Genomic DNA, 72,089 nt, shown 5'->3' on the forward strand with positions numbered 1-72,089 from the left:
ACGATTATATAACAGAATGATGTTGAACTAAAACTTACAAAACAGAACTGTTCAAAGATGAGAGAATATCTTTCATTTATTGTGAAAACCAATATTTACTACTAGGTGACAGATACAGTTCTATGCACTGGGATACAGTGGTAAATGAGGTAGTAAAAGCTCCTGACCTAATGGGATTTATCGACTAGAAAGAAGAAAATAAACAAAAAATTATGTAATATCTTTTAGGGAAGTGATGTGAGGTAAAGAGGCAAATAAAGAATGATACTTGGAACTAACTGAAATATGGAACCATTTATGAAGATGGGGAACACCTGTATTTGGATAAGAGTATGAGGTGGCAAAAAAAAAAGGCCTCAAGAGTTCTGTATTCAACTATGCTGAGTTTGATGTTTATTAATCAATCAATTCTAGAGTTAAGGGGAGACATAAATGTGAAGGTGTTAGTGAACAGATGATACTCAAAGCCATGGATTGATGGATGATCCAAGGCGGAGAGTGATTGTTGAGAGAACAAGAAAGTCTAATCTCAGGTTGGGAAGAGGAGGAAAAACCAGCCAAGGTGACAGAAAGCAGCCAGTGAGGTAAGTGGAAAACCAAGAGGTGACATGTCCTGGAAGCAAAGTGAATAAGTGCTTTAAGGAGGAGGAAGTGATTAAGTGTGCCAAATGTTGCTATAGAGTAGAGGAAGATTAGAACTGAGAAGGGACTAGTGATTCAGCAACATGGAAGATTTTGGTGACTGGACAAGAACAGTGCCATTGGACTGGATGGAAGCTTTTTTGAGAAAATGGAAAGAATGAGTTTAAATAACATTTTCATAAATTTTCCTGAAGAGGAGAGACATGTATGAGGGGAATGTAAGGCCGAGGAAGTTGTTAAAATGAGAGATATTATGACCGGTATTTAGACTGATGAGAACAATACAGTGGAGAGAGTGACTGATGGCACAGAGAGAGAAGTAAAATTGCAGGAACAAAGTCCTTTGCACATTTTACAGAGGGTGGGATGCAGTGTGCAAGGGGAATATTTGGCCTTCAAAGTGAGCAGGAAAAGGTCATTCAATGTAACAGAAGGAAAGCATTGAAATGAGAGTACAGGTATTTTGGTGACTTTGTTGATGGGGACGAGGATGCTATTCTTTTATGATTTCTCTGTTTTATCACTAAAATTAAACATGAAATAATCAACAGGGTGAGGAATAGGAGGGAGTATTAAAGTTCTGAGGAGAAAGGAAAAGTAGTGACAGTGTTCTAGAGGATATTTGTAGAGTAGAAGAACTAGGGAAATGGAGAAAGACTGCAAGGACATTCTGAGATCCCACAAGAGATGGATGGTTATAAACTTAAAGTGAAACCAATCAGCATTATCATGTTGTTTTCATTTTTTCCCAACCCACATTCATAGCTTTGGTGGGATAGGTGAGGAAATAAGTTTCACCAAGAGGAGAGGGGAAGGCAAAGGAGATGGGGTTGTTATGCAAGGGAATAAGTGATTGACCCTGGAGTCTAAGTTGGGGAAGGAGGGAAAAGAAGACACAAGATGGGTCTTGGACAATGAAAAAAGGATGGGCTATGGATTGGAAAACAGAGTTGATGAATTGTTGGTTTGGAGGTAGTGGCATAAATGTATTGGGGGTTCATGAAGTGGGCTTACAGGTGAAATTTTGGAGGAAATGAAGATACTCGTAGGGTAAATTCTAGGATATGATATGAGAAAGGGAGGATTTTTTGAGGTGGGAAAGTCATATGGTCAGTATAATCATGTTTGAGAATGGGAATTATGGGGAAAGGCAGATGTGAGTAAATATGTGAACAAATTGATTAAGCCTAAGTATTCATTTGAAGAGGAATTATTATTATTATTATTATTTTTTAACATCTTTATTGGAGTATAATTGCTTTACAATGGTGTGTTAGTTACTGCTTTATAACAAAGTGAATCAGTTATACATATACATATTTTCCCATATCTCTTCCCTCTTGCGTCTCCCTCCCTCCCACCCTCCCTACCCCACACGTCTAGGTGGTCACAAAGCACCGAGCTGATCTCCCTGTGCTATGCAGCTGCTTCCCACTAGCTATCTATTTTACGTTTGGTAGTGTACATATGTCCATGCCACTCTCTCACATTGTCCCAGCTAACCCTTCCCCCTCTCCATGTCCTCAAGTCCACTCTCTAGTAGGTCTGAGTCTTTATTCCCATCTTGCGCCCTAGGTTCTTCATGACCTTTTTTTTTTTTTTTTTTTTTTCTAGATTCCATATATATGTGTTAGCATACGGTATTTGTTTTTCTCTTTCTGACTTACTTCAATCTGTATGACAGACTCTAACTCCATCCACCTCACTACAAATAACTCAATTTCGCTTCTTTTTTTGGCTGAGTAATATTCCATTGTATATATGTGCCACATCTTCTTTATCCATTCATCTGTCGATGGATACTTAGGTTGCTTCCATGTCCTGGCTATTGTAAATAGAGCTGCAATGAACATTTTGGTACATGACTCTTTTTGAATCATGGTTTGCTCAGGGTATATGCCCAGTAGTGGGATTGCTGGGTCGTATGGTAGTTCTATTTTTAGTTTTTTAAGGAACCTCCATACTGTTCTCCATAGTGGCTGCATCAATTTACATTCCCACCAACAGTACAAGAGGATTCCCTTTTCTCCACACCCTCTCCAGCATTGATTGTTTGCAGATTTTTTGATGATGGCCATTCTGACGGGTGTGAGGTGATACCTCATTGTAATTTTGATTTGCATTTCACTAATGATTAGTGATGTTGAGCATTCTTTCATGTGTTTGTTGGCAATCTGTATATTTTCTTTGGAGAAATGTCTATTTAGGTCTTCTGCCCATTATTGGAAAGTTTGTATTTTGATATTGAGCTGCATGAGCTGCTTGTAAATTTTGGAGATTAATCCTTTGTCAGTTGCTTCATTTGCAAATATTTTCTCCCATTCTGAGGGTTGCCTTTTCGTCTTGTTTATGGTTTCCTTTGCTGTGCAAAAGCTTTTAAGTTTCATTCGGTCCCATTTGTTTATTTTTGCTTTTATTTCCATTTCTCTCGGAGGTGGGTCAAAAAGGACCTTGCTGTGATTTATGTCATACAGTGTTCTGCCTATGTTTTCCTCTAAGAGTTTGAGAGTGACTGGCCTTACATTTAGGTCTTTAATCCATTTTGAGTTTATTTTTGTGTATGGTGTTAGGGAGTCTTTTAATTTCATACTTTTATATGTAACTGTCTAGATTTCCCAGCATGACTTATTGAAGAGGCTGTCTTTTCTTCACTGTATATTCTTGCCTCCTTTTTCAAAGATAAGGTGACCATATGTGCGTGGGTTTATCTCTAGGCTTCCTATCATGCTCCATTGATCTATATTTCTGTTTTTATGCCAGTACCATACTGTCTTAATTACTGTAGCTTTGTAGTGTAGTCTGAAGTCAGGGAGCCTGATTCCTCCAGCTCCGTTTTTCTTTCTCAAGATTGCTTTGGCTCTTTGGGGTCTTTTGTGTTTCCATATAAATTGTGAAATTTTTTGTTCTAGTTCTGTGACAAATGTCAGTGGTAGTTTGATAGGGATTGCATTGAATCTGTAGATTGCTTTGGGTAGTAGAGTCATATTCACAATGTTGATTCCTCCAATCCAAGAACATAGTATATCTCTGCATTTATTTGTATCATCTTTAATTTCTTTCATCAGTGTCTTATAATTTTCTGCATACAGGTCTTTTGTCTCCTCAGGTAGGTTTATTCCTAGATACTATTCTGTTTGTTGCAATGGTAAATGGGAGTGTTTTTGTAATTTCACTTTCAGATTTCTCATCATTAGTGTATAGGAATACAAGAGATTTCTGGGCATTAATTTTGTATGCTGCTACTTTACTAAGTTCATTGATTAGTTCTAGTAGTTTTCTGGTGGTATCTTTAGGATTCTCTATGTATAGTATCATGTCATCTGCAAACAGTGACAGCTTTACTTCTTCTTTTCCGATTTGGATTCCTTTTATTTCTTTTTCTTCTCTGACTGCTATGGCTAAAACTTCCAAAACTATGTTTAATAATAGTGGTGAGAGTGGACAACCTTGTCTTGTTCCTGATCTTAGGGGAAATGATTTCAGTTTTTCACCATTGAGGATGATGTTGGCTGTGGGTTTGTAATATATGGCCTTTATTATGTTGAGGAAAGTTCCCGCTATGCCTACTTTCTGCAGGGTTTTTATCATAAATGGGTGTTGAATTTTGTCGAAAGCTTTCTCTGCGTTGATTGAGATGATCATATGGTTTTTCTCTTTCAATTTGTTAATATGGTGTGTCACATTGATTGATTAGCATATATTGAAGAATCCTTGCATTCCTGGGATAAACCCCACTTGATCATGGTGTATGATCCTTTGAATGTGCTGTTGGATTCTGTTTCCTAGTATTTTGTTGAGGATTTTTGCATCTATGTTCATCAGTGATATTGGTCTGCAGTTTTCTTTCTTTGTGACATCTTTGTCTGGTTTTGGTATCAGGGTGATGGTAGCCTTGTAGAATGAGTTTGGGAGTATTCCTCCCTCTGCTATATTTTGCAGGAGTTTGAGAAGGATAGGTGTTAGTTCTTCTCTAAATGTTTGATAGAATTCTCCTGTGAAGCCATCTGGTCCTGGGCTTTTGTTTGTTGGAATATTTTAAATCACAGTTTCAATTTCAGTGCTTGTGATTGGTCTCTTCATATTTTCTATTTCTTCCTGGTTCCTTCTCGGAAGGTTGTGCATTTCTAAGAATTTGTCCATTTCTTCCAGGTTGTCCATTTTATTGGCATAGTGTTGCTTGTAGTAATCTCTCATGATCCTTCGTATTTCTGCAGTGTCAGTTGTAACTTCTCCTTTTTCATTTCTAATTCTATTGATTTGAGTCTTCTCCCTTTTTTTATTGATGAGTGTGGCTAATGGTTTATCAAGTTTGTTTGTCTTCTCAAAGAACCAGCTTTTAGTTTTATTGATCCTTGTTATCATTTCCTTCATTTCTTTTTCATTTATTTCTGATCTGATCTCTATGATTTCTTTCCTTCTGCTAACTTTGGGGGTTTTTTTGTTCTTCTTTCTCTAATTGCTTTAGGTGTAAGGTTAGGTTGTTTATTTGAAATGTTTCTTGTTTCTTAAGGTAGGATTGTATTGCTATAAACTTCCATCTTAGAACTGCTTTTGCTGCATCCCATAGGTTTTGGGCTGTCGTGTTTTCATTGTCATTTGTTTCTAGGTATTTTTAAATTTCCTCTTTGATTTCTTCAGTGATCCCTTGTATATTAAATAGTGTATTGTTTAGCCTCCATGTGTTTGTATTTTTTACAGATTTTTTCCTGTAATTGATATCTAGTCTCATAGCGTTGTGGTCGGAAAAGATACTTGATACGATTTCAATTTTCTTAAATTAACCAAGGCTTGATTTGTGACCGAAGATATGATCTATCCTGGGGAATGTTCCATGAGCACTTGAGCAGAATATGTATTCTGTTGTTTTTGGATGGAATGTCCTGTAAATATTAATTAAGTCCATCTTGTTTAATGTATCATTTAAAGCTTGTGTTTCCTTATTTATTTTCATTTTGGATGATCTGTCCATTGGTGAAAGTGTGCTGTTAAAGTCCCCTACTATGATTTTGTTACTGTCGATTTCCCCTTTTATGGCTGGTACTATTTGCCTTATGTTTTGAGGTGCTCCTATGTTGGGTGCATAAATATTTACAATTGTTATATCTTCTTCTTGGATCGATCCCTTGATCACTATGTAGGGTCCTTCTTTGCCTGTTGTAACTGTCTTTAATTTAAAGTCTATTTTGTCTGATATCAGAATTGCTACTCCGGCTTTCTTTTGATTTCCATGTGCATGGAATATCTTTTTCCATCCCTTCACTTTCAGTCTGCATGTGTCCCTAGGTCTGAAATGGGTCTCTTGTAGGCAGCATATATACGGGTCTTCTTTTTATATCCATTCAGCTAGTCTATATCTTTTGGTTGGAGAATTTAATCTATTTACATTTAAGGTAATTATTGATATGTATGTTCCTATTACCATTTTCTTAATTGTTTTGGGTTTGTTATTGTAGGTCTTTTCCTTCTCTTGTCTTTCCTTCCTAGAGAAGCTCCTTTAGCATTTGTTGTAAAGCTGGTTTGGTAGTGCTGAAATCTCTTAGCTTTTGCTTTTCTGTGAAAGTTTTAATTTCTCCATCAAATCTGAATGAGATCCTTGCTGGATAGAATAATCTTGGTTGTAGTTTTTTCTCCTTCATCACTTTAAATATGTCCTGCCACTCCCTTCTGTCTTGCAGAGTTTCTGCTGAAAGATCAGCTTTTAACCTTATGGGGAATCCCTTGTGTGTTTTTTGTTGTTTTTCCCTTGCTGCTTTTAATATTTTTTCTTTTTATTTAATTTTTGATAGTTTGATTAATATGTGTCTTGGCGTGTTTCTCCTTAGATTTATCCTGTATTTGACTCTCTGTGCTTCCTTGACTTGATTAAATATTTCCTTTCCCATATTTTAGGGAAGTTTTCAACTATAATCTCTTCAAATATTTTCTTAGTCCCTTTCCTGTTCTCTTCTTCTTCTGGGACCCCTATAATTCGAATGCTGGTGTGTTTAATGTTGTCCCAGAGGTCTCTGAGACTGTCCTCAGTTCTTTTCTTTCTTTTTTCTTTATTCTGCTCTGCAGTAGTTATTTGCACTATTTTATCTTCCAGGTCACTTTTCCGTTCTTCTGCCTCAGTTATTCTGCTATTGATCCCTTCTAGAGAATTTTAAATTTCATTTATTGTGTTGTTCATCATTGTTTGTTTGCTCTTTAGTCCTTCTAGGTCCTTGTTAAACATTTCTTGTATTTTGTCTATTCTATTTCCAAGATTTTGGATCATCTTTACTATCACTATTCTGAATTGTTTTTCAGGTAGACTGCCTATTTCCTCTTCGTTTGTTAGGTTTGGTTGATTTTTGCCTTGCTCCTTCATCTGCTGTGTATTTTTCTGTCTTCTCATTTTTCTTAACTTACTGTTTTTGGGATCTCCTTTTCGCAGGCTGCAGGTTTGTAGTTCCCGTTGTTTTTGGTGTCTGTTCCCAGTGGCTACGGTTGGTTCAGTGGGTTGTGTAGGCTTCCTGGTGGAGGGGCTAGTGCCTGTGTTCTGGTGGATGAGGCTGGATCTTTTCTTTCTGGTGGGCACGTCCACGTCTGGTGGTGTGTTTTGGGGTGTCTGTGGCCTTATTAGGATTTTAGGCAGCCTCTCTGCTAATGGATGGGGTTGTGTTCCTGTCTTGCTAGTTGTTTGGCATAGGGTGTCCAGCACTGTAGCTTGCTGGTCGTTGAGTGAAGCTGGGTCTTGGCGTTGAGATGGAGATCTCTGGCAGATTTTCACCTTTTGATATTACGTGGAGCTGGGAGGTCTCTTGTGGACCAGTGTCCTGAAGTTGGCTCTCCCACCTCAGAGGCACAGCCCTGACACCTGGCTGGAGCACCAAGAGCCTTTCATCCATACGGCTCAGAATAAAAGGGAGAAATAATGAAAGAAAAAGAAAGAAATAAGATAAAATAAAATAAAGTAAAATAAAATAAAGTTATTAAAATAAAAAAATTATTTTTAAGAAAAAAATTTTAAAAGTTAAAAAAAAAAAAATGGACAGACCCAACCCTAGGACAAATGGTAAAAGCAAAGCTATACAGACAAAATCAGACACAAAAGCATACACATACACACTCACACAAAGGGAAAAAAGGAAAAAAATATATATATCTTTGCTCCCAAAGTCCACCTCCTCAATTTGGGATGATTCGTTGTCTATTCAGGTATTCCACAGACGCAGGGTTCATCAAGTTGATTGTGGAGATTTAATCCACTGTTCCTGAGGCTGCTGGGAGAAATTTCCCTTTCTCTTCTTTGTTTGTACAGCTCCCGGGGTTCAGCTTTGGATTTGGACCTCCCTCTGCGTGTAGGTAGCCTGAGGGCATCTTTTCTTAGCTCAGACAGGACGTGGTTAAAGGAGCAGCTGATTCAGGGACTCTGGCTCACTCAGGCTGGGGGGAGGGAGGGGTACGGATGCATGGCGAACCTGTGGTGGCAGTGGCCAGAGTGACGTTGCAACAGCCTGAGGCGCGCTGTGTGTTCTCCAGGGGAAGTTGTCCCTCGATCACAGGACCCTGGCAGTGGCGGGCTGCACAGGCTCCCGGGAGGGGAGGTGTGGATAGTGACCTGTGCTCGCACACAGGTTTCTTGGTGGAGGCAGCAGCAGCCTTAGCGTCTCATGCCCGTCTCTGGGGTCCGCGCTGGTAGCCGCGGCTCGCGCTCGTCTCTGGAGCTCGTTTAGATGGCACTCTGAATCCCCTCTCCTCGTGCCCCAGGAAACAAAGAGGCAAGAAAAAGTCTCTTGCTTGTTCAGCAGCTCCAGACCTTTTCCTGTACTCCCTCCCAGCTAGCTGTGGTGCACTAACCCCTTCAGGCTGTGTTCACGCCGCCAGCCCCAGTCCTCTCCCTGCAATCCGACCGAAGCCTGAGCCTCAGCTCCCAGCCCCCGCCCGCCCCGGCGGGTGAGCAGACAAGCCTCTCGGGCTGGTGAGAGCTGGTCGGTACCGATCCTCTGTGCGGGAATCTCTCCACTTTGCCCTCCACACCCCTGTTGCTGCACTCTCCTCCGTGGCTCTGAAGCTCCCCCGTTCCGCCTCCCGCAGTCTCCCCCCATGAAGGGACTTCCTAGTGTGTGGAAACCTTTCCTCCTTCACAGCTCCCTCCCAGTGGTGCAGGTCCCGTCCCTATTCTTTTGTCTCTGTTTTTTCTTTTTTCTTTTACCCTACCCAGGTACGTGGGGAGTTTCTTGCCTTTTGGGAAGTCTGAGGTCTTCTGCCAGCATTCAGTAGGTGTTCTGTGGGAGCTGTTCCACATGTAGATGTATTTCTGATGTATTTGTGGAGAGGAAGGTGATCTCCGCATCTTACTCTTCTGCCATCTTGAAGCTCCTCAGGAATTAATTTTAATGACAATGAAAGGTGACCTTGATACCTGAGTGATAACATTGGCATAAAAATAATGATCATTGCTATTCTCAATCTCTTATTAAAACAAGCAAAAGCATATAACATCAGGAAGAAATACAATCTCCATGAAATATATTCTAAAGAATTGCTCTGTTTTCTTCTGAGTTCTTCTAATACCATTTGTGAGAATTAGAAAGCATCTGGTTTGCTATATATTGTTGTAAGTGAATGCATACTTGTTTCCAGCAATGGTATCTTACTTTTGAAGTCCTATAGCTACTGCAAAATCATAAATAAAAATAATTGTGTGATATTTAGGAACATATAGGTAAGTCCATCCTGAAATTAAAAAAAAAAATTGTACAAATCAACAGTGATTGAAAATGCTTCAGGAATTAGCAAGAAAGATATTACATTGTATACCTAAGTCTTTATTTCTTTAAAACATATTTTAAATGTTGACATACTTGTTTATATTATCAAACAGTTCTTACTCTAGAAAGAATTTTAATTTAAAAGCAAGTTATCATCCTCTCTTTTATCTATTCCTGTTTTAAAACCTGAGTCTTTGTGCCATAAGACTCCAACCATGCACTGTTCTCTCCTTTACTTGTTGATGTGCCAATGGAAGAACTGCAGAGCGTCAGACTTGTGTCATGAATTATAAAGTGAGGACAAGTAAAGTCATCCAGATGTGGAATGTCTACTTGCCAGAGTCTCCTGTGACTCTTCTACCTCAGACCAGTCATGAGCACATTGCTATAAAAACAAGAACATATGTTCAAGATACAATGGTATTCATTAATAAAAAAAAGCTGATTCAATTAATAAGTCAAACACTGCCCAAATAAGGTTCTAAATATGTATACAAATACACATATATTATACATATATATAATTTTTCTGTTTACTTAAATGAATTAATTTTAGTTGGGAAACCATAATGAGCCTGAAAGAGCCAGTCTGGTCTCTGGGTTAAATACTTAAATAGGGTGTCCTGCCAGGTGCCTTCTGAGCAGACCTACAGCAGTTTATTGCATTGAGACAGGCTCCACTGATCTCAAAGGTGATGGTTGCCCAAGTGAGAACAGTTGATTAACTTAGCTACATTCCAGAAACTTCTTGAGTTTGCACACTTAGACTAGCCTACTCATGAAATTAGATTTCCAGGAACTTCTCTTCTTAAATGAAGGGGCATCTTATTTCAAGGCAAGGGAGATGTGCCTGAGACCAGACACTTAGCCATCTGTTCAGTTCCCGGTTATAAACAGAAATGTAAGGTAAACGCAGTTCTTAATTGCACTAAGTGTGTACATTTGAATTTGTCTATCTAAAAGTTAGGTTTTCATTTACTCACAGTGTTTTTTAAAGAAAAAAGGAGGGAAGGGGTAAATGTTTATTTTTTTTCAACACATTCTATGTGCCAGCCACTCCTAAGCAGTTTTCATACATTATCTCATTTAGGAATCTCGTGTTGGAAATAAACAAAAATAATGGTCTCAATCTGCTTCTCTTCCATTCACTGCAGAACTTGTAGTTTTGACAGAAAATAAAACATAGACAAATTAACTAGAGGCTAGCATACTGAATTAATGAAGTGTAAGACTCAGTTGTAGGCTATGGATTATGCATGCATGGTAAAGAAGGAATATATGATTGGCTTGGAATTGGTACATGAAGAAAAATATTAGTCTTGAATTGGAAAAATGTTTATGAATTAAAGGATTTGTTGATGGATATGTGGAGCAGGGGCACATACATACCAGAACTCATATAATCAGGATTTGAATTGGGGGATGGAAAAAAGAGAGTTAAAAATCTATCACAGTCTCCTGAACTTCTGGGTAGATGAGAAGAGCACCTCACCGTCTAATCAATAGAGGTTAAAATTGTTCTAGACTATTTCACAAACAGATTAAGAAGACTGGTCTTACTCATAGGATAAATCTTACTTACCATGGGGATGATATTCAATTAGATACTGTTTATGTAGTGTTTTCTCTCTGAACTTACTGTCTTTATGCAAATAACTTTGGGAAGAGGATCAGTTATGTTTGTAATCTCAGAGTAAACTAGTTTCTAAAGTCACTTTCCTTCTTGGCAGAAGAATAGCTGCATGAGTGAATTGGGCACATGTGGTATGTGCCTGCAGAAGCTCAGGACTCAGGTGGACCTGCCTTGCTTTTGATCTCAGCTCTGCCACTTATGTAGCTCTGTGTCATTGGGCAAATTCCTCCACCATATTAAGTCTAGTTTCCTTGACTCTCTGAAGTCAATACAAAAGTAATAACCAATTTCAAGTTGTAGTTGTGAAGATCAAAGGGCTAAATTATGAAAAGTTTTTGGTGTAGTTCCTGGTACATTTTAAGCAATTTTAAATGTTTGCTATTGTTATTTTTATTATAAGAAATGATAGCTAGAGAAAGAACAGTGAAGGGCATAAGGACTTAAGCATCAGAAATGTCCCAAGGATGCTGGCACAAAAAAAAAAAAAAGAGAGAAAAACAAAGAACACTTCAGCTAACTTTATAATTTTCCATTGAACTGCCCTGTAGAGTAACTCAGAAAAGTGTTTGTGGCTGGGCCACAGGATTTCTTACCAATATAATCTTATGCAAATTAGTAGCCATAATATCATAGATCTGTGGTATTCTAGAATGCCTCTGTCCCTTTTGTCCCTTCTTTTCTCCTCATGGCTCTCTGACGATCTTTGAAAAGTAGTGTATCCAGCACCCACTCCACCAGGTCTGAAACCATCACTCCCATGCAGCAAAGACTCACATGCTGCCCTGGTCTTGGGGACAGAGGTGGCAGCAGGTTGCTGACCATGTGAGTGGTACTTGTTATTTCCCCACATAGCATCATCAATCACAGGCTGGCAGATGATCCCAGTACTGCCAGGAAAAGTCATACCAATTTATTAGCAAAAGGAACGAAGCCAGAGCAAAAGCTGGTGGTATGGGCATTGTTCAGCTTCATCAGGAATTTCAATGTTTCGTGGTTGGAACAACGTGGCCAAAGCAGCTTTTTGAGACCAGCTCCCTCCTTGGTCTTCCAAAATAAGTTTCTAATGAACTTGAGACTACATGTTGCTCTGGTCCAGGCAGTAGGACAATGTTTTCTTCCCATTACAGGAGTGTGGAAAATGCTCGAGGTTAATTTTTTCCTCCACAGGATGAGACATCTCAAGCCAGTTTGAAATATTTATTAAAAAACCGATCATATTTTATTTTAAGAACATTGTTTCAGTATGCTTTCATTCATTTAAAATAAAAATCTTTTTGAAACTCTCTCAGTAATGTTAAGAATATATTATTTTTTGAGCAGAAAATATTAATTTTTTAACAATCCTTTTAGGGTTATCATTTTAGATATAGACTTGTGGATGAGTTATTTAATGTCTTGTGAGTTTGTTCACCTTTAAAATAATAACACTTAAAGTATATTAGTATGGCCAAATTTCAAGTTAAATAAAGTTCCCTGTCTTTGATGGGTTTGTGTACAGGTTGGGGAGAGAAGAATACAAACAGAGAACAATTAGAGAACCAAACAGGAAAATTCTGATCTAGTGCGAATTTGTGTAGTACTGAGGATAATTAAGGTGGGAGAATACACGTGGGAGGGATTAACGTCAATTTAGTGCCAGCTATGGTTTCACAGAGGGTGTGAAATTAAACTGGGCTTTGCCAGATGAATCGACTATGGGTTGACATGGAGAACATAGGAGGGTAATAGATTTAGAGATGACAGCATAAGGAAAGATGCAGGGTTGAGAAGGAGCACAGTAATGTTAATAATGGCATTCACGCGTGCCATTAAGCAATACAGTTGAGACAGTATTCAGGCCTGGAGAACATTTCATCAATCATAGTGCTAAATATTCTCCATGTGCTTTACAAAATCCTTTCAAAATGTAAGGAGATGGCATTGGCCAAAGCAGTGCTAAGATTGGAGTCAAATAAACCTGGGCTTCACTTTTAGCCCTACGAATTACTAGCTGAGTGATTTTAGCCAAAGTATTTAAATCTCTCTGTATCAGTTTACTCGTTTCTAAAATGGCAATAATAATGTGCCTATCTCATAGGAATTTTGTAGAGAGTGAAAGATGGATGTAAGTGAGACATAGTGCTCACTCTGAAAGATCCATGAGTGGTTCCCGGTTTTATGATTGCCATTGCTGTTATCAATTTTAGGAGTAGCGATAGTGTTCTGACCTTTACAGTAAGATTAGATTGATTTTAAGTGGTGTTGGGGTATGATTACATGCATACAGTCTCAAATACAAGGTAGGGGGCTTATGTCTAAGGTGACCAGATACTCCTGTTTACCTGAGGCAATCTTCATTAACACCTGTGGTCTTGACATAAATATTGAAAGTGCTATTTTTTCACTCACAAACGTGTCCTGGTTTGGCCAATAAATTACATGGTCGTATCTCATAACCAGTGCAGGACAATAAAAAGCAGTGTAGCTTTTTCAACAGGAGAAATGATGGGACAGAAGCAGTGTTTTAGGAAGATTTCTGTGGTCGCGGCACTCAAGAGGCTTAGAGAACATGAAAGTCAGGAAGAAAAGCAAGAAAACTGTTCTTCCTGACAGCACCCGAGACTCAGGCAATGATGGCAGAGACAAGAGAGGAGTTCAAGATATATCCTAGGAACAAAAGCAGGGCCCAGGAGGAAAGGGGCACGCTCTTCTTCCTAAACTGACCCCTAACCTCTGATCCCTCACATCCCTCAAGTAGTTCTCAAACCCTTCTTAATATTGATAGAACTCCTAGGTAGAATCACAACTCTTTATTGAAGGAAACCCTATGATCAGGGAGCCAACTCTAGTCCATCCTGAGAAGGGGAATTGAAGCTCCTAATCACTCTGACTTGATATAAGACAAATGGCATAAACAAGGCAGAATTATGTAAGAAATAGTTCTTCTGCAATGATCTGTGACCTTCATGGGCATATTATAATTGTTCCTTGTTCAAAGTGCTCTGAACATTTATGTTGAATGACCCAGATCATGTTCCAAACTTGGGCCTGTCCTATTTGGTATTTCAGAGCATGCAACTCTTAAAGGGAGTAGACTTCCCATGAAGGTGGGGCAGTTTAATTGGGACCAAAATATCCACTTCTTATATAAAAGAAAAAAGGCAGGAGGGGAAAGAGATGGACACTGGTGGCTGGAGAGCTCACTGAGCACAGTGATGGATGACAGTAGGAAGTAGAAGCTGGACTGAACAGGGCAGAATTCTCTGCTTGATTTGGGTGAAGGCAATGTGGACAGACTCCAGGAGGGTGGAGACCAGAGGCCAAAATCTGGGCATTGTGTTGGGGAGAGCAGGGAGGAGAGGATCAGTGAATTTGGAGAGAAACTTTGGAAAGACGAATCTCTGTTCTGGGTATCTATGTGGTTGTGTGCTATGGGGTATGCGCTGTAAACCTTTCTCCATCAGCCAAAGGTAATTACTAGAACATAGAAAATTCTACTTTGCTGTCTTATGCTTTCGGTGCTGGGCACTGTGAGGAGGAGCAGGGTCCTGTGGCTGAGAACAGTGATGACATGGAGTGAGTCTGTTCAGATCAGGTACAACAGACTCAGAACTACACTTGGAGGTACCTTACCGAGATGAAATCTGGACCAGGAGAAAATCAGAAGCAAAAACTCTGGTTTTGGAATATTATGCCTCAAATGTTTTGTGCACAGACTTTTGACCAGTCAAGTCTGAAGAAGACCATCATGTCTGAATAAGGCATTTCTTCTTTGGGAGTGTTTTCCTGAAAGCCCCAAACTAATTAAGCTTATAAACTTCCAAATGATGAAAAGGAGCTCTTAATTTAAAGAAAATCTAAAATGAACCCTCTAGGAAAGCACAGAATCCTTTTGTAATGCAAATAACCCCTCCCCAGTGCCATTACAAGTGCCATCTTGTAAGTTTCTGAGTTGGGAAAATGCTGGACCCACCTGTATTCCAGTCACAGCACAGTGAGAAAGCAAAGCATAATAGATGGTGAGCCCTAGGAATATTTCAACCCTAGCAGCATGGTTCACTGTTGTCTATGACATGTTGTTAAATTATTGATACTCAGCCAGGCTTTGGGACACAGGCTTTGTGTTCAGAGCTAACAAAGCCACCTGAGAGAATGCAGTAATGAGAGAGCAGGGACTTGGCCATGATGGGGTGAGGTTTCTGGGTGGTGAGTCCTGCCCAAAACAGGAGAGAGCTACAAATTACTTGGATTGACCTTTCTTGCAAAAAAGAAGAGAAAGTATGTGCATTAATGAAATGCTTACAACAGATGGTGAACTGTCCTTGGATCCTCTGGTGGGGGAAAAGGGGAAAAAAACTCTCAAAGAATATTTTATATGAGTATATCACACAGAATCCACTTGCTCTGAGGACACAGAGCTAAGAGACATTCAGTTAAATTATTTAACAGAAGATGACAGAAAAGAATTAAAGAAATTTTCTCATCTCAAGTTAAAACAAAAATCCACTGTCTATCCACGGGTAAATCTCTGGGTCCAGATGGTTGACCAACAGAATTTTAGCAAACATTTGGACAGATAATAAGGCCTGTAACAGTAGATAATTACTCACTTATATATGGCTCAGTGCCCCCTCATCTACATTAGTTTCTATAGTAGGTTTTTGCCAGAAGAAAGTTTCTTTAGCAACCAGTTCACAGCCATTTTGCCAGGGGCTTAATGGAGGCTGATGAGATTAGCTACAATCTGTGCTCTAAGGTTGAGAAGCAAGGGTGAGGCTCCCAACTGCAGGCTTCACTGACCAGACTGGCTATAAATGTCTCTACAAATTACAGATGTTTCTGGGAGACCATAATCTGTAGCTCTTGTTCATGATTTTCCCCTCTGCTGAGCATTTTACAAAGGCGAACTAATTTATCCTCTCACCAATCCAATGATTTCAGACTGAGTGATTTTTCCCATTTTATAGATGGAGAAACTGAGCACCAAAAGTCTTGCCTTTTAGTCGTCAACACTTTGAAGGTGAAACAAATATGGAACAGCCAGTAATTATGTAGTCATTTCAACCTCAGGCAAATCTGTCTACCAGACATCCATGCACAGAAATCACAGTCATATTTATTGATTAATGCAATGATAACAGTTATCATTTATTGAGTATTTCATATGCACTGCACTGTCCATATGTTAGATTGATCAATCTTCACCATCCTTTAGAACAGTGACTCTCATCCTTGGCTGTGTGTTAGGATACACCTGGAGAGACATAAAAATCCTGATGCCCACTTCCTAGATCAATGTAATCAGAATCTCTGGTGGGTGGGGACCAGATATCAGTATTTCTTAAAGCATCCCAGGTGATTTTTAATATGCAATCAAAGTAAAAAACATTTTGGATAAGAAAATTAGAAGAGAAATAGAGAAAGAGAAGGATATTCAGATTGAATAATACAGTGTTGTATTTTATTTTATTTTTTTCAGTGAAGGAGACTTGAGTTGTGAGATGAGTAGAAAGGGCTAGTGGAGAAGAAACATAAAGGAAACAGAAGAGAAGGGGTCATTAACAGACCGATTTCCCAGAGGAAATAAGAGAATGAGGATTAGCCACTTCCTCCTTTGTGTCTCTTTGTGCACTTACAGATTTCTCTTGGAGCATCTATTACCCTAAATATTTTGTTTGCACGTCTGTCTTCTTTCCAGACTACAAATTGCCTGAGGCATGGAACACTGGCCTCATCTTATATATGTCCAGCACCTTCAGTAATGTCTGAGATATAACAGGCTCTCAGGTGCTGGATAAATGAAATAATGAATTTAGGAAATTAAAAAATATTTACTTTGTAGAAAAGACGCTCCAACTGTCTTTCACACAGTGTTTAAAACTCATGCCATGAATCACTCTTTTAGACTAAAGCTCTGATAACCTGAGTTAAGAATTGGTTGCGAGGACATTACAGTGCAGTGTTACCTTCAGCCATTTGTGCCTCTGCATAAATTGTTTTGACTGATTGGCCTATCAGTCACCAACAGGAACCAAAGGGAATGATAATCAGGACATGCTGGGGTTAAGCACAGGAGAGGATAGAGCCCTGAGCACTGGGGTCTGCTTTCAGGTCTCTGGGAGGCAACAGGGTGGTTTGAGACACCTAGAGCCAGGATAGCTGAGACAACTGTGTGTGTGTGTGTGTGTGTGTGTGTGTGTGTGTGTGGTATTAAGGGAGTGGTCAGGAAAGTCAGGTGCACCCAAATCCCTGTTATCTCAAAGGCTGTCTTGGAGCCAGATTTAGAACCATACATCATGCTATCACGCAGCATCATTTGTGCTCCCTGGTTTTCTATGTACAGGCTCCTCAGGAAACTGATGAATAATAGACAATGCCACATTTCATTCAGATGGACCAATTCATCCCAGAGGGAACATTATTTGGTGATTTGTGGAACATTCTGTGAATGCAGAGAAACATCCCATGCAATGCTCCAGCTCACAACCATCGCCAGGAGGGGCCCTCACTTCATGGCATCACCCAACGTTCAGTCCTGCCATTGTTCTATACCCAAGGGTTAACTCCATCTTGCTCTTACCCCCTTATGGGAACCTGCACCGTCTTGCCCAAACACTCAGTACTGCCTTGCTTTGACTCTAACCCAAACCCATTTTTTTCCTCTCTGGAATTGTCTGCTCTCTGATCAATATTCATAATCTCAAATTCTTTCTTAAATATGTTTTCCAGCTTCTTACCTTAATCATGAAACAATTTTGCCTCCAATAGTTCAAAATTATTGCTCTCTGGCTGAAATTTCCCACCTTTCCTACTTGCTTATTCAAGTAGCCTTACCATGGATATTAAGACATTTACTTCTTCGACCTTTATTAAAAAAATTTTCTTTTGGCTATCCATTGACTTTTAACCTGCTTTCACTCTCCTTCCTATCCAGCTTAGATTGTTTGGCCTATCATCACAATTAAACCTATTTACACAAGTGGTAAATTCCATTTCCCCTCTGTTCCTTATTGCTTTCATCTGGGACAAATTCAGCTCTTAGATAAAACTATTGCCAGGAAATGTCATGTTCTGTTGAAAAAAATATCACATAACAGAATAGTGTAATTCCACTGTGAATTTATGATTGTCAACCTCAACTGAGTCTCGATAATAGTACTACCCAATGATTCTATTATGTTTATCTGGTCAATTTTCTCTCCAACTTTTACAATGGCTATTTCAGACTTATTCCATTTTCATTAATCTTCTGACTCTCCCTTTCTGCCCCTGCCCATTCTCAGCAGAGGATTTTATTACTCACTTAACAGGGAAGATTGATGGGAGCTCCTTTGTCTTTCCACTTCAATGTCTATCTGTGCTCATTCTTATTTCTCTCTGACTTGTTAAAAAAGAGTAATACTTATCTTCTTATAATGTCAATTCCTTTCTATGTATTTCAGAACAGTATATTCTTGGTCATACATTCCCTCTACTGGAACTTCCACCAGATCTTTTTATAGGATCATCCTAATTCACTGTTAAACAAGCTCCAGTCTCTAATAAATAAGATTTTACTTTCAACTCCACTCTCACCCTTCAATACTACCTATATCCCTCCTTACATCAGAACTACAATTTTTGAGAGATTTTCATGTTTCAATTTCTTTATATCCCATGAATTCTTGAGCTCATTTGATCAGGTTTGTATCAAAATCCCTACTACTCCGCCAAATGCCCTGGTCACCAAAGTCTACCATGTCCTAAAATCAATTTAACATTTTTTTGTTTCCTTTTTTCTTGACTTTTAAGTAAAATCAGACATTTCTAGCTTCTCCACCTGGAAATTCTCTTTCTGTTGTTGACGACAACAACATACTTTTCTGTATTTACTCCTACTTCTCTGGAAATGCCTTCTCAGTTTTGCCTTTAAATATTATAATTCTTCAATATTTAATCTTAAGTACTCTCCATTTTTTTTTTTTTTAACCTTACTCTCTACTCTTTCCCTGGACAATTATATTCAATCATAGAGATTTCTCATTTGTTCACTAATGACTCAAATTTTAATTCTTACCCTAGGTTTTTCTCTGAACTTTATACCCATATATTTAACTGTCCAAGTGACATTTTCAATCATATATTTCATAGATGCCTCGAAATCTTGTGCAGAACTGAATCTGTGATGTCTTATTGCCAATATGCTCATCTTCTATGATTTTCTTTCTTTCTTTCCTTATACCGACTGTTTTTCTTGTTATTTCATTGACTGGAAACTCCAAAAGAATTAGTAGAAGCAGTGACAGTGGACATTCCTAAACTATCCTTGTCTTTAATTAAAATGATTCTAAAATGTCACCATTAAATATATGATGACAGTAATCCAGTAGTTGACACTGCTAGTTACCTATGCAATATTCATTACCGCTTTCCTTTTACTAATAGATAATTGCTTTCAAAAAGGGCAGCAATGTGTCCATAATAATAATAATAATAATAGTAATAAAATATTGCTTTTTCAAACTCCATTGCAGCTAAAAACACAGTTATGGATAATGACATATAAATTGAGGGTTTCCAGGAGAGGTTTTTGCATTCTTGACATAGGCACTGCCCCTTCCCCTTTCCACTTCCTTCTTTCTGCCTAGGATACAGATATGATGCCTATGAAACTAGCAGCCTGTTTTTTCCATCAAAAATTATGTGACAGAAAAGTAGAAAGATTTGGAGCCCCTGATGTCATTCTTGTATTGCCATACTGTCCTGGGCCACTACTTCTTAGGCCTCTTATAGCATGAAACAAATGAAAACTTTACTTATTTAAGCCTTTTCTGATAGGATTTTGGTTATTCTCAGCTAAAAATGAACCTAATTTACATGTACCTGTGGCAGATAGAATAATGGCGTCCCAAAGATTTTCACATCCTAATCTCCAGAGTCTGCAAATGTATTACAATGCTGGCAAAGGGGGTTTAAAATTACAAATAGAATTAAGATTGCTAACTTTAACTGACTTTAACATAGGTAGATTATCCTAGACTAATCAGATGGACTTAATGTAATTACAAGCGTCCTTAAAAGTTGAAGATGAAGGTAAAAGAGAAGTTCAGAGGGATGCAGTGTGAGAAGGACTCGACCAGCCATTACCGGCTTTAAAGACAAAGAGGCCACAAGCCAAGGAATGTGGGCAGGGTCTAGAACTTTAAAAGGCAAGGAAGTAGATTCTCCCCTAGAGCCTCCAGAAAGAATGCAGCCCTACTGACATCTTGATTTTAGCCCAATGACACCTGTGTCAAATTTCTAACCTACATAACTGTAAGATAATAAGGATATATGGTTTTAAATTATTAAGTTTGTCATAATATGTTACAGCACCTCTAGAAAACTAATATGAAGTTCCAGAAGTTTCCTGCTCTTTTTGTTAACAAAATGTTTTATCATGAACAAATCTAAAAGCTAACCACCTGCTTTTCTGGTTCTGAGAAAAAAGTATGATGAGAAGATCCTATTTTTTAATTTCTTCTCTTAAGTATTAATATGCTAGGTTACATTGGAATTACTTTAATAAATGTTCTGTTTTAATGATCACTGCATTCCTCAGATAAACAATATATGACATGATGAAATTGGTTTGTTAACATTTTATTTAGGAGTTTGGTCATATGCTCACCAATATGATTGGCCTGTAATTATCTTATACATTTTTACTTTTGCCTAGTTTTAGGATTAAGGTTAAATTAACCTTGAAAAACAACTTAATAACATTTCCTAGTGTTTAGAAATTCTGAAGATCAGATATACTTTTTAAGAGTTTGACAAAACTTGGTTGTGTATTCATCTGGGACTAGTTTCTTTTTGAAAGATTTTTACTATAATTTATATTTTTTAATTGTTATTGAGTTTTTATTGAGATACTTTGGTAATTTATATATTATTTTGGAAAACTATTTGTTTTCTCTAAATTGTATATTAACATTTTTCCCATATTACTCTCTGTTATTTTTTGAAATCCTTATTATATCTATAATTTATTCCTTGTTTTAATTCTAATGTTATAAGCATATGCCTTCTCTCTCTGTCTCTCTCCCTTTTTGTCTCTCTCTCTTTACCCATCTCACTTTTTTTTTTTATGACCCCCTCCTTTTTTTCATCAGTCTTACTGGAAATTTGGCTAGAAATTGCTTTTAATTTCATTATTTTTTCTCTTTCTTTAATTTGCTGCTCTTATCTTTATTATTTCCTTCTTTATATTTTTCCTTTTTCCTAAATTATTGCCTCTAGTGCTAAATATACCACTAGTCCTATGTTGGTTGTAACTTCCAAGCTTGGTCACATCAGCTTTAATTATCATTCAGTTCTAAATATTTTACAATTTTCATTGCAATAATTTTCACTTTGAGACAAGATATTTCAAAGTACACTTTTAAATACACACACACACAGATGCACTTGGAGTTAATTTATTATATATTGTGTAAGATGGAAAATCAAAAAGCATTTTTTCCAACAAGTACAGTCAATTTTTAAAAACTCCATTTAATAAATATTGCCACATATGTCCACTGGTATGCCAGGCCACCTTTGTCATCTATAATGAGTTGATTTTGAGGCTGTCTTTTTATTCTTTTTTGTCAGTTTTTCTTGCCTATGCCAGGCCTTTAAGGACTTAATTCTTATAGGTTTATAATACAATATTTGGTAGCACCAGTCCGCTCTCCTTGTTCTTCTTTAAGAGTCTTGACTATTCTTCACTCTTTTTTTTCCATATGTATTTTTTAAACTTCAGTTGATCAAATCTATAGGTAAATTAGAAAAATAATTGACAATTTTATAATATTGATCATTTCCTCTTTGAATACAGTATCTTTCTACTTCTTTCTTTTTTTTTTTTTTTAGTAGCAAGTATTAAATTTATTTATTTATTTATTTATGGCTGTGTTGGGTCTTCGTTTCTTTGCGAGGGCTTTCTCTAGCTGTGGCAAGTGGGGGCCACTCTTCATCACAGTGCACGGGCCTCTCACTATCGTGGCCTCTCTTGTTGCAGAGCACAGGCTCCAGACGCGCAGGCTCAGTAATTGTGGCTCATGGGCCCAGTTGCTCCGTAGCATGTGGGATCTTCCCAGACCAGGGCTCGAACCCGTATTCCCTGCATTGTCAGGCAGACTCTCAACCACTGCGCCACCAGGGAAGCCCTCTACTTCTTTAATAACTCTAAATAAATAAAATATTCTAATGGTCTTACTACAAGTTTTTCTTGTCTTTGTTAGATTTATTTCTAGATATTTCCTATTGTTCTTTTATGATGTTGTCTTCCTTTTAATTACATTTTCTAGTGTATGCAAATGCAGCTGACTTTGATTATCTTATCAACCAGCCATCTTGTTAAACTCCTCCATGATTCTAAAATTTATTCATAGTTTCTTTAAATTTTTTCATATAAAGTCTCATATAATTTATAGTAATGATATTTTGATTACTCTTTTCCAAACTTTAAGACTTTTTGTTTCAATTGCATTAGCTAGGATCACCAATACAAGGTAAAGGAGTTGTATTGATGAAAATGGGTGTATCATTTCATTCCCCATTCTTCTAATATTCCTGCTTATAATGATACTTGTACACAGACACACACACTTTTCTTTTAGTGTTAAGACATTCTCTTCTCTTTTTAGTTTGCTGGAAACTTTTAACATGAATTTATATTTAATTTTATTTAGTGTATTATGGAGTCTACTGAAACAATTATATGGATATTCTTTTTTCATCTATTAATGTTCATTTCCGTGATAAACCCAAATTGGTCATGGTATGTTTCCTGTATGACAATGGTTTCAAATGGTTAACATTTTGTTTAGGATTTTTGCATCTGAATTTTTGACTTAAATGGGTCTATTGTTTTATTTGTTTTAGTGTCTTAGCCTAGTTTTATCTCTTTGTTTCTCTGTGCTCCATTTTGGGGATAAATTTTTCTATTTTTTTCCCAACTCTCTAAATACTATTGTGATTGTGGCCTATTTTGAGTTTGCATTACTAATACAACATTTTATATTAATGAAAATATTTGATCAAACAAGATTTTCTACTTCCTTCTTTTTTAAATACATGAGACATTATATCCACATGTATTTGTTTTATTTCTGCCCGTTTTTTTCATAAGTTTTTCTTCTAAAATAATGAAAAGTATGCCATCTGTTATATCTTTAAATATCTGAAACATAATTATCTTAAATTATTTATCTGACTATCCCATAACTTTAATTTTTTATGGAGAATTTATTACCAAGTCCAAGCTCACTCTGCTTGCTGCATGACAGGTCAATAAATCGGACATGAGCTGTTGAGGCAAGGAATACGACTTTATTCGGAAAGCCAGCAGACAGAGAAGACGGCAGACTAAAGTCTCAAAATAACCATCTTATCAGGGTCTGGATGCCAGTTTCTTTTATAGAACAGAGAGGGGGAGGAGATGAACAAGTAAAGTAAAAAGGCCATAAGTTTTGCAAATATCACCTGGAACGCCAGCCTCAGGAAGGGGATGTGTTAATTTCTTCTTTTTTGTAACTTCTTGTAACTTCTTTCTTGTCCACAGGTGGACAGGGTCCAGATGTTTACCTGAACAAAGGCACTTCGCTTTAACATTCAGGCACAGGAACAGGGTTCCCTGAGGTAGGCCATTAGGTATAGACAGTATCGTTTTAGTGAACAAAAGCAGTGGAAACCAAAGGTTAAAGTAAAAGTAAAAGATCCAACATGTAGTCAGATTTGGCTCTTCCCTGTTACAAAATGACCCTCCTGGTAGGTTTTGTTTGTTGTTGTTATTATCTGCTTGCTTTTTAGTCAATTGATATTATTTTTTTTCATGTGTTTAAAATTTTGAGTTATAGGTATATTTTTTTGTGGGGACATTTTTTTCTCTAGTCTTCTCTCTACCCCTATGCTCGTCTCTTACTTCTAGTCGTTTTGCAGCACCCTCTCTCTCCCTCACAGGACCAGGTCTCATAAGTGTGGGTATGGTTTCCTGTCTAGTGGTAGTATTAAAGGCCTTGCAGATCCAGCCACACAGCCAGTGGGTGTCTTGGCTCTGTTCCTGATATTGAGTCTATGTCTGTGCCTTTCTGCACATCGGTATGAGAGCCACAACCCAAGTTTAATTTTTATTTATTTTAAAATTAACCTATAGCAAAATTCACTGTTTTTGGTGTACTGTTCAGGATTTTGGCAAATGTATGGAATCTTGCAATCAATACCACAATCAAGATACAGAATAGCTTCATCATACCACCACCCGCCCCCCCCCCACCTACACACATTCCTTTCTGCTGTCATTTTTTTTTAATAAACTTTTTTTAGAGAAGTTTTATATTCACAGAACAATTGAGCAGAAGGCACAGAAATTATCCATATACGCTCTGCCTTCACACGTGTATGATCGCTCCTATTATCAACATCCCCACCAGAGTGGTATATTTGTTAAAATCTACTCCCAATCTGTGACTTGTCTTTCCATTCCCTAGATAGTGTCTTTTGTGGAGAATATATATATATATATATTTTAATGAATTCCAGCTTATTGATTCTTTCTTTCATGGAACGTGGCTTTGGTGTCATATCTAGAAAGTCATTGCCCAAACTCAGGTCATCTAGGTTCTCAACTATGTTTTCTTTTAGGAGTTTTATACTTTTGTGTTTTACATTGAGATTTTTGACTCATTTTGAGTTAATTTTTGTGAAGGGGGTAAGGTCTGTGCCCAGGTTCATTTTTTTGCATATAGATATACAGTTGTTCCACCACTATTTATTGAAAAAACTACTTTTCCTCCATGTTTTGCCTTTGTTCCTTTGTGAAAGATAAGTTGACTATATATATGTGAGCATATTTCTGGACTCTGTTCTGTTCCATTGAGCTATTTGTATGTTCTTTCACCACACTCGCTGCCCTTTCATAGTCAAATCCTCCAGCCATTCAACCCACAGGAACCACTGATCTGTTCTCCATCCATGTAGTTCTGCCTTTTCCAGAATGACATATAACTAGAATCATAAAGTATGTAGTGTTTTGAATCTGGATTCTTCACTTAGTTTCATGCATTTTAATTCTATGTATGTTCTATGCATATTTTATTCCTTTTTATTGTTAAGTACTATTCCTTTGTGTGAATGGACTGGTTTGCTTAATCATTTTTCAGTTGAGGGCCGTTTGGATTGCTTCCACTTTGGGTCAATTGCCTATACAGCTTCTATAAACATTTGGTATAAATAAGCATGTAGATTTTCATTTCACTTGCTAGAAACCAGGTGTTAATAGTCAACAGTTTGTGGGTGTTTTTGTAGCTTATTTGTACCAATGAGGAGGCCCCCTCTTGTCCTTTCAAACAGAGAGCCTGGAACCAGTCACCCTTCTAAAATCCAGGGCATTAAGTCTCGCCCAAGAGAAGCAGAATTATTGGCTACCATTATCTGTCTTTAAATCTGCAGTGAGAAGACCTACAGCTTCATTTTCTGTCTTCATCTTGTTTTTCTGTTCCATTTCTGGTCCATTAAGATATTGGTTTTCTCATGATATGTTTTGTCCATAATTACTATGTGACCAAACAGAAGAGGTGATCAAAGTGCCAGCACACAGAACACTGGAACGAAAGCCCATGCAATTCCCGGAAAGCCCTGCCTATGTGAATTGCATCATCATCCATCCAACTGAGCAAATCAGAGGACTGAGAATTTTTCTTGCTGTCTCCTTGACTTCAGCTTCCATATACAATCAAGCACAAAATTTTATTGGTTTTTACCTTATTCTTCCACTCCCTTCCATCTCCTGTGTCTACTCTGATCCAGGCTCTTGTCATTTCTCGCTAGGCCTCTGCTATGGATTCTTAAGTGGTCCTCCCCATTTACTCTTCTCCTCTTTTTCTTGCTTTAAATATTCTGTGGTTTCCATTGACCTTCCTTTATAAAAGAATAAGACCTGGGTTGGTGGAGGGCTCTGTCTGTTGCCTACCTTATTAACCTTTTGTGGAGACCCTTCTTTCATGTGTGTTCTATTCATACCAATCTCCTCTCAGTCAGTGCTTTGTAAATGGCAGGCTGGTCTTGCTTCAGGGCCTTCACAAGTATTAGTCTTTTCTCTTGAAGTGCTTTTTTTCTTTCTTGTCAAACTCCATTTCATATATAATTTCTACTAAAACTTAGTAAGAAGCCTTCAAGGAAGCACTCCCTGACTCCCCAGACTTCCTCAGGTCCTGATTACATATTCTCATGACACTTTGTACTTAGAGCAATTCTTTAATCTATCGTTGAATGTCTATCTTGCTTTCCTTGTTCATGACTGTAGCACCTTAAGTTTGACAACACTAAGTTCCAAACTAAATACTTCTGTGTAAATTAATAAATAGCTAGGAAAACACTTATGTATTTGAGGAGTTATTTAAGTGGTATAATTTAAATAACTCTCTGTCTTCAAATATGGATGCCAAATAATTCTCTGTCTTCAAATATGTCACCTGCTGTTGTCTGAAAATTTATCAATCTTCACTGCTTTTCATGAACCACTGCCTTGTTCAGACTCCTCTTTTAAAAGGCTATTCCTTCTGGTAAAGCTAATTCCTAAGTGTAATGAGATTATCAAATTGCTTTCATTCCTAAGGGACAGACTGTCAGATGACATAGATAACATTACAGGAAATTTTCCAGGTTAAGCTCTTACAAAATTGGGGTGGTGAGGTAAAAGTAAAACTATACTGCCTAGTTCTTACCCAGAGTATATATTTAGCAAATGCATCAGTTAGTTTTATTGTGATGGCTTCACTCACACCCTAGAATAGTCAACACAATTTGATTGAATTGACTGACGATGGTGTCTCTCTAGGCTTAAACAATGAGGCTGTTTGTTCAGAGTGAGTTAATCTCTTTGGGGCAAATGCTCTTAGAGAGCCTAGAATTGTTTCCTTCGAGTTATTCTTGGAATTGGGTCAGATATTTAGCATCTATGACCCCAACAATTTGGCTTATAACTTGGAAAAGTCCATCTTGCTGGCTGACATTCTTCTGAATGATCAGTGACTGTTTCATGGCATACAAATTGCAAGACAAATACCAAGCTTATTGTGACTTTTAAATTTTTATTTATTTATTTTTATAAGCAGATATTGGGACAAAGGACTTCTGAAAATGTTTATAACGCCTCCAAAGGAAGACGTCTTCCTTTTTTTTTTTTTTTTTTTTTTCTGGGAGCTCCAGAATCTTGTTACAAGGGAGAATGATTTTTAAGAAATGTGTATTTTATTAACAACTAACATTAATTGAGTATAGAATATGTGCTTAGTGCTACAAATAGCTCTTTATATTGTATTATTGTATTTAATCCTCAACTCTACAAGCAAGCTGCTGTTATTACCTCTTTTTTTTTTTTTTTTTTTTGAGGAAAATAATGATTTATTTCACTGAATTTATTTCAAAGAATGGAAAAATTATAGTAATCATTATTTGTAAAAGAGAATGAATCTGTATAATTACTCTTGAAAAAATACATTTTACTAAGAATAAAATCCAGAATTATTTGTATTTTTATAGCGTATTCTTTATTATACCAAGGATTTCATAATACATATCCCAAGTTACTCTATATCTGAAGACAAAATTTAAATGATTGAGCAAGAGTAATATCTGGAGGTGAATGAGATTAAGCGGTTAGTAAAGTGGAATTTTAACATCCTTGGGGTCAGCCATGTTGTCATTTAGACCACGCTCCACTGCAGTCCTCACTTCTGTGTTTTTCACACTATACTGGGGAGGAATGGAATGCTTATAACATTTCATGTTCTGAGCAAGGCTTTTAAAGTCATAAGCTCCAAGTACTTTGTTAGCTTCTTGACATACTTGTATCCAATGCAAAAAAAAATTTTGGGATTAAAAAATCCCAAAGATTTTTAATTAATCCCAAGGATTAATTAATTTAATCCCAAGGATTAAAAAATCCCAAGGATTTTTAATTAATCTCAAGGATTAATTAATTTAATCCCAAGGATTAAAAAATCCCAAGGGATATTCTTGCTGGATTATATAACAATACACATCGATGTGACTCATGTTTAGACTTCAGATCCAAACAGAACAAAGTTGGTTTTGCCACAGATAATATCCATCATATAAACTTTGCACAACTTTGTATTGGCAACCTGATTTTAAGTGATCTTTGGAAAGGTGTAGGGGTACTTTGTAAGACCTCTTATGTGTCCAAAGTAGAAGGCTGGAGTAATGCAAAAATAGTTTTGATTCATTGAGCCCCCTCTGGAAAGTTATAAAATACTGAAAGCAACGACAGATATATTATGTGGGGGCATTCCCAAGACACTATTACCTCTATTTTATTGATGAAGAAATTGTATCCCAGAAAGGTTAAATAACTTGTCAAAAGTCAACTTGCCAAGTCAGGGTTGAAAGCCCCCAGAGTGATCTTCTCCCTAGGTGCCAACAAAAGTTCCAAGAGGCTTGGTATGCAGCCAGTCTCAGATGATTCTAATGTGACTGACTTCCAGAATCATGCTTGCTGTGAAAGAAATTATTGAAGAAAAAAATAGTCAACACTGCTACAGATATGAGTCATGTGCATGAACTGAGAAAAAAGAAGCAAAGTGGTGCAAAAACTTGAAGTTAAACATTTGCTACATCTCTTCCAAATGTAGCCATTTGCTCCAGAGCATGGATGATGTGGCCTGGTTCTGGGGTTGGGCTCAATGCAGAGGAAATGAAAACCTATTTTTTGCTTTTTAAGAAACAATGTCTAAAGGGTTAGAAAATAAATTTAATTTTCTATAATGTGAGGACGCATATTTAAGGTTCAGAATTTAACCCAGGGACTAACCCCTTGCCTCTGTAGCATGATCTCAGGAATCTTGAAATGCCAACATGAATCTCTCACCCTTCCCAATGCCATGTGCCTGAAAACTTGCTCTTCACACTTTATTCCTTTAGTTTTATGCTCTAGTCCCTGTGACAATGCAACTTCTTCTTCAGAAGCTTCTCATTTAAAACAAGTGATTCTAAACCAGCACATCTGAAAAATATGTCACACTCCCATCAGCAACTGTGGTTCATTATGGCAGCAATTGTCAGATGTTCCCACAGCTTCTGAGTGCAGAAGATATCAAATTTCAGGGTGAGGAGTTGGTGGGGAGAAAATAGGAAACCACACTGTCAAGACAGGAGCTAAATATGCATTTAAGTGAGGGAAAGAGGCCAGTAGTGGGCACCTGGAGCAGAAGGGTAAAGAAGAGGGCAGAAACCATAACAACAAACTATTCTGGTTTCACAATTTACCAAAGATGAGTCTGTTAAATACAGTGATAGGACAATAGTTTACAGGTTTACTTAGCAGCATCTGGTGTCATCTAATAGATCTCAAGGCCACTTGAACTATGATACCAAGGTTCTCAGCACTGCCCTTATTATGGGAGCAGGCTGATAGGTGAGAAAAAAGATGGACTTTGGAGGAAAACTTAGATTCTAATCTCTGCATCATCATAGCTTGGCTCAGTAATCCTTAGTATATTAATTAAACTCTCTGAGAATGTTTCTACTATAACACGGTACAGATGGGTAACAATATTTACATGAGTGACCTGCTCAATCTATCCTTAGCAGTCTTTCAGCTAGGACTTGAAATGTTTTCATTTATGTAGCTTAAGTTGGACTCAGAAATACTGCTACCCTACTTTTGAATTTCTTTTCATGGTCCATTATGACCTACTCATCCCCCTTTACAATCTAATTATTAAGGCTTGGGGCTTGGAGTCAGACAGGTATGAGGTTTAATTCCAGCTTCACCACCAACTAACTGTTATTTCACCCAAGGATGAGGTGTGGTGGTGGTGAGGAGCAGCACAGTTGGCATCAATTAGTAGAAAGTGAGTGAACTTCGGCTCAATGGAAAAAAATAACTTTCTCTTATACTATGAGTCATTTACCAATGGAAGAGGCCACTTCACTGAAGTAAAATCATGTAATTTTATTGCCAGAGGCTATCCTGAAATCATGTTAGCTCCTTTTCTCAATTGACTTGTGAGATGACTGAAGCCAGGTTGTGCTTAGTGCCTTTCACAGAATCACAGAGGAGGGATATAGAATCAGGAAACCTGGCTTGAGTCCGTACTCACTGTTCTCTAGCTATGAAATCTTATTTCCACTCTTCTGATTTCAGCAGTCTTGAGAGAAGCTGAAGGTGTTAAGAGCCTGCTTCCCTTCATCAAAAATGTGGCTCGGAGAGCTTGGAGATGCAAGCAGGGCAGGGGAATGGTGCTTTTACATCATAATCATATTAGCTTTGTTGGTTCAGCTGTAATTAAAGCAAAGAAATATGTAAGTAGGAATAATATTAATGTCTTGTACATACCACTTTTCAAGTAACTCCTCAATTATTGTGAGAATCAAGCTTTGACCTCCTCTGTCAGAAACCAGGTGAAGAATAGCTTTGATATTTATCAGAGAGGACAGTAAGAAAATTATCAGATGTGTAAATAGATTTAGGCCTTAAAATTTTCCATGCCATGCTCTAGGAAGGGAAGAAGGGATGCAAGGAGAGGGTAGTGATAGAAGAAAGAAGGTTGCAGAGGGTGCAGACAAAGAGGTGAGGGTTGGGCATGGAGGAGCGAACATCGAGGCCAAACCCAGAGGCTTGAGGGGTCATCCGCTGGCCCCTCCAGAGACTTAGGCAGTAAAGTCACTCTCTTTTTTAATGTTACAGACAAATTAAGTAACTAGAGGAGGAACATCATCATTCCATCCCTCACTCTACCTTGTGTGGCTTTGAACCTGACAAATATATGGACATAAAAGTTCTGAAATCTTCCTTGGAGCAAACTTCACTAGTTTCTGTGAAGGAAATAGAGACAGTCCCTCCTGTTTGGTTAACTAGGGCATCAGATTCAGTGTGGACAGTGAGACATGCCAGAGGCAGTAGCCAGAGAGGTTGTAAAGTCAAGATGTCTTATTTCTTATTCCAACCTTCCAGTCCATAGCCTTGATGGAGAGCAACCACGAGGGGCAAAATGTAGCCATCTCATGAGTAGCAGTTGAGAAAGTCACTAAACTTAGTAGCTTAGTTTTCCTATTTATGAAAATAGTACCATGGCTGCAGGTCTTTTCTGGTTGTTATTTTAGGCTCACATTAGATAATGTTCAGTATTGTGATGATAAATTTGGCCCATCTAGTAGAGCTGTTCACACTGGAAGCAGTCAAAAGATGGGCTATCTATCTGGCTCTCAGGCATATGAGGATTGTGATTCTTGCATTGGGTGGGACATGGCAATCATATGTGTGAAGATGCTCTGAAAACAAAAACCACCACACATTTAAAGACTTTTTTTTTAAGAATGAGAGAAGAAGGAAAGCAGCTTCGTATAAGAACAAAAACCTAAGATTTGTAATTTGAGGGTCTATCTTTCAATTTCAGTTTTCTCATTGTTATTTGGATAATTTTGGACAAGTCTTCCTAAATCTCAAATGATGGTAACACTTACACCCAATTGAGAAATAAAAAAGCTGGTGGGCTTAAAAATGTTTTGTTAACTATAAAGTGATACACTACTATTATTTAGAGCAAAGAAGGACAACTTATAAAGCATCTAGTAACTTACTATGTTATTACTGTAAAAAGTTTATCCACAGGATGTACAGAGATAAATGAATACAGTGTAGCTCATCATTTATCTCAGTCTAGACAGACTCAGCCAGTACAGGCAAAATATTAGATTCATGTCTTATAATATGAAGACATAATGGGTCAGGGAGAGAGTTTTATTTACTGCTTTCCTTCCTGTAAATGTGGGGCTCAGACATACCCGAACACTTGCTCTAACAACTGTGACCCCCAAAATTTGCTATGCTAAGATCTAGGAGAAGAGATTCAGATATACTTTGGCTTGGGTATGAACAGGGGGAGGAAAGCTATGTTATAGTGAGGTGCCATTTCAGATACTTCAGATTTCCAAGACAACCCAGTGATCCTTCACTCTGTATTCAGTGCACGGCTCTCTGTAGTGTTGGCTGTATCAGCTGCTCTTAGCCATGAATCAGAGCATCTTGGAGAGAATCTACTAAGTGCCTACTGGGTCTGTAGCATGGAAAACATGTCTGCAGAGTTAATAGAGAGCTTCTGTTTCTGTGGGCTGAGAGATTTTAATCACTGCTATTGTCAGTGAATGGTGATGACTGGGGCCATGGTGTATCCTTGTCTGGAAAAAAAGAGCAGGAACTTAAAAAAAGATAACCAAAAAAAAGAAAAAAAAAAAAAACCCAACCAACCCAAGTAGGTGCCAGGTCCAGTTGTGAGCTGTGACAGGTGTGTAAGCTGACTGGAGCTGGACAAGTTTCCTCTGAGGGAGGGTGTCCCTCCTGCAGGGCCATGCAGCTCACCACAGCTCCACTGCTTAGAAACAGGAGGTTAATTAGCCCAGCGCTTAATGAGAGCATCTGGAGGAACTGCTGAGAAAATACTAAAAAATAAATGAGATGGAGAGACAATGAAGAAGAGGCAGAGGGCTGCGATGTGTTCTGAAATGGCTAGTGAGAGAAATAACATGGCTGAGAGAAATTGAAAATGACTGTGCAGCTGAGGTCTGACCCCAGCACCACGGGAGGGGTGCTCTGTTAATAAACCAGCAGCACAGAGACAGGGGAACTTGTGAAGCTGGGCAGCTCTGGATGGTGAATCGAGAGTGAGAGTGTGTGCGTAGGGGGTAGTGTGGAAGGGGGAGAGCTCTGTTTTCATTTTGAGGACTTGAGAATCATAAGACTTCTAAGGCAAAGAGACAATTATCTTCTATTCCTCAGATTATTTTTATTGACTTTCTATCAAGCTTGGTACTTAGTCATTGAAACTAAATATTTGTGGAATAAATGAGTGAATAGAGAATGAAATGAGTTTTGTTAAGTCAATGCCATGATTTCATGGCAGTGATTTTCAAACCATTCTCTGAATAGTCCAAAAGTTCCATGGAAGTATGTCAGAAAACTCCATGAAACTGTTGGCCAAATTGCTTGGATGAGTGTATGGCTCTTTGGAGAAGTGTTTCAAAGACCAGAGACTCAAAAGGGTTTGATTTAGAATTAAGGTCTAACTGAGCCAAACTTCAGCACAGCCATCAGAGCCCAAGGCCATTGGGAGAGCAAGTAGCTTAGTTAAGGAGTAAGTCAAGAACTTCTGATTTATGTTCCAGTGCTCTTTCCAATTCATCAGGCTTGAGGCTGCATAAATATTAGAAAAATGAGACCAAAATACACTAGATATTCATAAAAAATTGTTAGTGCCTTGGAAATATGTCAAGACTCAGGAAGGCAAAGTGAGAATTTAGCCAAACTTTCAGGCAAACAAGTGTCTAGAAATGGGGACTTAGACAAAACCCGAAGGAGTAAGAACAGAAAATACAGTATAGTGTGAGACAAATGGTTCATGGGCCTGTTTCATTGAACTGATATTTAAAAGGAGTCACAGTAGGCAAAGAACCACCACAGTCACCACAAGCGATGACAAAATGTAAGAGTGAGAAATCAGAAAGAAGGTAAAACATGTAAGCAAGCCCACTTCATGCAGGGAAACCAGGCAAGGGAGTAGGAAGCAGGCTGTTACCACTTTCTCTGAATGTGGAACTTCTTTAGGTTCTACAGAAACAAACTGAAGAGTTCTCTTGTTGCCCTTAAATCCCTTAATGTGCTTTCAAACCAGTGATGTTCTCTGTCCTTTGGTGTCAGTTACATCTTCTCTGATTGCTTTTCAGTTTATAGAAATTTTCAGACATTTCTTTTAAACTGATGATTCTACTCACATTATATTTGCTGTCAGTTTTTACATTTAGTGTTTGTTTTTTATTGCCTTTTTTAAAACAACATTTTAAATTTTTGCGGGGTGTTGGAGAGAGGAGATGAGCAAAAGATGAGCATGAGTATTGATCCACAACCTTCAACAAGAAGACCTTGCTTACAAAAGCAAACATTTTTAATTTTAATGAAGTTCAGTTTATGAATGTTTTATCTTATGGATCACACTTTTGGTGTTGTCTTAAGGAGCTTTTAATATGATATCACGCTTAAAGCCTTTGCCTGAATATCCGTAAGATATGTTAAGTGGTATATGAGTAATATAAAGTTCTATAAGCGTTCAGGGGAGGGAGATATCACTTAGAAGCAGGTAGTTTTGCAATGTTGCTTAACAGTTTTCCAATAAGCTGCTGCTAACTCCTGAATTTTCTAAGTATTCAGATATATTGTTAATCTTTTAAGATTTGGTTTGAGTACATTAAATTTAAGAAATGTATCTATCTGTGGCCAGTGAGCTCTAAACAAAGTCACTTAGTGATAAAAAGAGCCAGGAATGTTCTTAAGCTCTCAGACTCTGCCCAGCACATCCCCCCTTGCCAACCATATATTCTTTTATTCCACAGGAGTTTCTTCAACGTTTCAATGGACCCTTTAGGTTTCATACATTCTCTTCTTTGATTTATGAGGAATAAATGATCTGCTTATTTTACTTATTGCTGTGATCTTTTTTGCTACACTGAGATCTTATATTCTGTTTATTTTGAACATACTTTTGAGGGACTGATAGCATGTCTGAATAAAGAAATATATTTTTTATTAGTAAATGCCCTATCATAGCACTATGAGTACTTTGAGGTCTCGGTGTTTGCATTGTCAGAATTTAGCACATAGTAGGTACTCAATAAATCTTTCATGAAAGAACGAATAAGTGATTGAACTTCTGACACAAATCGGAAGAGAGCTGAACAAAACTTTTAATTCTATACCTCTATTTATCTATTCATATCGATATACATATGAGCAGTAAAACCAAGGTTGCTATGGAAAATTCTGACATTCAAAGAAACGTTTTGTTTCCCTAATGCTGCAGAGAAAAAAATCTAGTTTCTCTAGTTGTAAAATGAAGGGCATTTTTTCTTTTAGCTATTAAAAAATATCAGCTTTATTATGAATGCTACTTTGCTTAGCTATTTCTAAGGTGAAGAAGAAATCTAGGTGTGGTGAAGGAAAAGAAGACCCAGCATCATTGCCTCAGTGCCCATCATTGATTGCAGTGGTCTGCAATCAAGCCCTGGTCCTTGTCTTGCACTGGTCACTGTTTGTACTCACGTTGGGGGAACACAGAGCCCCAGCCCCTTCTTTTACTTCCAGCTTCCCAACAGTGCTCATAACTAGCATATGCTCTGGCTGAATGACCTGGCTTCATTCACAACTAAATCAGTACTAAAACAGTCTGGATGATAGATAGCAGCTTATCAATAATTGAAAAGAAAGGCTCAGAGATGTCCCATTAGCTGAATAATTAATACTCCACTTGGGCTTTGTAATTCATTAATAAAACTGACTGATTGATCTGCTTAATTAATTCCTTCTTTGACAGGCTTATTGTTTTCTTTGGAGACAGGGATGGGCAAAAGAAAAAAAAAAGATAATTTAAGCTAAAAGGAAAGATTTAAAATCTTCATAAATTTTAACCTGCTTAAAGCATTAGGAAAACAAATTCTCCAGCAAACCTCCCCCAGTCTCTGCTCTGCCATAAAAGACCCCCAGACTCCTGTCAATAGACACCACATGTCACTTGGGTGTGTTTGGGGAGGCAGCTGATGAAACATTATGCTACATTGTAAGGGCCTCAACCACATCTGTAGTAATAAACTAAGCTCAGCCTTAAACACCTTTGAATAAATGGATCTGAATGAATGTTTACAGCGGACTTCCATTTAAAGCAACGAGCTCTGAGCAAGGCAGTGGCAACTACCTCAGTGCTGAATGAGCTGATGGCTTTGCCTGCATGAAGCATCCCTCTGACTTTATGTGCACCTGACAGCTTCTGTCACTGGAATTTGGTCCCATACCAAGTCTGCTGCCATCCTTCCTATGATGACTGGGGTTGATCAAAGAAGGACTGAATCACTACAGAAAATTAAATTAAAAATGGAAATAAACGGGTCATATAGGGTAAGGGTTGGACGGTGGGGATTGAGAAAAAGAAAACTGTGAATTAAGAAAATGAATGTGAAGTAGTACTTGGCAGAGGGAAGAGAATTAATGCCATTTCTCTTAATTCTGGAACCCACATACAATTTGCAGCTAGAAAAATAATACAATCATTCTTAGAAAATATTATAAAATGATAAAAACATTGAAGATAAATTATTCAATTGGAAGAAGAAGAAAACAATCCTTTACTAGCATTCATTTCAATGATTTTATCAAGTTAAGTATCTGGGATACACAATAGTAGGTATTAGTGTTGGGTGCCATTTCATTCATCTGCAGTACCATGACATTGATCTCTGTGGTTTTCTCAAGAACTTTGTTTTAGTAACCCTGGGCTACTATAACAAGATGTCACAGACTGGGTGGTTTAAACAAGAGGCATTATTTCTCACAGTTCTGGAAGTCCAAGATCAAGGTGCTGACCTGTTCAGTTCCTGGTGAAGGACCTCTTTTTGGTTTGTAGATGTTTGCCTTCTTATAGATGCTGTATGCTCATATGTCAACTGGGAGGAGAGAGTAGGGGGTGGGGAGAGAAGAGAGAGAGACAGAGAAGAGAGAGGGTAAGCTCTTTGGTTTCTTTTTATAAGGGCATTAATCCCATCATAAGGACCTCATGACATCATCTAAACTTAATCACCTCTCAAAGACCCTCTCCTCCCACTTCCTGATACCATCACATTGGGGGTTAACGCTTCAACATTTGAATTTCAGGGGGATGCAAACATTCAGTCCATAACAAAATTAGCTTAGGAGAATTGTTGGTAAAAGTGAGTTGGGTTTTGTGTATGGAAGCCCATTTCTGCTGGGGGTTTCTGTTCAAGGACTCTGGGTAATGGCAGTGTCTGTGGAGGAGTAAGGACAGGTTTCTTTCCCTCAAATTTTCATGAAAAAAGTAGACACATAATAAAATGAAATATATTTCCTGGTAAGGCAACACACAATTTCACAGTATGGGCAGTTTAGCTAACTGGCTGGAGGAGGTTGAAATGACCAGGACTGATAAGAGGACTTGAAACAGACATCTCATAATCTTGACTTTTGTCCCAGTGAAAGCTAAAAGTGTACCTTGGTTTTCTCATTTTTAATAAACTAACTACATGTCTCATACACAGGAGGTACATACATCATAAAAGAATGAACAAGCAAATGGTTGAGAATACGGGAATAAACATTTTGATCACAGTTCCAGGATCTGTCACATGCCATCTCAGTAAATCTTCATAGCAGTCCTGGAAGAGAAATAGCATGAGTCACATTTTACAGGTCAGAAATCTGAGACCAAAAGGTATCAGTGCAGAGAAGTAAAAGCCAAAACTGGAGCCAGGTTTAATTCATCTTTTTTTTACCCCATTTATTTATTATAGTCACTTCGGTTTGCACCAATTCTTTACACATTTACCCAGATTCTCTCTGTCCTTCTAGGCCTCTCTCCTCCATGAAGACTTCCCTGATGGCATCAGTTTATATCACGCTCTCCTCTCTGAATTGCTTTTGCCCTTGTCATCTCCAGTTTAGCACTAGTTTTCTTCCTTTTTTATAAGTTTCATTTTTATCTTTTCATCTAGTCTATAAACATCTTTACCATTATAATTTCTCTACAAATAACACAATATTTAGTACATTCTTGGTTACATAGATACCTCAATATATTTTAGACAATCAATTGATTAAACAATTTTAGATCTTTCTTTTGAAAAAGGTAAAATTAAAATTATTATACTTATCACAATACGGTTGAGTAGGCTTTTTATTGAATGTTCACTAAATGATTGCTTCTACGTGAAATATGCAGTGAATTAATTGTACAGGGAATAATAACACCAGACAAAAATTTAAAATAATCCAAAATTTAGTACAGGATTAAATGTCTAATAAATTAAAATGATGAGTTTCTGAAAAGCTGTTCGTAGGTTCAGGTGACTGTAAAAACGTTGATGTGTAGTCTTCTCAGATGCGTTTCCACCAAATAAGAATATGAGTCAGTCTCCCAAAGCTTTAAAACTAGGCATACACTTTTTAGTAGTGACATTCTACCATGCATAATTTTCCAGAACACACCAGTTCCATCAATATTGAAAACACAAGACGGAAGCTCCTTCCTTAGTGACACTGCAGGTTTCATGGGAGACTCATTAGGTCATTAGGTGAAGGAGTCACATTCACATTCTCACTGAACTACTCACCTTGAGTCAAAGAACATTAAGTTAATTGAAATCCAATATTTATTTGTTCATTCACTCAAAAATATTTATTGAACTTCTATTCTACATCAGGCAAGCTTTTAGGAATAAAATATGTTAGATGGAGGAAGTAAAAATTTCACATTAGTTAGTGGGAGGGAGACACAGAGAGGGGGGGGATGGAGAGAGAGAATGCCATGAAGATTTTTTTTTTTAATTGAACAAGTCAAATCAGTTTTAACTGCATTACAGTAGTTAATTTCAACGGTTAAATGGGGTTCATGAGACTCTGTGACCTAGATTGGATCCTAATATTCAGTAGTAACATTTAGGGCATGCTTTGGCTTTCTTGGGCAACATTATCATTAAAACATTATTGTGGAGATGAACTTTCCTGGCAAAGGGAATTTCAGATACCCTGATGTGGAAGAGTGCTTGGCAAGTTCCAGAAAGAGTGAGGAGGCCAATGTGGTTAGATTGATGGGGCAAAGGGGAGAGCAGAGGAGATGAAGGGAGAGAGTAACAGAAAGCCAGTTCATACAGGAACTTGTAAATCATAGTACAAAGAGGAAGTCATAGTACAGTTTCACTCTGAGTGATATGGGTAGCCATTGGAGAGATTGTATGCCTCTTGTACCACATATGGACACCCCAGCTTCAGTAGCCACTCTGGACCATCCCTTGAGTCTATGAGAATACTCATTGGTAGCACTATTTGACCTTTGAAGACTGCACATAGCAAGGAGCCTGTAGAGAGCTTGGAAACAATTTTCAATTACATGATCCAGGAAAACTCTACCAAGAATTTTCTTCTGAAAACATGCACGGTTTAGAAATTTACAACTTTATAGAAGTTTTTGTTGTAGATGCAAATGGAAGGTATTAGGAGTTAAATTAGGTAAGGTAGTATATAATTTATTCTGGATTCAATAAATTTTAACTCCGGAAAAAGACTGAGAAAACTACAACTATGTTAAAAAAAAAGCATCATTTGAAGTGCAGTTTTGTTGGCGTTCACAGAGCACAGGCTTTACAGAAAACAGACCACACCTCAGTCTACTCACTCACAACACGTTATGACTTTGGTTCAGAGTTGAGGGCTCTGAACATCACTATCCTCAACAGCAATGTTTTTGGGTGCCCAACTTATAAGGCTGCTGGGAGGAAAAATAATTATATATATATATAAATAATATTATATTTAAATTTATTTATGTTATATTTATAATTATATATTCTATATTTATCATATGTAATATATCATATATAATTTATATATAATATATAAATTATATATAGTATGCATTATATATAATGTATATTATAATAATATATAATATGTAATATATATTGTATAATATATATATTCACACATTAATAAGGGGTGCATTTTGTATCAAGTGTCATTTGTGTGAGGCATAAATATATATATGTATATATTTACATATATATTTACATATTTATAAATATGCAAATTTTACATATTAAAAATATATACTTATATAAATTACATATAATATCATATATTATATAATTTATATAATATATAACATATTATAATATATATTATATATAAATATATAATTTATATATTATAATATGTAATATATAAAATACAATTTATTGTATAATATGTATTATATATTTATATTATATAATTATATATAATACATAGTAATATACTATATATTACATATTAATATATTATATATTATATATGTTATCATATATAATATTATATATTATAATACATATATCATATACATTATATAATATGTGTTATATATATTTTATGTAATGTATATTATATATTATATATAATTATATGTATTATTAATATAATACGAATTATATATGCTGTATATTATATAATAAAATAATAGTATACATTTATTACTATAATATATAATAATATATAATATAATAAATAAAATATATTAATAATTTATATATATTATATAATAATATAATTTATTATGAAAATAATATATATATACTATCTTACAATAATATATTACAGTAATATGTACATTACATATATAATATATATTTTGAGGCACAAAACATACATTTATTCTATTATATATAATAGAATATATAATATATAATATATAATATATATTACATATATTATATATAATATGTAATATGTTATATGGTATAATACAATACATATTATATATTAATATAATATACTATAGTATGACAACAATATATATAATCTATATTATACATAATATTATATAATATACTTTATATTATTATACATCATACATAATATTATATATTATATATTTATATTACATTGTATCATGGATATTATATTATATTTTTATTATAGTATCTTGTAGTAAGTTATATATACAATATATAATATGTATTGTATAATATAATATATTACATTTCATAATAATATGTAATATATAAATATGTAATACCTATGATATAATATGGATATATAATATTATATAATATCATATATTATATATAATATATAATAATATTATATATCTTATATTTTAATATATTATATCTTTTTTTTTAATACAGCAGGTTCTCATTAGTCATCCATTTTACGTTCATCAGTGTATACATGTCAAACCCAGGCTCCCAATTCATCACTCCACCACCCCCACTCCCCGCTGCTTTCTGCCCTTGGTGTCCATATGTTTGTTCTCTACATCTGTATATATATCTCATATTCATATATATAAATATATATATTTATATACATAAATATATATATTTATATATATATATCTCATGCAAATAACACTTGATACAAAATGCACTTCTTGATGAATGATGGATATTAATATTGTAACAAATACTTAGATGTTAGTGAATTTAAGTTTGGGGAAATAAGAATGTCCACCAAGAATTAAATTGCAAAATCCATACATTGTGGACTAAATCAGAGAGATCAAGGCTTCCTGAATGAGACAGATTCTTTCTTAAGCTTACGGCAGTTGCCTGTGACCTGAAAGATTACAGAAATTGCAAGGAATAAGGATAAGGTTGAAAATTATGAACAATTTGATGTATATTGGCAATGACTTTCAACACATTGCTGGAGGGGAGAGCACTTTATTTTTATTTTTTATTTTTTAACATCTTTATTGTAGTATAATTGCCTTACAATGGTGTGTTAGTTTCTGTTTTGTAACAAAGTGAATCAGCTATACATATACATATATCCTCATATCTCCTCCTTCTTGTGTCTCCCTCCCCACCTCCCTATCCCACCCCTGCAGGTGGTCACAAAGCACTGAGCTGATCTCCCTGTGCTGTGCAGCTGCTTCCCACTAGCTATCTATTTTACATTTGCTAGTGTATATAGGTCCATGCCACTCTCTCACTTCATCCCAGCTTACCCTTTCCCCTCCCCATGTCCTCAAGCCCATTCTCTATGTCTGCATCTTTATTTCTGTCCTGCCCTTAGGTTCTCCAGAACCATTTTTTTTTTTTTTTTTAGATTCCATATATATGTGTTAGCATACAGTATTTGTTTTTCTCTTTCTGACTTACTTCACTCTGTATGACAGACTCTAGGTCCATCCACCTCACTACTCAATTTTGTTTCTTTTTATGGCTGAGTAATATTCCATTGTATATATGTGCCAAATCTTCTTTATCCATTCATCTGTCGATGGACACTTAGGTTGCTTCCATGTCCTGGCTATTGTAAATAGAGCTGCAATGAACATTTTGGTACATGACTCTTTTTGAATTATGGTTTTCTCAGGGTATATGCCCAGTAGTGGGATTGCTGGTTTGTATGGTAGTTCTATTTTTAGTTTTTTTAAGGAAGCTCCATCCTGTTCTCCATAGTGGCTGCACCAATTTACATTCCCACCAACAGTGCAAGAGGGTTCCCTTTTCTCCATAACCTCTGCGGCATTTATTGTTTGTAGATTTTTTGTTGATGGCCATTCTGACTGGTGTGAGGTGATACCTCATTGTAGTTTTGTTTTGCATTTCTCTAATGATTAATGATGTTGAGCATCCTTTCATGTGTTTGTTGGCAATCTGTATATCTTCTTTGGAAAAATGTCTATTTAGGTCTTCTGCCCATTTTTGGATTGGGTTGTTTGTTTTTGCGATATTGAGCTGCATGAGTTGCTTGTAAATTTTGGAGGTTAATTCTTTGTCAGTTGCTTCATTGGCAAATATTTTCTCCATTCTGAGGGCTGTGTTTTAGTCTTATTTATGGTTTCCTTTGTTGTGCAAAACTTTTAAGTTTCATTAGGTCCCATTTGTTTATTTTTGTTTTGATTTCCATTTCTCTCGGAGGTGGGTCAAAAAGGATCTTGCTGTGATTTATGTCATAGAGTGTTCTGCCTATGTTTTCCTCTAAGAGTTTTATAGTGTCTGGCCTTACATTTAGATAGTAGGCTTTTGTGTGTTCTGGTCTCTTTGGCAAAACCATCCTGTGAAGATGAATGCCGAAGAAGATACCCAATAGATTTCATGTGTTTTGGTCGTATTGAAAAGACCATTCCAATCTCAGAATATTAATTCCATTAACTATTTTTTTTCTGAATCTAATATTCACGAATTCTGATTATTATTTGGTTTTCCACATATACCTGCCCCTGAGAAGAAAAGAGTTTTTCTTATAAACTTTGCATATTTCATTTCCTATGAGTGGAATTTATTCTCCTAATAGAAAGATATTGTTTCCACTAAATGAATAAACTGACATCCTGTGTTTATTCTTCAGTCTCACAAGTTTGGTTAAAGTGAATATGTTTGAGAAAAATGGATGCAGGCACAGTGTTCTAACAAAGGCAGATTTCTGAGGCTATAAGGATAAGAGCCACCTGAATCACTGTAAGAAAATTTATCAAGAAAATGAATGCCACTCTGTGAGGTATTTTGGAGGAGGACACTTCTTTCATTTTCCTAGAGGTCACATACACACTTCCTTGATACAGTCTAGGACCATCTTGCTTGAATTACTGTAAATATTAATTCTATACACCTGTGTTGCATCTTTACCATGTAGCTAGCATTTTGGTAGTCAATGAGAATAGAATACATCCTAGATATGATGTCTGCCTACAAAGACTTCAAAGTCTACTAGACTACTTGTCAGCAAGGACATTCTGGAGACAGATGGCTATTGTAGAGAACTATACATAGTCAAAACTTAAAAAAAAAATAAAAAACAGTTTTGAGGCACAAAATTTTATGTCATAGTCTCTGGAAGGCTCAACTTCCCATAAGCTGTTCAAGCTTAAATAGTCCAAATGTAAGCAGTGGGCTTTTTCCTTCTCTTGCTTCCCTCAGGATTTGACCTACTATATGTCTTAAATGTGTGGAATGATCATGATTTCAAATGTCTTAAAATTTCTGGGTCAATACTGATTTCAAGTAATCAGTGTCCTTATTCCAAAAAACTATAGAGTGCCCTAGAAATTACTGCCACACTTCAACAGTCAAATTGTGTCAAACTCCTAGGTAAAATAAAAACAAAATTTAGAGGAAGTCTGATTGGGTGCCTAAAATAACAAAGTCACCTTATTCATAGCGTCTACCATAATGTCAGTTACAAATTAGATGTTCAAATAATAACAGTGTCTGGGTTGATTTTCAGTATATCATAATACTTCAAGATAGATTCATTAAACACATGGAAGAGTATAGGACTTTCATTGTTTTGTCACATGATGGCCAATTTCATTCTGTGTCTCGTAGGAGAGGTTGCACTGCCATCATTGGGCATCATCACCACCAATGTCTAACATCTCATCTGCATTGATGAGGAAAAGCCAGGAAGTACATTTCCCAGAATCCCCTTTTCTGTTATAGTTCAGATTTAGAAAGTGGAAAGGAACAGAGAAGTCATGGAAAACAAATGGGGTGGCTTCACAGGCTCATCTATGCACTCTCACTCTGATGCAGTAGACTGGGACAGTGGTTGGTTAGTTCTGTAAACTTGAGAATTAAATGAGTTTCTCAGCCAACCACCCACTTCAGTATTTCAGGCTGAAGTCATCAATGACTTATGCCAACATTGTGACTGCAGCCATTCTGACACTCTTCTTGCTCTTCTTACATGTGTGTAAGCCCTAATTCCCATATTACATTTTTATTCCTGTAATTCTTAGAGAGGATTTGATTCCATGGCTAAACCCAGACTAATTTACAGGGAATTACCCATATGAAGGACTCTAAAGCCTTTTCAGTTACTCAAGTAAAAGCAGTGTAAGGATTCAATTCCATCCTGACAGTCAGGTGTGCTCCAACCAAGCAACTTCCTCTGATGAAATCTCACTTTGGAAATCATAGGAAGGACTAATACACAAACATCCCTCAAAGAGGCCTTTCACTAAAGAGATTCAGCCCTAAGCAAACCTAAAGAAAGCTCAGCGAGATACCTGCTTCATGAATAACTTATAATGCTCCAAATATCATTTTTTCAACATTTCCAGAAGAACTAAATTGCATAGGGCAGAACTTTTTCCAGAATTAAAAATTAACTTAGATGTCAAAATAAAACCCTAGAACTTAATTTATCATAAAAGCTATATTCTCAAATAGAATCTAATGGACCAAAACAGATAAAGCAATTAAATGGGAAATGCTATGAATTAATCTTATTTAAAGAGGCAGTCTAGATGGAATTCATAATTTTAAAGATACAATAACCAGGGGGAAAAAAGCCTTCCCAGCTCAGCTAGTGGTATCATTATTTAAAATAATAAAGCATCATAAGTACCTAATTTATTCATTTTCTGCAGGTGCTATTTGTTAATTTTGACAGTCCCTTCTCAGTTTGGATTGCTGGTGACTTTCCTCTCTTTGGGGACATTTTCCTTTTTTTTCTGTTACTTGTTAATTTTAGTGGTAATAGTGTATGTGCTATATAAAGTAGAAGAGTATTGAAGCCCTGAAAAAAGTTCAAACTTAAACCCAGTGCTTCTAGGATATTCTATCAAATAATTTCTCTGTGCCTGAGTGATGAGAAACTCCCATCAAGTGATGAGAACTTCCCATCAAGTGATAAGAACCTCATGTAATAATACAGTGGTGAAAGCAATCTTTAAAAGATTCTGTAACATCCTAATTATCACTGTTACTGTTATTAATAGAGTGACTGTTTTACCATCTTCCTTTTTATAAGAATTGTATATAATTAAGGTGTATACACCTTAAGGTGTATTAAGGTGATGTTTTGATATATGTATACATTGTGAAATGATCATCACGCTCAAGCTAATTAACATATTCATCACCTCACATAGCTATTTCTTTTTTTTTTTATTTTTTATGATGAGACACAAAATCAACCCTCAGCAAATTTCAAGTATGCAAAACAGTACTGTTAACTGTATTTCTAGAGATTTAATGTCCAGCCGAGTGACTATGTTTTGAAGCTTGGTGTTAGATTTTCTTTATTATTGCTTTTTGGGCCATGCTGTCTGGTGGTTACCAGCATGGTCTTGGAGGCAGACTTCCCAGGTTCTCATCCTGATTCTATCATTTCCTAGCTCTGAGATCTTGTACAAATTTATCCTGTCTGTGACTTGGTTTCTCCATCTATATATACTGGGGATATTAACAGTATTTGCCTTGTAGAGATTTTTGTGCTGCTTAAAAAGATTTCACAGGGGAAGTGCTTAGACTATTAGCTGGTACATAGTGAACAATCAGTAAAGGTAAGCTATTATGTTATTATTATTATTATTTTATATAATTTTTCTTTGATTTAATTCTAAATATGTGTGCTATAATTACAAAGAATTATTCATAACTTTTATAATTTCCTTCATATTTACATATATAAAAACAGACTAATAAAATAAACAAGAAAAACTCAAAGAATTATCTTAGCAGTTCTTAACCTTAAAAATTACATTCAAAATATAGTAAACTCTAAAGTTTATGACATCTAACATATATAGTGTGACTAAAAACAAATCAACAGTGAGACAAAGTGCACTGCCGCTCCCCATCCACACAGTGGAAGCCTGACATTCCCTCCTCTCCGTACTTTACATCACAGGAAAAGTGCGCTTCATGAGGACACAACTTTTATTCATTGTTAGTTTTTCCTCTCTCTTTTTTTCTATAGTCTCTGTCCCTCCAGAATATTTTGCATGTTGTCACCACTCTTCAAAGTCTCCACAGGCAGCCTGCACCTGCGATTGACTACATCTGCATTACTGCTCCTCTATTCAGCATCAATGCACTTATTCCTATTAGCTGACATTCTTCTGAGCCCCTCTAGTCATATCTGCCACAGGTCCCACTGTGCTGTGGATCTTTCTGTCCTTGGACTTTCTGCCCTTCTCCACACTTATCCAATCCTATTCACCTTTCAAGATGACACCGAAGTACCTAACAAAGCCTCCTCTGTGCCTTGACTCTCTCAGAGGTTTCTGTTGTGAACCCCGTAGCAATTATAAAGGGCAAACCTCTGGTTCATATGATTTTAACTCCCCAATATGTTTTAAGAAACTTTGGAGTAGATTCTATGAATCATTTACCTAATAACACAACTTGCCAACTGATATTTTAGTATATTGTTGTTTAATTTAGTAGGGATAATTTTTTTTTAATTGACCTTTCCCCCATTCCTGCTTTTCCATGGCTTCTCTCATGTTATGTATCTATGGCTGATGATAATGCAGTCTCCTGCCACAACAACACTTTTTATTTATTGACATTAGCTCTTACATGTTTTTACTATCAACATATATTTTCTTAATAGTTACTCCTAGGAGTCATATTAAGTTAATGGAATTTCAAAATTAATATTATGGATAAATAGTAGTATAGCTAAAGTCAAATTTGTTTATATAACAAGTTTGGCTTTATAATCAGTTTTGCTTCTGGTATAAGATTTAGAATAGTATTTAACAATGGATAATAAAATAAGTACATTGATTATAAGAGAGCAGTGACTCCATTTTTTTTTTCCCAGAAAATGGATAGACGTCTAGAAGATTTGATAAAGGATAAATAACTATTAAACAGTCATTAAAGAGACATCTCTGAGGTAACAAAGCCCAAAACATAATTACTTTAGCTCCTTGTCATAAGGAAAAAATAGTGGAACTGCCTAGACTGATGAATGTTATCTGAGAATGAATGATGGATGTGTATCTGAGAAACAAAAAAATAGGTAACATAAAATTGTTGGTCAGATTGTCAGGCAGTGTTATCTTGCCTGAGTAGAACTTTTTCATCATCCCAAGCAGAAACTCTAAATCCCCATTCCCTCATCCTTCCAACCCCTAGTAACCTTTATTCTGCTTTCTGTCTATGTTGAGTGCTTATTCTAGTTAGCTCATATCAGTGAAATCATAAAATATTTGTCCTTTGTGTCTGGTTTATTTCACTTATTATATTCTCAAAATTCAATCATTTTGTAGCATGGATCAGAATTTCATTCATTAGTTAATTTCTTTGCTATTTATCAATAAATGCCTACCATGTATCTCTTTTTTTTTTTTGTAGGTAATTCAAAAGAAGTACGTTATTTGTGCATTGGTAGAACTCATAGTCTCTGAAAGCAAAGTTGAACAGCATAATATGACAACATATAATTAGGTGTTGGAATCATATGGTACTAACTATAAGTGCTGCAGGAATTATGATGAAGGAAGACAAATAAAGATGTGAGGAATGCTTCAAAACAGAGGTAAGATTTGAGTAGGACTTTGAAAGATGGGAGGAATTTATTTAAGTGAAGGAGGAAAAGATGAGCATTCTAGTAGTGATGAAAACCATGAACAAAGACGTAGAAATGGTGATATGTGAAGGGGGTGTTTGCAGAACGTAGACAGTAAGTTTAACAGAACTGAAATAGATATACTAGGACGCTGCAGGAAATATATAACAGGAAGTCAGTTTATGAAGGTCCTTGATTATTTAAAATGATATACGAGCAAATAGGACATTTTGGCTGGTGGGACATTGGGGCAAGACACATTTCCAGTTTGCCTAAAGTAATGCTGTTCAGAAGAGCAGACACTTGTCTACTTTGTTCCTTGTAGGTTGGGTCAATAAAACCAATTGCCATATACCTGGAAGTGAAGATTATCTGATGAGAATAATAGATGTGGTATTTATAGCACTATGCTTTTTTTTTTTTTTTGAATAGACGGAACTGGCCTAAGAGTAAAAGTGGGAGCTCTTCATTCCAAGAAGCTGATAGTCCAAGTTATGAACATAAAACTCTGTTTCTTTCTCATCCATTCACTTAAGAATGAACACTGCCGCTAAGCAGTAAATGAAATCTTATTACAAGATCCAAAAGCAAATGAAAATGTATGTAATAATGCTCTGCTTTTACTCTTCATGAAAGAACAATTACTTTAGACAGAGATTTAGAGAAAAATCACTTTTCTAGGATTTCAGAAATGTATTTTATTCACTAAAGAAGGGAATGGAGAAATCCGGTACTGGGGGGGGAAGTGCTAATCATCATGTAACTCTAAGATATGGGCTGCTTTGTTTTCTCCCTAAAGTCTTTTTTTTTTTTTTTTTTTCTTTTTTGGACAATAATAATGCAATCTGAGAACTGCTAGAATAAAACTCAGTTAGAGAAAAACTGGTTCCTGGGAGAAGAAGGATCACAATGAAGACTTTCCTACCCATGGCTGTGCCCTCCTTCTCTCATACCTCACATTGGTGGAAGGTAAACTGACAATGAGACCACACATCCATCAACCCTTCACCTTGAACCTGAGAGATGGATTCTGATAGTAGTGAGTACCCAGACATAGAAATAAGAAACCCCTGCTCTTTCCAAACACCAGGCCTCATTAAGGACTCTTAGAAGTAACACTCGAGATACGGAAGAGAAAACTTAAAAGTATATGTATTGTAGCACATGTTGATACTAGATTCCCAAGCTCCCCCGCCCTCAATTTCATGTCTAAATACACAGCATTGCATATATATTTATGTATAACATGAAAATAAATTATCTTTTAATTAACAATTGATTATACTATGTTGTTATTGTAATTTTTCCCACTTAAAATACATTGTGAAAAACAAATTTAAATAAAGCAAAACAACAACAACAATAACACATGTATTATGGGAAGATTTTCAGTCAGAAATTTGTAGATCTCTCTGATTATTTTAACAACTACCTTATTTTTGTTGTGTGGTTTGTACCATGACATATCTGTCTCTCTTTTATGCTCTGAAAGACACTGCAACTGATATTCTTTTGCTTATTTGTGTGAATTTTTCTATCAAATAAATATTAGAAAGTACTGCTGGGTAAAAAGATACATTTTCATATTTTGATGGACAGCATTGCTCTCCAGATAGATTTTATCCACCTACCATCTAGGTAAGAACGTATAACAGAGATTATTTTCCCACACGTTCACCAAACTAGGTAGGTATTAAATAAAAATTGCCAATCTGGCTTTAAAAGGATTCCTCTTGTTTTACTTTGATTTTAACTATCTTTCTCTTTACTTTTCCCTAAGCTGCAGTGATACTGGCCTTCACACAGTAGTCAAACCTGCTGTGCCCATTTCTACCCCAGGGCCTTTACATTTGCTAAGCCCTTGGCCTAAAATGAGCTTCCCGGAATTTTACATGACTGATTCCTACATATTTCTCTTTAAAAAGTATTTGGCATCACCTTATTGAAATTCTCCACCATTCCTACCCTGAGGAACACTCTCCACCCTTTTAGTTTTTCTTTATTTTCTTAGAAATCCCTGAAATTATCTTATTTGTCAGTTTGTCTTTTCCCATTAGAATATGTACTCCTGGAACAGGTCCTAGACTTAACTTTATATTTTCCATATATAATTATCTTCCTCAATATCATTTATTGAATAATCCATCATTTCTTCTCTTATTTGAAATGCTAACTTTTTCATCTACTTAATTTTCTGGAATTCCTGAGGCTGTTTCTTAATTTACTCCTCTTTCCCACTGTTCAGATACGTATTCTGCAACAGAACCACATTTTTCAAGTTGTTGCACTTTTTAATATCTTTTGATATCTAATGGGGAAAGTCTTCCTTAATAATTTTTCTTTTACAAAATATTTCTGGCAAATCTCATGCATCTATATTTTTAAATAAATTTTAATAATCATTATCAATAAGACAAATTGATAATAGAGGAAAATACAGGTTAAAGTGCATATTTATTTTTCAAAATGTAAAAATAGCTACAAGTAGAATTTTAAATTATATTCATACTTCCCAAGTTATGGCAGGGAGTCAGGAATAGTAGGTAAAATATAGCTCAATAGCAAAAGATAGAAAATCAAGAACATCTCAAGGAGGTATAATAAGCAAAAAGCATAACAGTAAAAGAATGATGTAAACTAAACATAATCGTTTAGCTAATATTAATAAGAAATTTATCTGATTTATTAGATTATTACATTTAAATTAAATAAATCTTGGAGAATCATCCTGTGTGGCAAAGAAGATTATCCTTATAAAATAAAGGGTAATTTTTTTTTTTTTAAAGGGAACGCTATTTATTTATTTTGGCTGTGTTGGGTCTTTGTTTCTGTGCGAGGGCTTTCTTTAGTTGCGGCGAGCGGGGGCCACTCTTCATCACGGTGCGTGGGCCTCTCACTGTCGCGGCCTCTCTTGTTGCGGAGCACAAGCTCCAGATGCCCAGGCTCAGTAGTTGTGGCTCACAGGCCTAGTTGCTCCACAGCACGTGGGACACCAGGGCTTCAACCCGTGTGCCCTGCATTGGCAGGCAGATTCTCAACCACTGCGCCACCAGGGAAGCCCCAAAGGGTAAAATTTATCATGGGATTATCTTTCTACCATAAAATAAAGTAACTAAGGCAAAAAGTGGGAAATTTTATACAACTCTCTTGGTCTTTTACAGATTAAGGAGATAAAATTATAAACTGATTAATAGGTATTTTTCAAACTCTCTATTTGTGGGTAGGAGATAAAAAGCAAGAATTGTCTGGATCTTATTCCGAGATCCTACCCAAAACACAATTCAAAATAATTAAAGTTCAAACAGAAAACATGAAAATTTAGAAAATATTTCTCTAAATAAACCTTCAATCAAACTATGGACACAGGGTTGTGAGGAAAAAGAAAATAATGAGACCCAAAATAAAAAGATTAAAAACTAAGAAGGCCAAAAAAGTGGAATTGATGTGTTAGTTTATCTTTGATAAACAAATAACTGAGAAGTAAAACACTAAAATAAGCAGTAAAAAAAATAAGAACATAAATATTAAAATTAGTAAAAGAAATAAGAAATATGCACACATAGGTGAGATGGAAATAATACTAAAATAAAATTACATACAATTATATTTGAATACTGTATATGGAGAAAATTAATAATTTTCAGAAAATATGATTGTAATAAGCTCAGGAAGAAATAGAAAATCTTAGAGTCAAAATTTATTTTAAAACATTTTAAACAGTCAAATAATTATTTTTTAAATGCTACTTGACCTGTTTAAATGAGCGAATTATTCTTTCACTGAAAAGATAACTTCCCTGTGATATTGGAAGATGAAAAAAATCCCTTAATTAATTTTAAGATGCTAATATTACACTGACCTTAAGACAGATAAATGAAAGTTACAAAATGAAAACTATAAATAAAGTTCAGTTCTAAGTAGAGACACAAATTATAAATAACCTAATTTTAATATTGGGCAAAAATGCTTAGTGAAATGAAAATAAAATATTTCCTAAGTACAATGCAGAATATTCATTTCAAACTAAGGCCAAATGTATATATTGGTGGCTGCTCTTACCACCATTTAAAAATATTCTTTGAAATAAGAGTACAATAAAGGTGGAATGACAAAAAAATAGAATAAATAATGGAAAATTTGTAAGTTATCAATATTGGCAGGTGATGTGATTGCCCATTTAGAAAACCAACATGAAATCTATTAAAAATAACAACATACAAAAGTATGTAATACCACATTTTATTATTAGAAAATACAATGATTTTGTATAATTTGTACGAATTGCTTAAAATATAAAATACCTGGAAAGAAATGTGAATGAAGAATTTTTTTCTAGGTTCTACATGAGAAACTACCAGACATTATTTAGGGACATGTTAAAAAAAATGGTAAACTGAGACATCTATTCCTGGTGATTGAAAAGTATCAGCTTGATATTATTTATAAGGAGACCTTTCTACACATTAAGTTAAATATTGGGTTAGCCAAAAAGTTCGTTCAGTTTGAAGTAAAAATAAAAGACATATTTTTCATTTTCACCAATAATTTTATTGAACAACGTATTCACTCACCAAATGAACTTTTCCTCCAACCCAATATTTAATGTAGTTCCGTCCCAAATGTCAGTAGACACTGAGGAGAGTGAACTGTAACAAAATAATTATGTCTCAATAAAATAAAACAGCTGACAATGCCCAGGATATTTTTGAGAAAGAATAACAAGAGACTTATCAGGCATGAAGTCATATAAAGGTAGAACAATTAAAACAACATGATGTAGATATGAGGATATAATTGTTATCCAAGCTGTCATCATCTCTCTCCCAAAACACTCTGCTTTCAATCTCATCCTTCTGCAGTCTGTCCCCACACACAGCAGCTGGAAGCTTTATTAGAAGGTGAATACAGATCATGCAGTCTTTTCATTTCAAGATATTTGATCACTTTTTGTGCACTTAGATTGATCTAAACTCCTCTCCATGCCTCAAGGTCTTAGCCATCCTGCTTGCTCAGTGCCCTGTACTCACCTGCCCTTCTGTCAAATGTGGGGCTGCTCCCACCACCATCCTGGGATCCTTGGCGCCCTTCAGTTACCTGGAGTACTATTCCCCACTCCAATCATTTCTGCTCATTGCTAAAATTTCAGCCTATATATCACCTCCTTGGAGTCTCTCCCTGTCTGTTCTACCTGAAGTAGATGTCCTTGCTATGTTTTTTCATGCTGCCTTATATTTTTTACTTCTCATCACATTTTGTATTTCTTTTCTTTGTTTGCTTGTGTACTTGTATGTCTGTCTGTTTCACTAAGAGTTCAACTCCATGAGGTCTAGGTATTTAAAGGAACCAACAAGGCAGGATTTACTCTTGATTGTTTCTGGGGGGAAGCTTCTGATGTGGGTGAACATCCACAGGAGGAGCATGCCCACACCACCAGACAGTCTACCAGAGATGACCCAGTATCCCCTTTGTTCCAGGGGGTCATCACTACAGATCCCGTGGACCTTCCTCATATCAGGGATGATGAGGGTCAGCATCCATCTTCTCTGGGAAACTGTTCTCCAACTTCCTTCTTCCACCATTCTCTGACCATTTTGATTTAAGAAAATCGTTTCTTCTGACAGTGTTGAATTTTCTTGAACCCTGTGCTCCTGGAAAACAGTGAAGGTTAAGAAATCCCCCATTCTTTTGTATTCTGGAAATAGTTTACTACAAAGAACCACTCTTCCACATATGACACCGATAGTACTACTCCCTGATCCCCCCCCATCCCCTGTTCGCCTCTGACAAGGACAGACACAGACCCTCCAAATTCCCATTCTTTGCTTCATAAATAATTAGCTGAACTACTTTGTCCACAGTGATCAATGGGAATAAAATGCTTGTTAACCAAACTTCTGTTAAGTTTCCCTTCCTCCCAGGCCCCTGAACTTTAGCCCACCCTCAGCCTGAGTCAGAATACAGCCCAGACTTAACTACTCCTCCTGAGAACAGACCGGCCTCAGGGAAAAACAACCTCTCATCTTCTGTCTTATCACACCAAATCCATTATCCCACTTCCCCACACTCTGTTCTTTTTAGCCTTGTTTACTCCGATAAATGAAAAATTCTTTTGGCCTAACCCTAGAGTTGCTTACAGATCTTAAGGTGAGAGAATTTTCCATGTGTCAATGGTCCCACTCTTCTTATCGGGATAGTCTCTTTCCCTACCTTGTGATAACCCTTTCAAAGAAAGTCTCTCTACCAAGTCTGGATTTGATTTCTGTTTGACAATTCCCTCTTCTCTCAAGGGCAGTTGCTTCCTTTGGCCTTCTCCTTAAAACCTTTTTCTTATTCTTTCACCATAGATTTCACTGTTCCTTAGAACCCAGATACCAAATCATTAGAAATTTATTGCAAAAGAAGGATGGCATCATCTTCTATCCCTGCAATGTGAAAGAAAATGTGTAGAGTCAATCCTTCTGGAATAGCAAGAAAAAAGAAGAAAAAAAAGTAAGTTTTGTTTTTAACTAAAATACAAATCTGTGTATTTACCCTAGTTTATGTGTATCAAAAGCTTTCAAAATATACATTCCCTTTAATCCAATGAATCTGGTTATGGAATTTGTTCTAATGAAATAATATGATATAAGCAAAATTTGTTTAAAATATGGATATACTTGTAATGTTACTTACAACAAGAGCAACACTGAGGAAAAGAAACAAAACTAAAATCCAACAACAAAAAATTGGTACATTCTTTAATAATTTATTTGCAAAGAATATTTTATGACATGGCAAATGTCTGTGATAGACTAATAATATACAAATATATTAGAATTATAAACAATAAAATCTTACTTTAAAAACTCATTACATATGTGTAATTTATATTTTTATATTTAGTATTTATCCATATTTTTCATATTTAAAAAAATGAACGTGCATTTTTCTACATTTAAAAACTTTTTGTTTGTTTGTTTTGCTAAACTTCTGGTAAACATGCAAGAGTTTAGCTATCTGTCCCTGTATCATTCCCCCACAAAGAATATCCATTTATTACCACAGACAGATTTTTGCCTTGTCTCACAGATAGGAAAGGTCATTTTCTCCCTCCTAGCCTCCACTCTGTTATCTTCAAGAAGCTTCTAGTATCTGTGAAAGCCCAGTTGAGAAACAACGGTAATGGGAGATAAGGAGCCATTTCAGATTCTTGAAATTATGTGAGCAAGGTTTTAGGTTGCTTAACACAAGGATGGAAGAGGTAGAGGCACAAAGGGCCTTACTGGTCACATTTGGCTCTGTACAAATTTAAATCCATTTGGTTGATCCTAGAGTTGTTAAATCCTCTTTTCTACAGTACAGAAGGTGAACCATGATACCTCTATTTTTCAGAAAGAGCTACTTAAACAGCTTTACCTTGTTTTCATAGTAGTTCCTGAGTAGGTAAAATCTGTTTTTATCTACCAGAAATATAGCACTAAATTTGATATATTATAATAATGGTATTGTAGTACTAAATAAAAAAAAAATAAAACAAGAACCAAAGAAGACTTGCATCCTTCCCGACTGAGGTTTGCAACCTACTGGGGAGGCTGACACATTAATAGAAAGATAATAGTAAGATCATACAATACGAAATGTCAGATACTCCATAGCAGTGCTGTCCAATAGAAGTGTAAGGTAAGCCACATGTATAATTTTCTAGCAGTCACATTAAAAAGGTAAAAGAAACAAGTGAGATTAATTCTAATAATATATTTTATTTAAGCTGATATTTTCAAAGCACTATCCAAAATATTATCATTTTGTTATATAATATGTATAAATGATTAATGAGATATTTTGCAATTTTAATATTGAGTCTTAAGTGTGCATTCTACGCTTGTGGCACATCTTGATTTGGACTAGCCATAATACAAGTGCTCAATAGCCACATGTGACTAGTGACTACTGTTCTAGACAGAACAGGTCTATAGGAGGTTTACAACTAAAACATAATAAAATAAAGGAGGTAGGAGGAGTTATTTTGTAGTTGGGGGTACAAAAACTTCTCTTGGAGGACATGCCAGTTCAGCCCTGCTTGCAAGGATGAGATCAAATAGTAGGAAAGGCATTGGAGGGAGGAGGCAGAGCAGTAAAGAGACAGAAAAGAGACAGAAATGCAGTCTGTCCACTGTGGTTGAAGTAGGCCATTCATGGGGTCAAGAGAGAAAGGTAGACAAGGAGGAAAAGCTGGACTAGATTGTACAACTTTTCTAGCTTCTTCCAACCCTTTTTCCTTGTTTAAAGAACAAATTTTTTCTCCAAAGCAAGCCAGTCCCTAGCAGACTCACTCCCTTTAGAGTTTTCATCAGCTTCCTCTGACCTACTTAACCACTGATTTCCAAATTGAGGCAAGTTTAGCGCAAGGCCCACAGGCCGTCTCAGAGGGAAGCTCGCGGTGGGTTTGTGGTGTCTGAAGAGCTGCGAGCAGGTGCCGGGGTCTGGTGTCTGCCTCAGCATGGCTAATTCGTGAGTCCCCAGCAAGTTAGTTAGAGGAGGAGATAGCTGTGTAGGGGGACCCTGCTAATTGACCCTTTCAGTTCCTGGCAGGCACTACTGGTGAGAAGCTCCCTGGGCTCAGACTTCTTATGTCCTTTTCAAAAGGCAGAGAGACAGCATAGGCTTGATAAATTAAAAAAGTAAACAAATGAGAAAAGCCCCCAGCTCATGGGAGGTGTTGTCACTGGCTTCATCCAGCTGTGTGGCCATCTCATGACTTGGAGAAGCCTTGCCCCTTGATAGAGGCTTTTGTTCCCTGCAAGCAGAAAGGGAGCACATTTCTTGCTGTAGGTAGATGAGTAATCAGGCCAATTAATTTAGACACATGTGTATCTGATTCATGACTTCAGCAGCTATTTGGAGCTCAAGTGCAGCCTGGAGCAGCCCAGAGATGGTGGTTGCCAGGCCACAACTCAACTCTGGTCTACAGTTGATGGCTATCATGAGGAGCTAGATCCAAGGATGCTCAGGTTACCACAGGGAACCTCACAAGGAGGTGGCAAGAACTGAAAGAGGACTAATAACACATTGTCATTCTACCCCCTGCCCACAGCAGCATCTTGGAGTAGAGTAATGGGAACAGCCTTTACCCTAATTGCACTGTTAATTGCTTCTTTCTTCCTATCTTCTATAATACCCCAGTATCTACTTTTGTTGTTTTTTTGACCTACTTTCACCAGTACAAAAATGATGCCAACTGGGGCTGCTGGAGTGTGAGTGAACATGCTATGGAATGATCCATACTGTTTGCTCCTGGAAAAGACCTCTGGCTCAAGGAACTATTGAAGGAGTGGTTAGTTTTGGTGGAAATCAAAGACTTACTAGACTAATATTTATTCTCTTCCAACATTTGAAATAGACAGTTTAAAGGGAGACACAGTCACGGTTATAACAACAGATGAAAATACTTGAATTTCCTTTAAAGACTTCTGAACCTAGATTGGCTGGTGAGGATAAGGAAATGTATTGGATATTTGTGTTATAAATAGACTGGGGTTATGAGACATACACAGATTAAACATTGCATTGCTCCAGAAAGTAAGTCCCTTTACAGAAAAGGTTAGTTATTCCTTTCTAATAGCATTATGGTCAAACAAGGCTAGATGCAGGGTTGGTGATGAGAGCTATTACATCTGAATATAATACTGAGTATAAAGTCTTAACTTTGCCTGAAATTATTACTATTGTGTATTAGTTTTAAAAATTCTTTTCATATTTCTCATCTAATGTCTTCTCCACAACGAAGCTGAGAGAAAATAATATTACTAACTATAATGCCTAACATTCATTAGGTAACCACAGTGTGCCAAGCACAGTGCAAACAAATTACCTGTAAAAGCCTGAAGACTAATAGATATTAATTCAATTTAATTTTGACAAGCCTTTTGAAGGAAAGTTTACAAATGTGTGTGAAGAGACTTGTATTATCTGTTCAAGCCTTCACCATCTTAACCAGCTGTGTGATTCTGGGCTAGCCACTTAATATTTCCCAGCCTCAGTTTCCTCCTCATAGACAACAACTCATATTCCCATGACACATCAGAGTGTATGATAAACTTTCACATATTCTATTCCACTTTTTCACCCCAACTGTGTGAAGAAAACAAGGCCCAGAGAGGATAAAAAAACTTGTTTAAGATCACAGTAAATCTGTATGCCTGGACTTGAGCTCCAGGTTTCTGATGCCAGTTGCTGTGGAATTTCCCCTTCATTATCATCTCAAAGGCTAACGTGTTAGAATTTCACCTATATGGTATTTGGTGACCTGAGGAATAATTTTCAGCTTTGGCAGGACCACAAATAGTGAGGCGGTTTGCTTTTGAGAGCACAGGCTTTGGAGCGCTCCACTTGGTGGAAAATTCCATCTCCTGTGTTGGCTGTGTCCACTCTCCTGGACCTTCTAAGCTTATGTGTCTTCATGTACATGCGATAGTTGTAGCAGGGTTTCCTGCATAGGACTGTGGGGAGGATTCAATCTCAGTGTCTAGCATTATTAGAGCAGTTGGTCAATATTAGTTACTACTTTTATGACACAGAGAAGGATCCTAGCTTCTTAGTCATGTGTAATCTGCCTGTGTTGGAGATGTGACATAACACTCGCTTCTGGTCAGGGAAAAGAGCTAAAGGAGCTACAAGGACCACAAGCCCATAGGTAGAAAAGTGCATCCTTTTCCTCTGGATTCTATTTGGTTTGTTCCCTTAACTGAATACCCTTGCTTTAGAACACATACTCCATGAACCAGTTGATGGGCTACCAGCAGAAGATTGAGATCTTGGGCACGTTAAATTAAATTATGCCATTGCAGTATCAAAAAGAAGCAAAAAAAAAAAAAAAATCCCTCCAATCACATCAGTTTCACGAGGCACTCTGGCTGTGGGCTTATGTAGTGTCCACATATTGATAGTTTTCTCCTGAATTATTGACTGGGTGTCTCCAGCACATTGTAAAATGTCTACTGTGACCCTGCAGGGGTTATTCTTTAAATCTTCTTAAGCACTAAGCACATTTCTGTCTTTATGTATCCAGAGCTGTAATTTTAATAACAGTAAGAAGGGAGAAAAAAAAAAAAAACAGTCCAAGATCAAGATTCTCTTCTCTTGGGGCTTCCCTGGTGGCGCAGTGGTTGAGAATCTGCCTGCCAATGCAGGGAAAACGGGTTCGAGCCCTGGTCTGGGAAGATCCCACATGCCGCGGAGCAACTAGGCCCGTGAGCCACAACTACTGAGCCCGCACGTCTGGAGCCTGTGCTCCGCAACAAGAGAGGCCGCGATAGTGAGAGGCCCGCGCACCGCGATGAAGAGTGGCCCCCGCTTGCCGCAACTAGAGAAAGCCCTCGCACAGAAACGAAGACCCAACACAGCCAAAAATAAATAAATAAATAAATAAATAAATACATTAAAAAAAAAAAAAAAGATTCTCTTCTCTTGCAATCTCCTTTGGAATTTCTCAAAGTCCAAAATGCAATTAATCACTCCTGTAAGGAAATTTGGAATGGATCAAAACATTTCAACATTGCTTTAATTATTCTTGACACTGTTTGAGGATCAAAGTTTCCAGAGTTTGAAAAATAAATGAATAAACAAATTTCTCATTAAGACTCTACTCCCTCTCCCTTTCACCCAAGATAGGGCTATGGACAAAGACACAATATAGACAGGAAATTATTTTTCCTCTTTTTCCATCTCTCTCCCACCCTCTCTTCTTCTTTTTCTCTCCTTTTCTTCTTTCCTCTTTTCTTCTTTCCATTCCTTCCTTCTTTCTTTCCTTCAACTCATCCTCTCTCTCTCTCTCTCTTTCTCTCTCTCTCTCATTCTTTTCTAATGAGGAAATTGGAAGGTGGTTTTCTTAAGGCACCCTAACTAACAAGTGAAGCAAGTGACAGGGCACTGAGCTTGCAGGCTAATTCTTAATTTCAATGGTTCAATTGATGAGTACAAAGTGAAGGAGAGAGGAAGATAGTGGTGGTGATGAAGCAGTTGGATTAAGTCTCAAAATTCACCAAATTTATCATTCAGCACATTCATGGGGGAGTTTCAAGACAAAGGCACCAGGCAGACCACACTGAACAGATGATACAGTAGTGTGCATTGAAATTTTAAAGTGTAGACCAAGCCTTTTGTTTCCTGGTTTTATTGTAAAATAAAACAGATTCAGCAACCCACATACAAACAAAATGCATGACTTTTACTTACTTACTATAACTCAATATTCCTGACTCACCAATGGGTCAAGAAATTTAACTTTGCCATCTAGCATAGAAGCTCCTCCATGGGTTGAGTCCGAATTCAGCCCCTCCCCACCTCCTTCCAAAAGTGAAAGATGTCATGACTTTCTTAGTAAATACTTCTATGCATTGCTTTATGGCTTTATTACCTAAATGTGCATCTCCAGATTAGTTTAGTTTAGTTAGTCTTGTTGCCTTTTTTTTTTTAAAAACAATATATCTCTTTTGTTCTACAAATTCTCCCTTCATCCATTTCTTGTCTTTATAATTTATCTATTGAAAATCTGCCTCATTTGACCTGTAGAGTTTCCCATAGTCTTCATGCTGCTGAGTGCATACTCACAGGGCAGTTCAACATGTTCTTCTGTCCTTAGAATTCCCTACAAACTGGTAGCTGGATCCATGAATGGATCAAACTTGTATTTGAGCCCTTTGAGCCAAGCTCCTTTATCTGCATGTACTAACAATTGAGGTAAACACATCTAAACTGCATGACTCTGCTTTACAGTTTTTATTTAAAGTTACCTTGATTTAGAGATAGTGATTTTTTCCGTGTTCTCCTCAATTCATGTCCCACTAAAAACAATAAAAAATTAACAACTAAATAACTCACTAACTAAACAGATATTTATTAAGCTCCTATTAGATGTTGTTCATATCCCCCAAAGTAACACAAACTCCATGTTCTCATGGGTTTTATTTTCAGTTGGGAGAAACAGACCACAAAGAAATAAATGAATGAATAAAATGTCAGATGATGATAAATTGATTAAAAAGGGAAAAAAGCAGGGTCAGGGAGATTCTTGAAGGTTTGAGGAAAAACACAGGGGGCCATGGCAACTAGAAATGAATATGGGAGTGACTAGAAAGAGATGAGGTCAGAAAGCTAGTAAGTGGACAGATCATGGAATATTTGTCATCTGTTCATCTAACAAAACTTCATTTAGAGTGTCTGTGTCTGGAGCCTAATTCCATGCACAATTAAAGAGAGAGAGTTGGAGAGAAAAAAATGTGATTTGGGCTAAGAAGAACATGTTCAGCAATCAAGGGGGTTTGGAGATAGACACTATTTCATATTCCTAACTTACATGCAAGTAACCACAATCCAAGGAAGGCTGCAATCAATGTCACATCATTAAAGGTCCTTTAGAATTCACCAGAAAGTATTCTTCTGATGGTGAAAATAAAAAAAAGCTTCCAGAAGGAGATAGCAGTTCAGTGAAGCACGGAGAAGAAGTAGGATTTTGAAGCTGAGAGGACTTAAATAGAGGAAATGCCATGAGCAAAGATTCAAAAGCAAGAACACAGAGAATATTTTGAGAATGGCCAGTGGATCCATTTGACAGGACATGCCAAAGGAGTTGTGTCCTAAAAGGCATGTAGAGGTTAGATTGTGCTTAGAGGTTAGATAGTTTTATGCTTTAGAAAGGGGAAACTTAAGGAAAACATTTGAGCTAGCAAATGGTTTGATTGAAATGGAGTAGGAGGGATCGGAGAAAAAAGAGGCAGTGTTTGAAAGAGGAAATCATCAAACAATATACAATCTAATGGATCAATCCAGAGTTGAGGGACTAAGGACCTCACTCACTGAGGGTAGGGGAATTTAAAGAACAGACAGAAGAGATTAAGTTTCAACTGGGACTTCAGTTAATGAAGAATAAGAGGGGTGAACATGTGCTACAACCTTAGTTCTAAGTTAAACCACTGAACATGGGAGCATAAATCGTAATGTAGACTATATATGCATATATATAATGAAGTATATTAGTTACATATGCAATATACAGTTGGCCCTCCATATCTGCAGATTCTGCATCTGTGGATTCAACCAACCACAAACTGAAAATACTTTAAAAAATTCTAGGAAGTTCCAAAAAGCGAAACTTGAATTTGCCATGAACCAGCAACTATTTAAATAGCATTTACATTGTATTTACATAACATTTATATTGTATTAAATATTATAAGTAATCTAGAGATGATTATTAAAGTGTACAGGAGGATGTGTATGTTATATGCATATACTATGCCATTTTATATATGGAACTTGAGCATCCTTGGATTTTGGCATCTGTAGGGGTTCCTGGAACAAATCCCCTGTGGATACTGTGGGACAAATGTGCCTATATATATGTGTGTATATATTTGCCAATTCCTTGCTTTTTCTTTTACTTTTCTTGCTTTCTTTCCCTTCTGAATTCCAGTGCCTTCTATTTATCCCAAGACTCCTGAAGCTTCTTACCAGTATAATTTCATCTTAATCTGGCCTTCCAGATAAGTCCTTATAGGGTCTGGATTTTTCTAACTATACTACCAAACACACTTCAAAACCTACCTGTCTTGAGTGTGTTTCCTTTAGAGCTCTGCATTTCAAAGTGACAATTATTTGTAATAAACTGTGTAGTGGTAATAAGATTAAACAGTACTTTTCTTATGTAACACATTTGCACTTTATATATGTAAAGTGTCCATGGTACATTAATTTTGCAGGCAACAAAATGGATTAGTGGTTAAGAAAGCAGCCCCTGGAACCCTATTGCTCAGACTGCAATTCTACTTCTGTCCTTACTAACTGTGATATTGGGCACATATCCTGAATCTCAGTTTTCTCTTTCTGTAAAGTGGAAACATTATGTTAATTATATCATTTTTTTGTATGAAAGATCACATAAGGTTAATATTTTAAAACACTTAGAAGTGAGACTGACAGAGCAAGGATTCCATAAACGTTAGCAGTTTTTGTTTTACAAGTAATCCTTTTATGAAGTCTCACCTATCATCAGAAACTAGCATGTTTCATACCAGTAACACGCTAGGATGTCTGTGAATAGCAACTTCTAGGTATGGTCCTCAGTGTCCTGAAACCCATAAATCACTATAGTAAATGTACAAAATTAACTTCAATAGTGATCTTTGATTAAACTACCAATCTACTCTAGCCACTGGAAACCCATCAGTGTTTCGTCTAAGGGCTGTTATGGGAGAAGGATCAATGGATTGCTGCCAAGCTCTGGTTCTGCCATCAACAAACAGTGCAATTGTGGACCAGACATTTCACCCCCTGGTCTTCTGGCTTCTAGTCAGTAAAATGAGACAGCTGGATGGGAGATTCTCTAGGATTCCTTTCAGATCAGCTTCTCTATGTTTTTATTGTCTTTGTCTTTAGACTAAGTTTAGGGAATACAGGAAAAAATTCTAGCAAAATGAGTTGCTTGTCAAATGCCTTCCTTCAATGAAAGTATACACACACACACACACACACACACACACACACACACACACACCATGGACCATGTTCTCTTTGTTTATCACATTTCTTGTTGCAGGAAGTTGAAGTTGTTTCTTGTTCTTTCTGTTGTCAGTGTCAGGTGGCACTGATTATACAAATTTTGGTACATAGGCTTTATGATCTCTTTGGCTTTTCACTTTAAATAAATGCAGGTTGACATGAGAGCAGATTACATTTGTCATATTTCTTCTTGTATATATTCCTGGTCTGGAGGAAAAACTGTAGTGCAAGAAAAAGGCAGAATATATTTCTATCCCTCAGAAACAATGTTAAGAGAGCCGTGAGCTAGGACATATACACCATTTTATAAATAGTATAAGCGTACATGAAACCTTAAACCAATACTAGATACAAGCAAACTGAGAATGTATCCCAGATATCATCTAAATAACAAATGCCACCTCCTCTGCCACTGATATCACAGAGACATATGTGCTTCAGGGAATTGAGTCCTCCTAGCATTTATTTCCACATTCAACATTCATTCAGACCTAGAGTTTGGCAAATGCCATCTTTACCTAACAGTAGGATGAGTTACATCAGTGTAAGTCCTCTTCCTTTGGAGCTATGTCTTTAAGAATCTTGACATTAAACTGCAACTATAGAAGAGTCATTGACTTTCAAATAAAGAGGGAGTGATTGCCCCAGGTAACTTTATGAACCACTCCAGCCCTTACATGTGAGTGTACTATGTCCTTCCTGGTCTTTCAAACTCTACTTCTGATTCCCAGTATCCTAAAGCATCTCAATCCACATAACCCAGAGCTACTCTTCAGAGGGTTCTTCTTCATCCTTGGCTGAACTGTATCACCATGTCACTTTCATGGATCATAATTTCACATACCAGAGCTCCAAAGAACAAGTCAAATTTCTCTTCCATATGATAAGATCTCATATATTTGACATGGACTGACTTGGGGTTCTTGACTTTTCTTGACTTTAACTTTGAGGAGGCCCAGCAGTTAGGGTTAAAGAGAGCCTCTGCCATGTGGAGGCATGCTAGGAGTTAGAGAGGGGACCGACGCCAAAGTGAGAGGATGCAAAGGTGAATGAACCAGATCTTGTAAAGGAGCAACTTAATTCATGAAAATATCTGTCTCTATTTGCTCTTTGTTACTACAGATCCTTGGTACCTGTTACATAGTTAAGCTTTGTCTCAGTTTTGGTACAGAATACTAAAGGAAGGTGATATGTGATTTTGGGGGACAGAGCATTACAGAGAGAGGAACAAACACTAGAAGACAACACTGATTTTGCCTTACTTCACTGGTGCCCCTAGAGAAAAGGGAATATCGCTGGCAGATTGCAGGAGGCACAGACAATGCCTCTTGCCACTACAAGGTGCTTCTTCCTGTGCCAGCATCTTAGATAACTTTTTTCTCTATACACTTAGACAGTATTGTTTTCAAAAGGTAGTCTGGTGGAGGACTTCAAACTTTGCAGCTAAAATCTCCATATGCCCAATGAATTAGCCAATTTTAACTCAGGGATGAAATTAATGAACAGAAGAAATACTTTACTGAAGAGATTGGAAATCTATAAAAGAGCCCAACAGGAATTCTGGATCTGAAAATCTCAGTAAGCAAGATGAAGAGTGCATTAGCAAGTTCAAAGGTAGAAATCTAGAAATGATACAGTTAGAAGATGAGAGAAAATTAAGATCAAAAAAAAAAAAAAGAGAGAGAGAGAGAAAATTCTATGAGAACTATCAAATTCTTTTAAGAAGGGCAACATTAGGATAACTTGTGTCCCAGAAGCAGGAGAGAGATAGAGAGATTCAACACTCATTTATAAAAACTCTCAATAAATAGTATAGAAGGAATGTACCTCAACATAATAAAGGCCATATATGACAAGCCCACAGCTATCCTTGTAGGATCAGGAATAAGACAAGTATTCTTACTCTTGTCACTCTTTTTTTTTTTTTTTTTTTTCTGCCCCTTCTTTTCCCTTCCTCTCTCTGGTCCACCAGGCTCCACTCACTCTCCACTCTTATTCAACATAGTATTGGAAGTCCTGGCCAGAGCAATTAGGCAAGAAAAAGAAATAAAAGTCATACACATTGGAAAAGAAAAAAGTAAAACTTTCACTATTTGTGAACAACATGATTTTATATATAGAAAACCCTAAAGATGTCACCAAAAAAACTATTAGAAATAATAAATGAATACAGGAAAGTTGCATGGCACAAAATCAACATGCAAAAATCTGTTGTGTTTCTATATGCTAGCAATGAGTTAGCAGAAAAAGAATTAAGAAAACAATCCCATTTACAGCTGCAACAACAACAAAAATACCCAGGAATAAATTTAATGACAACAAAAAAACATTCTGAGAACTCACTATGGCAAGATTATCAAGCAGGGATGTTCAAAATGTACCTACACACACACACACACACACACACACACACACACACACAGAATGGAGAAATGCGAGAATTTTTTACATCATTTAAGGTCCAACCAACAATTAGAACGTTAAATTCACATACATTATCTTTCTCCTTTAAGTGAAACTCTCCCTTACGTTTTCTTGCCTAGTATTATGCAATAATCAGGGATAACCCAAGAAGCTTGAACAGACAATTTTGATGGAGTTTGACAAGATGAATGCTGAATCATATTTATACTTATTGCCTTTGGAAAGGTCAAGAGTCAGTCCTGTGTATTACAAAGAAATTGCCTCCTATGCTTTGTATTAGCAAATCTGTCCCCATTTTTCTCTCCCATTGTATTATATTCTTCACTTCCCAATTAAAGATTGATTCACAAGAATAAGGTCATTTTTGCAAAAATATGTAACTCTGGGAAATGTAAATTGGTATAAATTGTTTATTTTTCTTCTAGCATCTCATTGAAAGAATAAGAATAGATAGAAAATGGGATGTTTCCTGAAAGAAACACTACAATGCCACAGTGAGGGTGTCAGGGTGGCTGATGGCAGGTCCTAAGAATGTTGGCAAAGGACATCTCAGGTGTGCTCAGGTGAAGGTGCATGCTCTGGCCCACACAGAGCAGCACAGAGTCAAAGGAAAGTGACAGAATGAGATCCCTGCCATATTTCCCTGTGCACTGCTTCTACCAGCAAGAGAGCACAAAGGATCCAGGACTCCTGTAGGTGATTGAAAAGAAGAGCTAATTTTTAAGCATTTTACTTTAAAACATACATTTCTCTCTGTTTACATCTGCATACATCTTCCCCCTGATGTGGCAGCTTAAATGCTTTATTTACTTTTTAAAGCTCTACAATTGGCTTTTAAGTTGTGGTTACAGCTCCTGTCCTTTTCCAGATGTGATCCAACTGTACACAAACACATAAACAATTAAAATGGCAAGATGAGGTGGGGAAAGGGGCAATAAAAATGGTCAGAGTCAATTAAACCAGTGAAATAAAAAAAAATTAAACCAGGAATGGTGTACACAATATCCCATATTTTATTATTTTCCCCTTACAACGTTGTAAAAAATACATAAGCCCTTGATGTATGTATCTTTCCTTGAGAAAGGTGCTGTATGGCTCAGAGGTGGATTGACGGCATGTGATGTGGGCAGCTGTAAGGTAACAACATGTTTCCGCATAAAAACAGAGGAAATAGGCACATAAATTCCATACAAACTGTCAGTGTGTCAGCTATGCTAACACTAGAGGAGCCGGTGCCCTGGAGCTATGCTAACTTATGCACTTCATTTTTCAAACACACACTTCTTGAATTCACAAAGCTAAGCTGCAGTCAGGCTACTTCTTTTCTTCTTTTCCCATCTAGCAGTTGACCCCACCCCCACTCCTTCAGATATCTGTTGCTTTAATAAAGCAAAAGCAGAGGACACTAACAAAAGAAGGAAAAGGGTGTCAAGAAGAGATCCTTACATGTGGTTGCCGTTTTGGGCAAGCATAGCACTTTCTTGGTCCTTTGTATTAAGAACCAAACCCCACTGAATTGAATCTAAAGAGCATCATAATACTAAGTCTGTGGTTATAAAGGTCAGGAGTACAGAGGGGACTGGGAGGAGTTCTTTCTTCTCCCTCTTCTTCCTCTCCTTCCTCCTATTTTCTTCTCCTCCTTTTCCTTCTTTTGTTTTGCCATTTCTTGGTCATTTGGGGATGGCTTTTAGGATATAAACTAAATTTATTTGAGAATAGCACCCAGGATCTAATAAAAACACTTTTCTATGGCTAGTAACTCTATGTATAATGTTATTGAAAGTTAACATCACAGATATGAATTCAGGATCATTTGTTAAAGTGAAGCAGAGTTGAAGCTAGCTTCTTCCGGCCTCCTCCTTGAGATGGTCCAGGTTTGCTGAAGTGTGTGTATGCTGTGGGGGCTGGTGGTTGGGGGAGTACTAAACCTGGGGTCCAAATTTTAATTCCTGTTTTCAAATTTCTCTATTTGAATGTTTTGGTAGGTATTTTGTGAGACTATAACTATACCCAAACTCCAAATTTCCCTTGTATCATGACAACTGACTACATGTCTAATTCAACCATGGAGGGTCTCAGGGCCCAAGGCCCTGATTTTTTATGTGAAACAGTTTCCTGACCAACCTGGGATTAAATTTCTTTGTCAGATCACACAGGCTCAGCATGTTTATGCTACAGAATTATAAGGCTGCTGTGATTACTAAGTGAAATACTAAATATGAATAATATATAAGAAAAAATTTCTTGTGATCTTCAGGCATGAGGAAGTATTGGGTCTTTGACAAATTTTGAGCTCATGATTTTGAAGGCATACTTAGACTAATTTGAATCTAAATGTACTTGCCATTTTCTCCTTAAATATGGAGTTCTAGGGTCCCACTATTTAAAATGTGTCTGACAGTCTGTTTCTCATCTAGGATTTTGACAATGTTAAAATGAAGGAGAGCAGGAATTACCGGTTCAAGATGGCAGAGTAGAAGGATGTGCCCTCACTCCCTCTTGCAAGAGTACCAGAATCACAACTAACTGCTGAACAATCATCGACAGGAAGACAATGGAACTCATCAAAAAAGATACCCCAGATCCAAAGACAAAGGAGAAGCCACAGTGGGAAGGTAGGAGGGGCACAATCACAATAAAATAAAATCCCATAACTGCTGGGTGTGTGACTCACAAGCTGGAGAACATTTATACCACAGAATTCCAACCACTGGAGTGAAGGCTCTGAGTCCCATGTCAGGCTTCCCAACCTGGGGGTCCAGCAATGGGAGGAGGAATACCTAGAAAACCAGACTTTGAAGGCAAGTGGGATTTGACTGCAGGACTTTGACAGGACTTGGGAAACAGAGACTCCACTCTTGGAAGGCACACACAAAGTAGTGTGTGCATTGGGACCCTGGGGAAGGACCAGTGACCCCAAAGGAGACCGAACAAGACCTACCTGCTAGTGTTGGAGGGTCTCCTGCAGAGGCGGGGGGTGGCTGTGGCTCTCCGTGAGGACAAGGACACTGGCAGCAGAAGTTCTGGGAAGTACTCCTTGGCGTGAGCCCTCCCAGAGTCCACCATTAGCCCCACCAAACAGCCAGGTAGGCTCCAGTTTTGGGTTGCCTCAGGCCAAACAACCAACAGGGAGGGAACCCAGCCACACCTATCAGCAGACAAGCAGATTAAAGTTTTACTGAACTCTGCCCACCAGACCAAGACCCAGCTCTACCCATCACCAGTCTCTCCCATTAGTAAACTTGAATAAACCCCTAGGATAGCCTCATCCACCAAAGAGCAGACAGCAGAAGCAAGAAGAACTACAATTCTGCAGCCTGTGGAACAAAAACCACATTCACAGAAAGATAAACAAGATGAAAGGGCAGAGGGCTATGTACCAGATGAAGGGACAAGATAAAACCCCAGAAAAACAACTAAATTAAGTAGAGATAGGAAAACTTCCAGAAAAAGAATTCAGAATAATGATAGTGAAGATGATCCAGGACCTCAGAAAAAGAATGGAGGCATAGATCGATAAGATGCAAGAAATGTTTAAGAAAGACCTAGAAGAATTAAAGAACAAAAACTTAGAGGAATTAAAGAACAAACCAATAAAGATGAACAATACAATAACCAAAATGAAAACTACACTAGAAGGAATCAAGAGCAGAATAACCGAGGCAGAGGAACGGATAAGTGACCTGGAAGACAGAATTGTGGAATTCACTGCCGCGGAACAGAATAAAGAAAAAAGAATGAAAAGAAATGAAGACAGACTAAGAGACCTCTGGAACACCATTAAATGCAACATTTGCATTATAGGGGTCCCAGAAGGAGAAGAGAGAGAGAAAGGATGCAAGAAAATATTTGAAGAGATTATAGTTGAAAACTTCCCTAACATGGGAAAGGAAATAGATACCCAAGTACAGGAAGTGCAGAGAGTCCCAGTCAGGATAAACCCAAGGAGAAACACACCAAGACACACAGTAATCAAATTGACAACAATTAAAGACAAAAAAAAATTATTGAAAGCAACAAGGGAAAAACAACAAATAAGATACAAGGGAACTCCCATAAAGTTAACAGCAGATTTCTCAGCAGAAACTCTACAAGCAAGAAGAGAGTGGCGTGATCTATTTAAAGTGATGAAAAGGAAGAAACTACAACCAAGATTACTCTACCCTTCAAGGATCTCATTGAGATTTGATGGAGAAATCAAAAGCTTTAGAGACAAGCAAAAACTAAGGGAATTCAGAACAACCAAACCAGCTTTACTACAAATGCTAAAGGAACTTCTCTAAGTGGGAAACACAAGAGAAGAAAAAGACCTCCAAAACTAACCCGAAACAATTAAGATAATGGTAATAGGAACATACATATCAATAAGAACCTTAACGTGAATGGATTAAATGCTCCAACCAAAAGACACAAGCTCACTGAATAGATACAAAAATAAGACCCATATATATGCTGCCTAGTGCTACCAATTCACACCTAGGGACACATACAGACTGAAAGTGAGGGGATGGAAAAAGATATTCTATGAAAATGGAAATCAAAAGAAAACTGGGGTAGCAATACTCTTAACAGATAAAATACACTATAAAATAAAGAATATTACAAGAGACAAGGAAGGACACTACATAATGATCAAGGGATCAACCCAAGAAGAAGATATAACAATTATAAATACATATTCACCCAACATAGGAGCACCTCAATACATAAGGTAACTGCTAACAGCTATAAAAGAGGAAATCGACAGTAACACAATAATAGTGGGGGACTTTAACACCTCACTTACACCAATGGACAGATCATCCAAACAGAAAATTAATAAGGAAACACAAGCTTTAAATGACACAATAGACCAGATAGATTTAATTGAGATTTATAGGACATTCCATCCAAAAAAATCAGATTGCACTTTCTTCTCAAGTGCACATGGAACATTCTCCAGGATAGATCACATCTTGGGTCATAAATGAAGCCTCAGTAAGTATAAGAAAATTGAAATCATATCAGACATCTTTTCTGACCACAATGCTATGAGATTAGAAATCAATTACAAGGAAAAAAACGTAAAAAACACAAACATATTGAGGTTAAACAACACGTTATTAAATAACAAAGAGATCACTGAAGAAATCAAAGAGGAAATCAAAAAATACCTAGAGACAAATGGCAATGAAAACAAGATGATTCAAAACCTAGGGATGCAGCAAAAGCAGTTCTAAGAGGGAAGTTTATACAAATAAAAGCCTATCTCAAGAAACAAGAAAAATCTCAAATAAAAAATATAACTTTACACCTAAAGGAACTAGAGAAGGAAGAACAAACAAAACCAAAGTTAGTAGAAGGAAAGAAATCACAAAGATCAGAGCAGAAATAAATGAAATAGAAGCAAAGAAAACAGTAGGAAACATCAATAAAACTAAAAGCTGGTTCTTTGAGAGGATAAACAAAATTGATAAGCCATTAGCCAGACTCATCAAGAAAAAGAGGGAGAGGACTCAAATCAATAAAATTAGAAATGAAAAAGGAGAAGTTACAACAGACACCACTGAAATACAAAACATCCTAAGACACTACTACAAGCAACTCTGTGCCAATAAAAGGGACAACTTGGAAGAAATGGACAAATTCTTACAAAGGTATCACCTTCCAAGACTGAAGCAGGAAGAAATAGAAAATATGAACAGACCAATCACAAGTAATGAAATTGAAACTGTGATTAAACATCTTCCAACAGACAAAAGTCTAGGACCAGATGGCTTCACAGGTGCATTCTATCAAACATTTAGAGAAGAGCTAACACCCATCCTTCTCAAACTCTTCCAAAAAATTGCAGAGGAAGAAACACTCCCTAACACATTCGATGAAGCCACCATCACCCTGATACCAAAAACAGTCAAAGATACTACAAAAAGAGAAAATTACAGACCAATATCACTGATGAATATAGATACAAAAATCCTCAACAGAATACTAGCAAACAGAATCCAAGAACACATTAAAAGGATCATACAACATGATCAACTGGGATTTACACCAGGGATGCAAGGATTCTTCAATATATGCAAATAAACCAATGTGATACACCATATTAACAAATTGAAGATTAAAAAACATATGAGCAACTCAATAGATGCATAAAAAGCTTTTGACAAAAATCAACACCCATTTATGATAAAAACTCTCCAGAAAGTGAGCATAGAGGGAACCTACCTCAACATAATAAAGACCATATATGACAAACAAACAGCAAACATCATTCTCAACGGTGAAAAAC

Source organism: Eubalaena glacialis, chromosome 15 (assembly GCF_028564815.1).
Source record: "Eubalaena glacialis isolate mEubGla1 chromosome 15, mEubGla1.1.hap2.+ XY, whole genome shotgun sequence".
In the NCBI taxonomy this organism is placed as follows: Eukaryota; Metazoa; Chordata; class Mammalia; order Artiodactyla; family Balaenidae; genus Eubalaena; species Eubalaena glacialis.